Source organism: Melospiza georgiana, chromosome 1 (assembly GCF_028018845.1).
Source record: "Melospiza georgiana isolate bMelGeo1 chromosome 1, bMelGeo1.pri, whole genome shotgun sequence".
Lineage (NCBI taxonomy): Eukaryota > Metazoa > Chordata > Aves > Passeriformes > Passerellidae > Melospiza > Melospiza georgiana.
This window is the reverse complement of record NC_080430.1, coordinates 116,101,795-116,162,742: the sequence shown is the minus strand read 5'-3', so window position 1 is coordinate 116,162,742 and position 60,948 is coordinate 116,101,795. Positions and strand designations below refer to the sequence as shown.

At 41.0% G+C, this 60,948-nt stretch overlaps 1 protein-coding gene across 1 annotated transcript; it reads right to left on the bottom strand.

Annotated features, from left to right (window-relative positions):
* Positions 1-22,978: 22,978 nt before the first annotated feature.
* TGS1 (trimethylguanosine synthase 1) lies at positions 22,979-46,062 on the bottom strand. Its single transcript, XM_058035106.1, has 13 exons — positions 45,939-46,062; positions 45,221-45,285; positions 43,036-43,208; positions 40,351-41,203; positions 39,447-39,564; positions 38,258-38,344; positions 37,272-37,443; positions 35,452-35,806; positions 34,423-34,596; positions 33,323-33,466; positions 32,129-32,345; positions 30,999-31,077; positions 22,979-23,866 (listed from the first exon to the last, which is right to left on the bottom strand). The coding sequence occupies exons 1-13, from the start codon at positions 46,034-46,036 to the stop codon at positions 23,750-23,752; spliced, it is 2,652 nt and encodes an 883-aa protein (XP_057891089.1). The 5' UTR covers positions 46,037-46,062; the 3' UTR covers positions 22,979-23,749.
* Between the last annotated feature and the right edge of the window lie 14,886 nt (positions 46,063-60,948).

The following is a 60,948-nucleotide window of genomic DNA, read 5'->3' as shown; positions in this document are numbered from 1 at the left end:
AACACAAGTAAGACTGCAAGCTTGCAGCTGACATCAAAGGATGGTTGTCCTTGAACAGGGCAGAGACACGGGTGGTAATATAAACACAACTCAAATGTCAAAAGCAACTCAGACTGAGCTCTGGAGTGATTAGGCTATTGTTGTAGATGGCATTTCTGTTAAGAGATGTCAGATTATTTAAATTAATTTTCATCCGTATGAAATAAATTGACCAGCATATTGGCAATGTTTTTTCTGTTGTCCATGCTGTAGCATTAAATTTTATTAAACAACTTCCATTAACAAGTTGAACTGTTCATACTACTAACACTGAGGTCATTAGTGCAACCTGAAATTGGGTTCCAGCATGTGTACACACTGCTGCTGCTGAGGCAGCCCTCTTACCCATAAAGGGTTAAATTTTAGCTTCCTGGTACTCAGAGGTAAGTCAAGCTCACTCACAAAAAGAAACACAGACCTGCACTGTGTAGTCCCCAAACCAACAGAGAAGCATACATAGCATTAGCCATGCAAATTGCTTAATGATAATTGTGGCTAATTTGATATTTGCTTGTCTGTAACGGAATTTCTTCAGGTGCAGCTGTGAGTGATCTCATGGGCTATGCAGGCCCAGAGATAAACTGAATGAACCCAATCTTTAATGTTCTAACTAAAATATGATACACAGTAGATTCTAATTTAATTTAAATTTCTATGTAAATTATCATAGAAAGAGTTTTTCCAGTTTTACATTTGTGCTAAATAAAGCTGGTGAAAGTAAACAGGAAAAACTACATTATTTTGGGCTTGAAAAATAAAAAAGACAATATATGTTTTCCAAGTCTTTCACCTCCCAAGAAGGCTACTAAATAGGGAGCTTCAAGGAGAATGGAGGGTATCAGAACTATCCAGAAGATGTGCAGCTACTAAGGGACTCCCAGCACCTTGGGTATTATTACCAAGATTCTATTGTTACCAAGAGAATCATAGAATCACAGAATGGTTGGGATTGAAAAAGACTTTAAAGATATGTAGTTTCAACTCCCTGGCCTGGGCAGGGATGCTTTTCACTAGAACAGGTTGTTTAGAGCTCCATTCAGCCTGGGGCAGGACTTCCAGGCATGGAGGTCCCACAACTTCTACGTGCAACCTGCTGTTCCAGTGCCTCGCCACCCCCACAGAAAGAACTTCTTCCTAACATCTAAGCTAAACGTGGTCTCTTTCAGTTTGGTCATTCCCCCTTGCCCTTGTCACTTTTTGCTCTTGCAAAAAGATCCTTCATCTCCTCTCTATCTTTCTTGCATGCTCTGTTCACAATTCCGTCACCCCCAAGCCTTTTCTTTTCCAGACTAAATTAACTCAATTCTCTCAGCCTATCTTCATAGGAGAGGTGCTCCATCCCTCTAATCATCTTGGTGGCCCCTCCTCTGGACTTGCTCCCACAGGTCCATGTCCTTCCTGTGCTGGGTCCCCGGAGCTGGATGCAGCACTGCAGTGGGCTCTCACCTGAGTGGAGCAGAGGGGCAGAACCCCCTCCCTGTCCCTGCTGGCCACGCGCTGCTTTGGATGCAGCCCAGGACACGTTTGGCTTTCTGGGCTGTGAGTGCCACTGCTGGGCCATGCCCAACCTCTCATCCACCAACACCCCCAAGTCCTTCTCACAGAGCTGCTCTGGATCTGCTCATCCCCAGCCTGTGCTGACACAGGGAGCTGCCCTGAGCCAGGTGCAGCACCAGCACTTGATCTTGTTAAACCTCATTAAATTAAGATTCCCATATTTCTTGAGATTGTCCAGGTCTTTCTGGATGGCATCCCATCCTTCAGGTGTGGCAACTGCACCTCTCAGCTTGGTGTCATCTGCAGATTTGCTGAGGGTGCACTCAATTCCTTTGTCTATGTCTTAATGAAGATATTAAATAACACTGGTCCCAATACAGAGCTCAGACTGATGGCCATTGACACTCTGAGCCACTCTGACCACTACCCTCTGGATGCAACTGTCCCTTTGATTTCTTATCCAGCTAATCAAATCCATCTCTCTCCAAATTAGAGACAAAGATGTTGTGGGGGATCATGCCAGTGGCTTTACAGCAGTCCAGGTAAATGACATCTGTAATCCTTCCCTTGTCCACTGATGTAGTCACTCCAACTTAGAAGGTCACAAGGTGGTCAGGCAGGATGTGCCCTTGGTGAAATTCCATCCCTTATTGATAACATTATTATTTCAATACAGGTCACAGTTTTGGAAAACTACTGACATCTACTTAGATTAGTCAAGAAGATTTTTTAAAATGGAAAAAATACCCATGGCAGACGTAGGGCAGAGGTAGGTGATTAATAATTTGCAGGTATTGCTGAAAATGTAAAGTATATAATTGACTGAGTAAAACACTAAATACTTTCAAAAAGGCCAATCTGCACACATTTTAAATCATGGGGGCTGTTTTCCCACTGCTTGGTGACATTGTTCAAATGTTGCTCTGCTTTGCCATCATCTCTGCATGAATGTAGTGCATTGTCAAGGATGACATTACCCAGCCTCCAAAGAACCTGCCTGCCTTGATGTGTCAAATCAATGTCTGCCAGCTAAAGTAACAGGGTCATTAGGCAGCAGCCAGTTGATCTGTCAAGCTCATGATCAGAGGAAAGGCTCACAGTAGTCCCAAAGCAGTAGAAGACATTTCAATTAGTGACAGCTACAGCCCATTTTGAGGAAAAATTGTCATGTGACTCTTTTGCAAGCAGCTTCCAGAAGATGAAGATTCTTCAAAACAAATGGGAATTGTGACTGCATAACAAGTTCATGGACATGCCTTCTGTGATCAAGAAAATAAAGGAATCTGGACCTGGGAATCACTATCTGCCACTCCTTCATCTCTTCTAAAGGTTGTTTGTCTTAGGCATGAGTGCTTGTGAGAGAACTAGTGCAAAAACCAGTATCACTCAACTTTCTAGGCAGATATCTTATGTGAATAACCTCCTACTTCACACTCTCCATAATTCATGTACACTACTGCAAAATTAATTAGACATCTAGTAAGCCATTTTTGAGAGAAAACCACATCAACACTAACCTTTATAATGAATCAGTGGAACAACAGCTCTCTCACATGAAAGCTTGTTGAAAAAAAATCTTGAGATGCTCTGGTAATCTAGTAAAACAGCTACTACAGAGCACAGCTGGAACTATGTGGCCACTTTTCTTATGCTATTTTTCACCTTCCTACCTTCTATTTTCTTTTGCATGCGGTATCCTAATTGTTCTAGACTTTGCTTTTTGAAGGTTTCCCTCCTTGCTCTCTTTATTCTCCTATTTTTTCTCCTACCCTACTATCTTTCACCCCTTCCTCATCAGTGATCAATTTGCAGACTGGAGCTGGTTCTGCAGAGGGCCACAAAGATGGTTGGAGAACTGTATCACAATGATGCATGAGGAAAAGCTGACACCTGTGTTCATCATGGAGAAGAAGTGGCTGGATGAAGGTCTGATTTTAGTCTTCAGCTATTTGAAGATGTGTTACAGGGAAGAAAGTGCCAGATTTTTGGATGTGCATAATGAAATTGTAAGATGCAATGGCCAATGTTACATTTGTAAAAATTCCAGATAGATCTAAGGAAAAGGGTTTTCTTCATGAGGGTAGTTAAACCAACAAGTGCCCAGAGAGCCTGTAGGATCTCCATGCATAGAGATGCTCAGAAATCCTAGGCAGGACCCTCAGCAACCTGATCCAACTTTGAAGCTAGCCCTGATTTGAGTGGGAAGTTGAACATTAAATGTCTTTGATCTGCTAATCTCTGTTTCCTTAAGGCATCCTTCTCAAATAAGCCTCTCTTCAATCCACCCCAGTCAAGCCTTTTTCCCTGCCTGGTCAGCCATCAGCAGCTCTGGCCCCAAGGTGAGGCCACACTTTTTATTCATGTGCACACCTTCCAATTTTTCATCACGCTCTCCCATGCCTGGCTGTCTTTGAACAGGAAGAAGTTGCTTTAGCTCTTTGCTGGTCTGCAGGTAGTGGCTAAAAGAAATCTATTGACCAAGGAATCTTCTGGAAGAGTCACAGCCAACTTGCTTCCCTTGAGGTTGAGCCCACCCATCAAAATGGTACCCTGATCCTGTATCCAGTGTCTGCATAGGACAGCACTTCCACTGTGTGCAGCTATTTCCATGCTTGATATTTAAAATCCAGATTTAGAAATATAGTTCTTAGCACCCAATGTAATGTAATGACCAAAATCTTGAAAATCCACAAAAACAACAGAGATATTAAGACACATCTGTCCGAAGTGTGAGGCAAAGTGTATGAAAAAAAGGACAAAATTACAATAATTGCAATAATACAATTAGAATTGTATAATGATAATAAATATTGTAATTGCAAATAAAAATAACCTCCAAGTTTTATATATATACCTGAGAACTGCATGGTCACTGCAGTTTATAATATGTTGTTTCTTGAAAGGAGAGTTGTGAATAGCAGTTTTGGCAAGAGTCTGGTTTTGACTACCAACAGCAGTATTAACTTGCTTTTATGGCACGCAGAGCAAAATTAAGGCTGCTCAGTAATTGTAAAACATAAGGAAACCTTGCACGCTGGTGTTTCCTGAAAGAACAGGCCCAGAACACAAACTGCTTAGGATGAGAAGATTGGACCTGATGATCTCAGAGGTCTTTTCCAGCCTAATTGACTCTGTGATAAAAATATTTAATTTTGGCACTTAGAAATGTCACTGAAATGACAGATCCCTCAGGCACAGCAGATAAATTCTTCAAGGACTAAGCAGCCCATTTACTTTTGATCTCGTGGCTTCCCCCTTATCTGCACAGTGGAGACTACAAATGAAGATAAACAGGAACCAGCGTGGGCTACTTCTTTAAAAAGAGAAACAGTGAAAATCTCTGTGAAGGAGTCCCATGGGATTCCCGCTGCTCAAAGAAACTACCAGGTTGCATGAGACAGAATGAGGAAGGAAGAACTTGGTAGTGTAGAGGGCTTCTCCACTCAACAGCCACACTTCAGTGGCATGTGCCACGAGGGAACTGACAAGGAGATCCCAAAATTTTGGACCTTCAAATGGGGAGTATGTGAATTTGAGGAGGTCTGGGGGGAACAACAGCCCCCTTACCAGTGGGGATGAGCTTCACTCAGCATTCCAGGGCTGCTTTCCTGGGTGCTGTACTTGTGAGGCTCTTGGGAGGAAAGGGTTAAAACAGGAAGATTGATGAGGAGGGACTAGTTTTGCTCAAAGTGATCTTGAAGATGGGAACACTAAAAATGTTGATGTGGGAAAACACTATTTCTTAGGGCTACTGTTGTTCATGCTTTGCCTTTTTTGAGGAGCATTCCTGTCAGGGACATAAAGACATCTTTTGTCATGGTGAGGCAGGCAGGGAGCCCCTGTCCCTGCTGCCAGCTGGGATGAACTTAGCCAAAGGAACTCTGTGTCCCTGTGTCCCTGTGTCTCTGTGGCCAGGCCTTGTTAGTGAGGCCATGAAATAAATCCACTCTTTGCATTTTGGCTGTGGTTTGAGGGCTGCTCATGCTACATGTAGGTGTGAATTCAGAGAAGGGGAGTGTTTGCCACACTGGACTGTGGCAGGATGTGAAGGCAGAGAGAGGCAGAGGCAGATGTTTGCAAGGCACAAAGATGTCTGTAGGAGAGGCTGATGGTTCTTGTTTGGCTGGCTGGATGGTGAAGGCCAGGCTGTGCCTCAGCTCAGCTCCAGGGTGGTCAGGAAGCACCTGCCCAGGACCACCACACTGTGCACCTGCCTCTGACAGCAGCTGAGGCTGAGTGCACCAGCCAGGATCAAACTCCTGTGCAGAGCACTCATGCAGCACTTGCCAGAGCCTCAGGTGGCCCCAGACACAGGCCACAGCTTCTGGGGGGCCATGTCACCTCCTGGGACACCCCTGCTGTGCGGCTGCAGGCTCCAGCACCCACACTCCCAGCCTCAGGAGACTGGGGCAAAGCCAAGCCATGAAAGGGCAGCTTCCTTTGTTCCTCTGTCATTCTCTTGCATTGCCTGCAAACAAGACCATGAACCTTGAGGACTATTTGTGCCACACTAAAGGAAAGGGGCAGTGTGACCTCCACATAAGCCATGCACCAGTTCTCTGACAGAGATGCATTTTGGCCACACAAAGCAGGCTAGATAGAGGCGGTAGGTGGAGAATTACCCACTTCTCATACAAAAACAAGTATGTCACATGCTGCTACACATGCTTTGTGTTATGCTCTTTGACATTATCCAGTAGTGGGTTACATTGAAGCAGGCTTTACAAAAATAAATAAGCAAAATGACAAACATAAATGTAAAAACCTAACCTTCCAAGTTCCACTGTTTATTTCCTGAGAGGATTTAAACCAAAGTTTTGCAACTAACTACTCAGAAAAGACTATTTTTGTGAACGGGTTCAACTGTGTCAGTCATCAAAGATAAAGTCATCAACTTGAAACTGGAGTATTAGGTGTGCTCTGAAGTACAAGGAGCAGTAAAGGATTACAGTGATTACACCAGACCAGGCGATAAGAACGTAATAGAAAAGTGATACTGCAATCACCAACAGCAAACACTGAAAGACTGAAAGCAGGTTAGTGGGTAAACTATATATAGAGTTCCCAACTATTACAGAAACACAAATAACATCTGGGACAAAGGAACACTTTTTCCTCTGGCATTTTTTCATAGCATATTTTACTAAGCCAGCTAAATCAAAGGCTTTAGAAAACAATAGTGTGAGAACAATTAGAAGAGGAAGATATGGTTCAGGTAATATTTGAAGAAAAGCCAGGAAAGCCCAAATTATTCAGGAAGGCTATTGCAAATAAAAGAGAGAAAAAGAAAAGGCTTGATACTGCAAATATTGAGCAGTCTCAAGAGAAGCTGCAGAGCCTGAAGCTGGATTAAAGAAGAGCTCAGGGGTTAGGAGGGCCAGGAAGAAACAGATAGTAACCTTCAGCTTTTGGTTAATGCTAGAAAGTAGAGTTTAGAGTGGTTCCTGGAATTAATAGGCTAAAACCTTTTCACCCACACCAATATTAGTTACTGTAATTGGAGTTTGAGGTTTGAAGCTGAGGCTTTTTGAGGATAAGTAAACATATATAAATGTTAGCCTAGAGACAGTCCCTGCCCTAAAGACTTCCAGTCTAGACTTAAGGCACGAATCTGATGTAGAAAGCAGATAGGGAGTAGAAGGTGTTTTGCTGACAAAACCTGTTGTGAAATAGATGGAACTGGAAGAGGAAAAGAATCAGTAATTGAAAAATGAGGGGAAAAACATTTGCCAATACAAAGAGCAGAATGCCTGCTGCCAGCATACCTGTGACCAGATCAGGAAAACACTCGAAGAATGAGGGAGTGGGAGAAGTCCAGATGAGAGGTGTGTAAAGGAACTATGGGGAACTTCTCACCCTGAAGATAGTGGTGATTAAATAACAAATGAAACCAAGGAACCTGATCTTTATTGTTCTGCCTGCTGAAGCTCTGTGTATATGGGAGAGAGGGGAAGAACAGTGCCACAATTAAACATACATGATAGTAGTTAGACATTGATTTTTGTTCATTTCACTGTCAGATCATGAAGTTATGAAACTTATTTATTGGTAGATTTGTTCCTGATAATTATTAGTGGGGTTAATTGAAACCATGGTCAGAATAGAAAATCACCGTGTTCGGTACTGCATAAGCAAAGTAGAATGTTTCCTGACATGATGTAAAGGGAATATATAATAAAAGACAATTTTAATTGAAATAAACCCCTTTTCAATACATGACAATCCCAGTTTGATCAAGTTCTAAGTGTCATAGTAGTGACAAGTTTGGAAAAGGGATTTTGAGGAGGGAGATAAATCTCAGGAGATTCCAGTTATTTCATGTGAAGTCATGCCTCCAAAATTCTGCCAAGAACTGTTACTGAAAGTTGTGCTTTATTGATTTGCTCTCTCTCCACTAATTCCCTCTCACTTGAACAGTCAGCATAAAGCTGTCTGTTTAATTTTTGGTGATTATATATGTATACTCACACATATGCAAACTGTCTCTCAGGCTTACTCTAAGATTTCTGACTAGATGTTTATCTTCCTTGGATCAGATCTTTTTTTTCCAAGGCCTTTGCATAAGAGCACATTGGCTTTTTATAGATCAAAGGTTCAAGGCTCTGTTTGTGCTTGCATATAGAGTAGAAAGAAGAAGTATTTTATTTTTCCAGTTATTCAGCTTTTCCTTCTCTCTCTTTAAATATGCCAACTCTGTGACCAGAATTATGGTGTTCTGATTTATTGCTTTCTTTTGTTGGGAGCAGCATTTGTTTGACTTCAGTTACATCACTTCTACTGGTATTCTGGTCATCTGTATCCCTTTACTGGCATCCAAAAGAAATGAGTGAAATCTCTTAAAAATTCTTTACTAGGCATGCAAGACCTAAAAATTTAGCTGGGGATGGTTAGTCTTGAATTTGGGTGAGAGAAGGACTGGCAGCACAGAAATGCCCCTTCCAGGTCCTTCCTAGAAGAGCTCCAGTGAAAACACTCCTCCACAAGGCAAAAGGCTCAGGAAAATAACATCAGCTTCTCTAAACTCACTCAGGAGTCTTTCCCTTTGCATTACCTGCTGCTGGCCAGGAGCAGACCACAATCCATCTGTATATCCCAGCACCAGTGCAGGTAATAACCCCCGAGGTGACTGACTTCCCTCTCCTGACGTGGGAGAGAATCCAAGCAAAGAGGAGTGCCTAGACAGGACTCTACTGCCACTTTCTTTCCTACTTTGCTATTTATGTTGTAGGGAAAAAAAGGCAGAAGTTAAAGAAACTGCCCAACAGTCACAGGATGTCCTGTCGCATTTATCTGGTGATGCAGGCGAATGAGTCACCCAAAATATTTGATGATCGGAAACTATTATGTTTTTCTTTCTTTTTCATGTTTCTGCCTGCAAATATCAAGCATTCAAACTCTGAAATATGGTTAAAGCTATGGTTAAGCAGCATCTTAAAGCTGTATGAATTCAAGGCAAGAATAAGGAAACTTTGAAGTTTATTATAGTCCAGAGAAAGTAATGTGACAAGAATCTGCTTGCCCATCTCTGAAAGTTGTGCTACAAGAGAGCAAATAGTGTCATCTCAATCACTGGCAAAGTCCTGCCCAGAACAAACTCTTTGACATGGATTATAGACTGAACCTGATTTTTTTGTAATGGTTATCATGCCAGCCCCAGCTCAGAGCAGCATTAACAGCCTTAACCTGTTCTCAGTTGCGTTTTGTGTAACCCAGTGCAAGGCTGCTCACCTGTGAGTGTCCAGGCTGCAGTCGCTGGGACTCAGCCTGTGGGGACAAGCCGCATCTGCTTCCTCCCTTTGTCACATCTCCTCTGGCCCAGCCTGGCAGTGGGGGAGGCTGAATCCCTGTCCCTGCTCCAAGGGACATAGAAAGTAAACAGAGATGGGTTATAAAGCCTGGCTTTATATAACATACCTGTACCAAGAAACAACCTGTCCAAAACAGATCAGGAAGGGAAATACAATTATCCGCATTTTATACAGGAAGTGTTAGGGCGACTTCCCCAAAATCACATGGGATATCTGTGAGGATGGAAACTACTTCCAAAAAGTACATGTGCAATAGCAGGGGCATACAACATTTTCAGAGAAGAAGAGCACACGAGGCCTTCATTAAAGCTACAGAGAGAACAAATAATGTGGAAATTGTGAGACTACCCAATGCACATCGCTGTAGGCTGATTGTCAGCACACACTTTTGGACCAGCAAAGGAGAAAAAAAAAATTAATCATAAAGGTTGCTGACTGGGGGTGAATGCAAAGACTGTTACAGGATATTTCATGAAGAATCAATTTTCTGTGTGGTCGTATCTAAGAAGCAGCTAAGAAACATTGGGAATGATAACCCATGAAGAGTGAATAAAGGGTCAGAATTACCATCAGGTGATTTTATTTACCTTAAGGATTTAAGACTGGCTTCATATTTACTCAGCAATCACAAAGTGAGTTATTTGCTTGTGATTTTTTTTCATTGTGGTAATGAAGTCAAAGTTATCATGTGGTTCCTCGATTACCATCAGCTGGGGAATTAAGAAAACATCAGATCCCATGACATTCACAAGGCTGTGAGAATTTATAGGACTGGCTCTAAGCACACAGAACTATCTCTTCATACTGTGCTTAGTTTTGGTACTGAGCACTCAGTTATTTCTGGGTAAATGTTCTACCTCTCTCTTTGCTTATAAGAAGGATTTTCTCAGTGCTATGCAATAGAGATACAGATAGGAAATGGCAGTTCCTGTCCTGGGGACAGGCAGAAGAACAATTTAAGCATCTCACTGCTTTGGCCAGGCACTGAGCACTGTTCTGACTTTCATCTCAGAGTTTTGGACCCCAGTACCATTTACATAGAAGTTATTGTTTTATAAAAATCCACTGTGTTATTCAAAGCAAGGCATAACTAAAGGCAGTCTAAGAATATCATAAAGACTCACAAAGTCCCTGTCTTAAAAAGTCCTTTTATGGGCCTTTTCCAAAATAACAGCTCCCTCAGGCTCAAATGTCTCATACCCAAGTAAAGATTTTGTTTAATTCATAATGAAGTTGATTTGTCTGCTAGATTGTTTCCCATGGATCAGTCTGCTCGCAAACACAAAACATATTGGCATCCAGCTGGGTGTTGCTGCTGCCAATTTCAAGACAATAAATGGTTCAGTACTGAGGAAAATTCAAAACTTTTATTCCACAAAGCAATAAAAGCAGTAGACATTGTCTACTGACACACTGCCAGAATAAATATTACCTACTGTACAAGTTTCCATTCAGATCTTTCATCAGTCAAGGCACAATCACAGATATTATCAAACTTTACTCTGCATCAAAAGAGTTTTCATGAATGATTGAAAAACTTTTAAATTGCATTTTCAAACATATTACTCAGTGAATCTTAATGACCTAAAATCTTCCTCAACAGCAGTGTGTAATGGGTTGGTACAATTCTCCTGAAGACAGGGGGTTTATTTTGGGATGCAGCCTTCAAGGAAGACTTACACAGTTTCTTTGGTATTTCTGGCACCCCAAGACATGTTCTCAGCATGTCAAAAACCAAGGGAAAGGGTCGAAATCATCACATCTCCAATGTGGCCCCTAGCAGAAACCAAGCCAGGAGCAGTGTTTTGAGCTAATTTTTATGATTTGTTTGCTTTATTAATCCATCCAACTGCCTCAGAAAGAAGGATATATTGATTGTATGCAGTAAGTGGACCATTGATAGGTTAGGCTGGGGAGCTGTCTCATAGAGTTGATGGAAACACTTGCTACAAATAGACCTGCTAGATATCAAAGAAATATCCTAGAAAAAGGAGAATTTGTATATTATTTCTTTAAAATAAACCCATTATGTTCTGCCCTTAGCATGTGTAAAGGAAGAGCCCTTTTGGCTCTCTCTGCATCTTTAGTAAAGCCACACACCTGTTGACAGTAGTTGGACCCCAGCTGGAGCGAAGTGTCCCGTGTGCCAACACAGGCAGCCACCAACACTCCTGGTTCTGTCCTGGGCTCCCAGAGGGCCATTTCATCTCTCCCCATGCTGCTGGTTCCATGGAGGATGTGTTTGCTACCTGAGCAGTTTAAACTATTGCACAGATAGGAAACTCTCTCTCAGTGATGAGAGAAAGAGAGGCTTTGTACTGGGCCTGGAAGGTGAAGGCACTTGGTTGATGGCAAAGGTGTGAAGTGAGCATCATAAGGGATATCCACCAGCAGCTCCTTTGTGTTCATACTGTAAGAAAATGAGCTGAGATGCTTCATTTGGAAATAGGAGAGCAGCAAATTTCTGGGTGAGAAGGTAATCAGGGAAGTGAATGACCTGCAAGCACAGTCTAGTGAGGAGCAAAAGAGTTTGTTTACCTGATTAATAGAGCTGGTTATGCCACAGCTTCTGGGCTCTGCTTAACTTCCAATCATCAAAAGGGCAGATTTAGATTTTCTCTGAGAAAATTATATTCTGCAGACAGGAGGTGGACTATAAAATGCATACACAGTCTCCTAAACAAGGCTTTAAAAAATTTCAGCCATTTCTATTAGTTAACCTAGTCCCTTTTCCCCACTTTAATACAAGTCCTTGTGGACCATCTTACAAGTTTTCATACAGTCTGGATTTTTTTTTTTCCTTTGTTCTTAGTTTGCAATGCCCCTTTAGAGCTCTGACCTGTGGAATACCATAACACTTTCAGGAAAACATTTTTTCTGGTATAATAACCTACATGAATCTTATTGCATGCAGTAGTGCCACACTATTGAATCCTCCCCCTCTCTTTGCTCTGACTTGCTCTGTTACTTCGCTTCTTTTTAGGCCGACACTCAGATATATTTTTTAAGGCAGTTTTTAAAAGCAAGATTTTTCTCAGCTCTACCCACTGCTCACCAGCATTGTTTTCAGCTAGATGGGCATGCACAGCATTTTTAGGCTGCTCCAGACTGTAGCCTGGCAATGGTCAGCAGTGTCCCCTCCCAGAGCTGGGAAATGCATGCACAACTGGGAGGAAACACAAGAGCCACCCAGGAGAAGATAATATGGGAGCTGTTCACTCAGGAAGCTTCAAGGAAATGTGTTCTACAGTCACATGCCATAGGATGGGTATTGCTTAGGGATTGCACTTTTATTTTGGACAAAAAGATTCACTATTTTTGCGGGATACATCATTTGATAAGAGAGAAACTCTAAAGAAATAAAAGGAATGAGCCATGGAAAAGCCAGAGGTAGGAAAGATGGTCTTTGGGACATCAAGAGTTAAAACTTTAAGGTTGTAATTTATCCATGGAAAAGAGCTAAGAGCTTTCTGTATATGGTAACCAGTCCCAGCTCTTGGAGCCATCAAGGTGGCAGAATCATACTCAGAACTCTAATTAGTGTAACTGAAGAAAGAGTACACTTATTATCTGATATAAAGCAATTTTAGAAACTCCCACAGTTTAGAAATAATAGTAATAACAGTAATTGAAAACATGAACTGACAAGTCACTAACAACCCATTATATCATGGCAGCATGGAAGTGCCTTGCACCTTTACAAAGCACCTTTCTGTGATCTCTTGACACAAACACACCCCATCGTGGTCTCAAGAGCTGCTGCACAGAAGATGTTAAAATATGTCACACCCAAATCATGGTGCTTCTGCAAGGTATTTTGTTTCTGGAATAAGGTGGAACTCAGAAAAACGTATCAGTAGCTGGCTTCAAAAATATTTACTGGTTTGCCTAAGCAGGTTTGTTTCTTGGTGTAAATTAAATCAACTTTTCTGAGCAAAAATCTGGTTTTACTTGGATCAAGACAGATATCTCAGCCTTCCATTATTTGAGCTCATATGAGATAAGAATAAAACTAAAGGACTTGTGAAGCTAAAAGACTGGCCCAATTTATCACACAGCAGTGATTCAGTGTGTACCACAGAGGCTCGTTGCTTAAGCTAGGAGTCTTAAGTAAATATCCTCTCCCCAGGGAGCTGCAGCTCATCCTTGCCCACCTGTGTGCTGGGCCGAGGCAGGCCAGGCAGGGGAGCAGGACACAGGCATGAGTCCCCTGTTGCTCTATTTCCTCAGCCTGCCTTGGGAGGGAAAAAAAAAGACAAAAGGTTTTGTAAAAAAGCAAGAAAATTAGCTAAATACAGACTGGATGCTGTAGAGAAAAAAAAAATCCAAACCAAACCAAAACAAAGAAAAAAAATAGAAGGAAAGAAAAAGCTTTCTTTCCTTCCAGTCATTCTTGTCTTCATTTCATGGAATTCCATTTTTGGGAGTAGTAGCATGATGCAACTGAGAAAACAGCTACATGAAAATTCCCCCTCCCTATTCCACATTGGCATTCAGCTGCTCTAGGATACCTTATCCTGTGGCTGCTGAGGGAGGGTGACTGGCAAAGGAAGCTGGGGGTGGAAAAGGGAACATATTGGCATTCCTTGTGCTTTCTCATTTTGGAATTGTATTCTGTCTATGCATAGACAGGTTTATAGAGAGAGAAATGCTGCAGATTATAATCCAGACTCTAATTAGCTCTGGAACTAATGAGCTGTCAATCAGTATGTCTTCCTTCAGCCCTTCTGTGTGCCCTGCACCAAGATCAGCCCAGCCACATTTCGGCTTGCCATTTCCTCCAGATTTGTGCCACCTTAGAAGATGAGGTCGATCCGGACTGTCGTCCTGATTTTTCAGTTTCTCAGAGGAGTCTGGGGAGTTGGGGTCTGGCTTTGTCAGTGTTCCCCAAGCCCTGCCCAGGGCTGTGGTTTGCACATTTCCATCTGTGGACAGCCCCAGTGTGCCGGCTGCCACGCACGCTGTGGCCACGCTGGGCTGTGTCCCTGTGCCTTTCCGGATGTCTGCCATCTGGCAGACCCCACTCCCTTTTGCACTGCTCTCTGAAGAGGGTGATGGATTTGCTTGCCACCAGGCACACAAACACACACATTGTCCAGGGCTGGCTGTGTGCCCTGCTCCTCCCAGCTAAGTGCAGCCCACCCACTCTGTACATCTCAACCTGGATGCATAAGCAGCTTAGTATACAACAATCATTAATTCCTGTTCCAAAACAGTCTTGCCCTACTTGCTACTGTATCATTAATTTCTAAGGGTTGCATAATTTCTTTTCTGACTTACACCCAGTAGCTCCCCTTCTACTTTGCAGCTCCAGAACTGTGTTGTCCCAAGCATCCATGGGAGTAAGGATGGCTAGCATCCACAGGCATTTGGCACATCACAAAATGGAGACAAATGGGAGAGAGGGGGAGGCAGGGTGTGAGATAACCTACCTAGATAACTGTGCTGTTCACATAGCAGCATCTGGTATTTTAGGAAAACCCATGGTAGATGTATAATTAACAGAATAATATTTATTGGCAAATTAATGTCTGAGCCAACACCTGTAAGGATATCTACAGCTCTCATATGAGATGACACATTCAGTCCACAGAAAATGAAGGGAAGGGAAGGGAAGGGAAGGGAAGGGAAGGGAAGGGAAGGGAAGGGAAGGGAAGGGAAGGGAAGGGAAGGGAAGGGAAGGGAAGGGAAGGGAAGGGAAGGGAAGGGAAGGGAAGGGAAGGGAAGGGAAGGGAAGGGAAGGGAAGGGAAGGGAAGGGAAGGGAAGGGAAGGGAAGGGAAGGGAAGGGAAGGGAAGGGAAGGGAAGGGAAGGGAAGGGAAGGGAAGGGAAGGGAAGGGAAGGGAAGGGAAGGGAAGGGAAGGGAATTATCATTTTGGAGGCAGCCAGGATTTGGGTGTTCCCTGTCCTGGGCTATGCCAGCATTACTCCACTTCCCAGTTGGCTTTTTCTGCTTCAAATCAGCCCTCACAGCTTGGAGCAGGATGCTCTGCAGCCACATGGACCATGCCTGCAGCTGGTGGCCCCTGCTTGCACAGTCCCATCTGGGACTGCTGTTCCCTAGAGAATGAGATACTGGTAGTTTGCCAGCCAGCCTGACATCAGCCACCTCAAACTGAAACAAATTTTAAGTGAAAGAAAAGTGAAATTATATTGATATGCAAAATAGAAGTGTTCAGTTGCTGCCCATAGAGACAGACAGACACAGAAATTTGGAGAAGGACAGATAATTAGCAGTGATTTCCTTCTTTTTGTAATATGCAGTTCTGCCAGCTAGAAAGTGTCAGGACACTGAGCTGGGTAGGGTTCATTCACCCATAAGGCACTGAATTGAGGCACTGGGCAAGGCACCTGTTATCTCTAGTATCTCCAGCCTGGTAGTTTATTTTGGATACCAAACACATTTTTAAAATAATTTTGTGGTTGCCCCCCTTACTTGCAGTGGCTCTCACTGCAGCACAGTCCCTGGAGCGTGCAATCCAATTTCCTGGCAGGGGAAACTTACTCAGATCCCTCCAACCATCAGCACACATGTGATGCACAGGACTGACTTACAGCTGGGCTGTGGTAAAGCCACTGAGGTGTGTGGCTGCATGGGGCTCTGCACTGGCTGTTTTGGCTGTTTTCCCCTGCAGGTTCCCCTCCCAGGGTGCTGTGTGACTTGTTTATATGGACCTGGCTGTACTAACTTCTCCAACATGGCTGGACACTGATTTTGGGATTGGAATCTGTGTTGCTCTCATAGGAAAGCAATATTGCAGAGAGAAGACTTGAGAATCTCTCCTTGGCTACAAGGAAGGGGTTTGGGGCTCATGACATCCATGGTGCCAAGTAAGCATTCAGCTAGAGTAACCAGGTATCAGCAAGAAGTCATGAATTCAAAAATTGTTACATATCTCTTACTTACTACACAATTGTTTACTTGAAGCTCTTTTGTGTTAACCCCTCATGCTCTTGGCAAATCCATTTTACGGTGCAAGAAGCAAACTGCAGCATTATTTATTTTATTAGTTATTTTCTCCTGTGGTCGGAACAGAAAGTTCTCACACCCCAGAAGGTGCCATCACCTAAGGCCCAGACACATTTTGACCTGATTTTAATGAAGATCTAACCAGGAAAAGACAGTGCCTAGCCTGCCTAGATGGGGGCTGGCCACTCATCCCACTGCCTCCTTCCTCTGGCTTTCTTTGGAGACCCATGGGGAGCTTGAAGTGTTTCAGATGCCATAAAGATGGTACCTGGTACACCCTGCTGCCTGTTCTGGTTGCATTGGCCAGTTATTCTTTACACACAGCATAGAACAGCTGTCTCCTAGGCCTACAGTTGAAGCATCTGTGGCATTTTTCTTTAAAATGTAGTTTGCCTGGTGTGCTGCAGGGATTGAGAGTCCTGCTGTGGCCAGCACAGAGCAGCCTGTGTGCTTACTTCCTCAGCAATAAGTTGTGGAAATTGATAGTGCTGGTGGAGATCCTAGCATTGCCACTCAGCATGTTGTCTCAAAAGCATGACCTGATAGCTGTCACCAAGGTCATCTGTTTCCTTCTCTTGAGTAAATGAAAAATAAAGATCCCTTCATAGCCCAAAAGGCAATACAAAACTCTTATTACAGATGAAGAGAGGAAAGGAAGGGGCAGTGTTTGCTTAACAAAACCTGGACTCCAGCAGGAATTTGATCTTTCCTTAATTCTGCTTTATCTGAGTAACTGCAAATCGCCATGGATTTCTGCCATTCCTCTTTGCTGACGATGGTCCTGCAGCAGTGCAGGGCAGCAGCATTTTTAGCACAAGCAAAAACTGTGCAGTGATCCAGGTCTGCTCCCAGGCAATCCCTCAAGCACCTGTGGTAGCCTGGGCACAACAATCTGCTGCTTCTTGCTTTCTTAAAACTCATGAAACTTTTTGCAGGGCCAGATAAACTCTGATCTGCAAATTCTGGCTCTTTTTATTTCTCACCCAAACGGGTGACTGCCAAGATGGGACCCACTGCTCCTTGGAATTTCTTCTCCTGGAAGCTTTCCCAGGTCCCTAATCCCTGTCACTCACCATGTCTGTCTACATGCTCTGAGCTGGCCAGATGCTCACACGGCTCATAGCTGTCAAACAGCTGCTCTTTGCTGGTTCCTTTTCTGGGCTGACTTGAGATCATGAAGCTTCTAGGGGCCTTTGCATCTTCTGTGCTGGCATAGCTCTTTTTGTTCTTTTTCTTTTTTCCTAGCTATCTGATCTGTTGATTTTGCCCATTCAGGCAGATTGGATTCTTCTTGGCAGACCTTGATTCTGCAGCCTCTGCATCCATTTTTAAACTGCTTTTCTACTTTCAAAGCAACAAAATGATTACTCCACTTTGAATTTTTAGAAAAAATGGTAATAATTTTGGATTAGGTAATTCTTCTCATTAACAGAGGAAATAAACATGCAAGAAGTCAGACTGTTTCCAGCTTCAACTTGTTTATACTGAATGCTTTGATCTTTAAACAAAGCTGATAAATTGGAGTAGCAGCAGGAACAAGCAGTGTGGTCAATCCAAAATGCTGAAAAGTCATGTCAGCTGCTATCTCTATGCCTCAGGCCAAAACATGAGGTGAACTGCCTACAAAGCAATTTAAAATTAGTTACATTTTGGACATTCTTATCTGATTTCTGAAATATCGTAATGCATGCAGGTCTTGTTTTCATGTCAGCTGTTTTATTGGGATTTTTTGGTTTGGTTTTTTTTCCTCTTCTTTTTTTTTTTTTTTTTTTTTTTACTGCAAGGACTACACATTTATTTTTAGATGAAGGCTGGGGTTTTTTTTTTTTTTTTTAAACAATGCTCTTTAGAAGTTGCAGGGAAAAAAAAAATCAAAAGACTGCCAGTAAAGCTCAAAAGCAGCGTGTCTTGTAGAAGCCACAACGCAGGCACTATGGCATTCAGCTCTGCAACCTGAACATGGCCCTGTGGGCCCTTTGCTGTGTCCTGCTCCCAGCACTTGGCTCACTCTGAGGAAACCCTGCATGTTGGTGTCCCACTCTGCATTACATGACCACAAGGTTGTTATCAAATCTGACTCTACCAGCACCTCTTCCTGGCAGGGTGAAGGAATACCCTGGTGGGTAATTTCCGTGTAAGGTCCCACAAGGCTCATTATTGTTGTGAGAACTGGCCCTTTCCGTGTCAAAGCCCCACAGCAAACACTTCCTGGAGCGTGGTTTCTCCTGCAGGAGCAGCCCAGAGTTCCCCATGCAGCTGCTTCCTGGGGAACTCCAGCTTCTGTTTCGGGGACCACTTTCCAGAAGTACAGACGAGAGCCTGAGCTACAGATAGCACTGCATCTGCTGGGAACATCCAAATGTTCTGACATTTGAGGGAAACCCTTGGACAAGCTCAGCTGCAGCCTGCACCCATGGAAAGCACTCCCACACCAGCACAGACATTTGGCACAGGCAGTCCCCACAGGTGCCCCTCTGGGCAGTGGGCTCTGCCAGTTTGGAGTTCTCCTGAACAAAGCTGCCTGTGTTCAGCCTTCCCAGGCAGACTTTCAGATGGAGTTCATGCACACTGGGAAAGCAGAGCGTACAATTTTCTCCCCTGTTTGACATAATCATAGGCTGTACCGGTGCCTGGAACAATTTAATGAATACCTCAGGACAGGTTTTGCTGTCAGATCACAATTCTGTTTTTCACCAAAGCTCTTGCCACTGTTACCATAACTGTATCTGACACTGCAACAATGTGAAAGACCCCCCAGAGGTTTAGGTAGTAGTGCCAGAAGTGATAAAAGTGTTCAGCCTGCAGCAACCTGTGATGACTATGCAGAGGCGTATCCTCCCTGATGTCCATTCTTTGGCTGAATTTTAGGATAAAATCCTGGGGAAAGGCATTTCATTAGTTCCAAAACGCTGAAGGTGCTCTGTGAGCCCCTTCATATTACTCATATTTACACAGGGCTCCAGCTCTGCTGCTGCCACTGCACTCCTCTAATAAACCACAGAGGTTTCACAAGAAGGTTGAAGCACATTCTTGAAAAAAAGGAAGAGAATGAACAAAGGCACACAGGAAGAATTGTGCTGTCATCAAACCCAGACTGCCTCCAACAGCATAATTTTTTCCTCAGCAGTCTGAGAACCCAGAAACCCAGAGCAATGTTTCGGGTTTTTAGTAAAGCTGCTGGGGAAGCACCTTGAAACTTGCTCTGGTTTTGGAACTTTGCAAGGCGGCAGGCCAAGACCTCAGACATGTGTGGGAAGCAAGAACTCAGAAAATACATTTGCATGAGACTTGAAGAAGGGTCCACAGGGGCTGGCAGCAAAACCACACTCCCTGACACTCTGTTGTGACACATGGTAAAAAGACACCCATCCTTGGGTCTCTATATGGAGAAATCCAGGGCTGACCCCCTTAGGCTGCAGGGGTGTTGCAGGGAGTGTTCTGCAGAGCTGTGTGCACAGCTCAGCTGGGAATTCCCCTGGGTGAGGAAACCCTTGAGCAGAGCCCAGCGCTGCCAGGGCTCCCCGGGCTGTTGCTCCCAACCTCTGCCCTGGGCAGTAGCCCTGCTCTCAATATCAACAGGCACCACCAAACCTTAGGCAGTGCTAGGAGACGCCACAGGACCATGCTGAGTAGAGGCAGAAACCAAACACTCTGGGGGACAAGTCCTGTTTGCAAACAGTCTTCACTCCTGCCTCCACCCTGTGTGTGTGCAGCTCAGATCTTCAGGGTCTGGGTGAATGTTCAGCCTCACTAGGCTCAGTCACCTCAGCTGGCCTTAGCCAGCCCTATTGCTTCCTTTCAGCTACTGATGGCGTCTCCAGCCCCTGCAGCCTCCCAAGTAATAAGGTTGTTTTGGCATTTTTTATGGTTTTGGACGGGTTTTTTTATTTTTTGGTATGAATTAATTTTCGTGTTTGTGGGATTTCATTTAACTGAATCAACACAGCATTGCTCTTACATGTACTTTGCTGGAGTGTGCATATTCCTCATACTCCATGCAAAGGAAGCAGGCTGAGTCACTCAACAGCTTCATCATCTGACAGCTGAAACAGGACAGGGTCTGAATTGATTTCAAGCCTGGTTTTACAGCATTTACTTCTCTGCCACTGCAACACACTCTTACAAAGATATTTCTACTGTCTTCAAAAAGAAATCTGAAACTTGTTCACCACTGAAATCAACTTTTTATAGGTATTCTGGACCTCACATAGATATTTAAGTGGCAGGAATACTAAGATGCCTGTGTTGGAAAGGCTACACCAGCAACAGTAAATCATGACAGGACTACCCCTCTTTCTTGGTATTTGGAGATGGGAAGGTTTGTGTACAAGGGGAGGACAATTAAAGCAAACAGTGACTATGAGGCATATGAAAGCTGAGAGAGCAAACCAAGTGAAAATAACCCAATTTTCTACTGATTTGTTCAATGAGTTATTGCAAGTAATTTTTTCCTTCTGCTATTTACGGGGTTTCCCTCTGCTAAATGTTACTATGGTCACTGTGGTGTAACATTAATTTGCTTATATAATCTCTCAGTTGCACACATAGACACAGATGTTGTTTCAGAAACAGTACACTTGGGGAAGGTTTTCTAAAACCTGTACATGAAAACTTCATGGAACAGTTGATTTTTTCTCATAACTCTAATGGGGCCTCATTCAGAGAAGGGCACAGTGATGTCCTCTCATGCAGAGACAGTTGCTCAGCCCTTGCTCATGCATGCTCTGGTCCCCTTGAACCTGCAATTCAGCTTCAGCCTTGCAATGCACCTAACTTCATCTTCCATAATTTCTCTTCATGCCATGCACCAGAAAAAGAAATGAATGGGTTTCATTTAATGTTGGATTTAATTAAGATAAACCTAAAGAGATTAGGGGCTCAAGAGTGTACTAGAAAGTAGAACTCAGTATGCATTTAGTCCTTAGAAAAAAAAAAAATCTGCATTTTTCCTGTAGCTTATTTTGTGTCTTAGTATGGGTAAAAGATCAAACTTCTATGAGTATTTACAGTAGCTATGTAACTTCTTTGCTGCCCAATGTATCATTTACAAAATACTAAATTGATAAAGGGTATTAAAACAGAGACCACAAGCTGTCCAGAAATTTAACAGTGTCTCAGCCCATGTTAACTTTTTTCTCCAATATAAAGCAAAATAACATTGTATAGCAAGTCATGACTGAAGCTCTCCTCCATGAAGGGTTTGTTGGTTGATATTATTAACAAAAAAACTAACAGTACTCACAGATGTATTATAAGCTTAAATTTAGATGGGTAGATTCAAAGCCCTGGGGAACTTCGCCAGTTCTGTGCAAGTGGGAAGTGAGGGCAAACATTTATCACAGCCCAGAAGAGTGCATTCTGACTTTAAATTGTAATTAAAAAAAAACCAAAAACCAAAAAAAAAACCAACCAAAAAATCCCCTTTTGTCCTTCTTGGTTAGAGAGAGGAAGAGCTATGAACAAAGATATTCTTCTGCTTTTGATACTCCATGTGCTTGCAAAGCTCTGCAGAGACCTGAGAAACTGTTCCTTTTTACCATTAACTTCATTACAATGGAAGTAAAAATTCAAATGGGTAAATGTTGTACCTTTTATATTTCAGCTTCCATACTTTGTATACTGGGCACTGAACAAACAGAAGACAGAAGTAAATTCACAGGCATTTCATTGTCAGAGCTTCCTTTTACAGGAGTAGCATCAGCAATATCTCAAAATGCTTCTCACGCATCTCCTTAAGGAGAAAAAGAGGACCAAGTAATGAGACAAGGGTATTTCTACAAGCAGCAATGAGCCAAATATAGTAAAATTTTAGTGTACAGAGTACTGTACACATTTATATTGTGCCATACACGATACATATGAATCTATTCTTCACTCAGCCTCATGGACTTGGATTTTTGTTTGTAGCTTGCAGTGGAAGTCTAACAGCATTATTACATTCACATGCCACTGCCACAATAGGTTTAGAGCTCCTGTAGTATTAGCACTCTTGCCAAATTCTCCTACGACATAATAGGAAACTTCTAAGAAATATTATTTCCTTAATAATTCCCTTTAAACACTGATGCAGAGCCAGCACAAGACTTCTTCCTTGCTGTAGCACTGTGGCAAAGTGCAGTGATCCAAATTAGCCAAAGTATCTTCATAAAATACCTTCCATGAAGCATGAATGTAACAGTAGAAGTTAGCACTTGTCTGGATCTGGAAAGACAGCAAAGCTTGAAAACAGCTATTTCCCAAGGGCTGTTTTACTGCACTGCAAGCTCACACTGAGTCCTAACAATCCCTAAACACACAAACACTTTGGTCTCTTCAACTATTTTGAAGAGTTGAATTTCATTCCTTAATGGGGAAAATAGATCCTCTTATTTGGTTATTCTAGAGTTATTCTTGTTTTCTTGGATAGCACTAATGCATGGTTTAGTGCTTAGCTTCTGCTGCCTTCAGCATCCTGCTGCAGCATTAATTTATCTTAGAAATTATTATTCCTATACTCTTACCTCAAAAACAACTCAAAATTGAGCTTGGGGACATAATGTAAGAATATTTCAGTGAGAGCACCATAGCCATGCCCAAGGCATTTCTCACCTGCCTCCTCTTCTACTTGAAGAATTGCACAATGCCCACTCTTCCCCTCCAAACTCTAAATGGGAGCAGAGAGTCCTCACCAGGAAAAGCTGGCTTATTTCTGGCCTGAAGCCTGTGTGAGGATTCCAAAGGCCTGGAAAAGAAGGGGGACAGAAACCCCTCTGCTTACTGATACAAACCTCCAGGCAGAAGGTTTCTTCAAAATATCTTTGCAACGAAGAGGAATGACAGGGAGATAAAAAATAAAATAAAATGACAATACCCAGAGGGTAGAGTCCCATCTCCACACAAACACACCCAGCACTCTCTTTGAGCTGCCACAAGTCAGAGAATAGAATTCATGTGTGAACTTCCATCCTGCAAAGAAAACCTGAAAAGGTTTCTCAGAGAGCACAGAGCGAGAGAGGTGGACTGGGGTTAACCTCTTGTGGTGCACCTGACCCTCTAGTTTCACCTGATTTTCAGATGCTTCTCAAGCACAGACTGCAGCTCCTGTGACTTCCAGGCTATTTTTCTTGACCTTCTGGGGGCTCAAAACCAGAGCAAGCACAGAAGTAGCACATGTGAGAGTTACAAAGAAATCCTGAACCTCACTTCCATGGGTTGGGCTGAAACCTTGAAAGACTGCATGTTATAAAGAGCTTTCTTCATGCATTCACAGCTTTTCTACATTTACAGTTTTGTCAAAATTATTATAAAACATTTATTGACAGTACAACAGAACAAATTTCTGTAAAGCAAAATTAAAGCGGAAAATGGCTTTAAGTCATTTTTGACCAGCCATCTGTACAAAAGCTTAAGCAAGGCAGCAGTTAGGGAGGATGGGTTTGGAAGAATCCACATGGGGTTCAGGAGATGTCATGCCTTATTAGATCACCAAAATAAGCTGTTATTGTCTTCAGTTTGAAATTGAGAAAATTTTGTTCTATTTCAACTTTCCCTCCTGGCCCTGCTAAGGAAGCCACCTGAAAAACAATGAACAAAAAATAAACCAATCAATGTACAGGAAAAGAGGCAAACCCCCCAACCTTCTAATGCACAAACAATCAGAAAAAACTATCTCTGCTCTGTTAATACTGGTGGAAAATGTTCCTTGGCAGCTAATGCTTCTGATCCTCTTTTTATGTCTCCTTTTACTCACAGAAGCAGTTTGTGGCTTGTGACTGAAAAACGCTCCTTACCCAAATCACGAAAACAAGAGGATTTCAGAGCCAAAGAGAAACACTCAGAAGTTGACATGCTTGTGCTGAGGCAAGAGATGCTACTCTGGTTTGCATGGTACTTGGCATTTGAGAAATGCCTGTGTAGCAAAAAGCAACCTATAAGCTGTGCTTGAAAGATGCCACATCCCAAATTTTGTGGGAGGAGTAAAACCAATTTTAGTAATTAGAATTAGTAAGCATAAAGGTTGCACTGAAGAGTGGCAGGGTGGAAGAGAACAACCCAAACAAAACCAAGCCCCAAACACACAGAGAAATTCACAAAAAAAGGTCACAGTTAATTGTTGTTGCTATTGCAGCTAAAGAAAAAGCTTTTGTATGCGCTGGAGTCGCAGGCAGTGCTGAGCGCAAGGCTGGGGCAGCAGTGCCTCTGCAGGCTGGGGGAGCCTGCCAGGCAGCACCGGCCCCAGCATCATGTTTTTGATCACTGGAGTGAGAATTTCACCATTCATGCTCTGTTGGACTGAGCCCATGGCTCACCTTTAATGCTTAATGTTTACAGACACACCCTTTCACAGAGGACTTTGCATTTTGGACTGGAGCAGGCAGTACTCTCCCCTCTCCTGTTCCAATTCAGGATGACCCTGAGGGATAACAGCTTACAGGCCATCAACTCCTCATCAGGAGAGACTGCACAGTCAGAAGGACAAACACCAAAACTGAACATGGTCTGCTTTTTTCCCCTCCACTTTGTACCCTGACGACCTGTCCTGTGGGGGGGTCCATCTTCACAGCCAGTTCTGGTCTGTGCTGCCGTTTTCCCAGGCTGCTGCAGGAAAATTATTTCTGTAGTTCCCCATGCAGGGAAACTTCCCAGGCAAAGTTATCAGGGTCTACAGTAGATTTTAACTGATCTTTAAGCCGAGATGATGTTAGCAGCTGAAACTTTGAATTCAAGCTGTGTTATTAACACTTCTAAAGCCCCTTGAGACTTAACTCTGTAGTGCAGGTTTAAATATAAACATGCTGAACTTCCTCTATTTTATCATGAGTAAAAAACCAGCCTACTATCAAGAGAAAATAACATTAATTTAAACTACTCTTTGAACCTTTATTGACCTGTCCAGAAATCTGCCACACTTATCTAAATCAAGCATTTACTTTTCTGTTTTGATTTTCTCCCTTTTTTTTGTTTTTTTAGACAAAAAGCGTGAGCAGTTTCTTCATCCTTCAACTTCTGGTGATAGGAAAAATCGCTCGGCGTTCTTGTCAGAGAGGAACCTGCCACTTAAGTAAAAAACCAGAGGCTGGCTGACTTATAAATAGCACAAGAATCTAAAACTGGCAAGTGATCAGGAATGTTAATTTTACAACTTATCTGTTCCTACTTGAAATCCACAAAGCATTGTGGGTTGATCCATAGTTTTTCTAGGAAGATGTTAACTTTTAATTTTTTACAAACAGAAGCTGGAATGTCCCTTCCAAAAAGCATCAAGAGGTTTTGCACTTTATAGTTGATGTCTCTATTCTAAAATATTAATTGGATTAGTCAGTATAAGAATACAGAAATTAGTGTCTGGGGGTTATGCACTCCTGCTTTCTGGGCATGGTTTGTGTCACTAGCATATCTAAGTATGACTAACACATTGATATTAAACACTAGTATTTACTAAACATTTATCTTAGAAGGCCAAGTAAAACAAGATGCCCCTACACTGATGGGTGGTGTCTACCAAGGAACAGCTGAAAATTTACATATGTTGTGTCTGGTGTCTAAGTGTTAAACCCAGGATAACTATGATTAATTTCAAACAACGACTAAAGGCATTTGATAAAACCAAAGTTGAAAAAAAATTTAAATAAACACGTGGGAATAAGCTCTGCTGGGACAGATCTGGTACTGTATGCTCTTTACCCCACCCAATATTCAGAGGAGAGAAATGCAAATCCTCTGTGACAATGCTTAGTTGTAAATTGCTGGAGGTTGCAAATTTAATTACGTAGGAGTCGCCAAGTTTTCCTCAGCAGGGCTCAGTCAACCCTGACAAGTGTAGTGAGGGAAGGCTGCCACACACCAAGCTTCAGAAGGGTCTGGCCTGGCAGAGGGACACCCTCTAAAAATAGCAGCAGATTGAGGAATGATGCTTTGAGAAAAACAAAGATGCTCAGCTATTTTTAGAGATATTGACAAACATCTCCTGTTTTTGCAGTGCACTACAATGATGAATACAGAAATACTTTTAAAAAACTTGACTACTCCAAAATGTCTTTATTTTGCACTTTCTTGTGTACAAACAATGATTCCCTGCTGGCAACTCTCCTTACCCTGGTTTATTCTTTAGTCCAAACCCACATTACCTGGGTGGACAGATATTGCTTCCTTTGCTGTCCCTAGGCAGAGGTAAAGGTTGCAGCTCCATTTAACACCTCCCTGCATCCCTCTCACCTTCATCTTTCAGTTCAGTGACTACTGCTAAAAAGAGTCCACAGCTACAGCCACAGCCAAAACACATCAAAAAAGCAGCCAACAGGTTTGAAAAGGAGACATCAGAAAAGATTAAAATATGAAAGGGGAAACAAACACAAAAGATTATTTCAGGAGCACGAGTTGCTTGAGGTGCAAACTTCCCTTACATTCTTCAAGTGTACTTTTGATTTTGAAGGTTTTCCCTCTGGTCTTGGGGTTTTTTACATTTTTTTAATCATACTGAAACTCTTTTAGTAAAGTAACTTCCCATCTGTTCCAGTCACCAACTAATATAACTGTGGACTAAAAATTTATATTTTTTCTCCCCTCCTAGAAATTTTTCTTGGGTATGACAAGTACAAGCTTTTTGACTTGATATGGAGTCATACAAGGACTCTGTGAATCAATTAATTTTATAGAATACTACTAAAATGAAGAATCCCCTCCCCCTGTATCCAACCTAAAAGCTAAGGGGAACAAAACCCAACCCACTTGAAAAAGAAGAAAATAAGTATTCTTTACACTGAACACAATAAAATAAAATGCTTTCAGGCAGCATTTTTGAAAATGTACAGGTATGCATGTGAATAATGACACCATCACAGTGGTGCTGTCACCCTTTAATAGGCCAGACATTTATTTATTTTTTTCTTACGTAGTGTAGGCAAATTACAATTCAGTATGCAAGCATTATGAGCTTCAGGAAGGCTGAAGTTCAGAAGTAGCACCCTGGCTTGGTGTATGCCATGGGTAAATTCTGACTTTTATCAAGGACAGAGAACACACATGGGTTTCAAGTGGGCTGCTTAAAAGCTGTTGTTATTAACACAATAGTCACAGCTGAAGTGTATGCAATTACATTCACTTAGAAATGATCAGCCTCCAAAACACACCAACCCACAGTATTTTACCTGCCAAATCCCCTAATACCTAAGCATCTTAAAAATACTATCAAATCAACTTCTGTTCATTTCCTGGCCTCTCACTCCCTGCTTTGCTCACTGTTCTATTTACTCCTAAACAAAGATGACTCTGCTTGGCAAGACCAATTTGGCTAGGCTCCATTTTAAAATATCACAGCTTAAAGAGAGAATTCAAATAAATAAATGGGTTTTACTCATCTTCACTCTCCCTTCATTGAGCAGTCATTTTTAACAACTGGATCTTCGCAAACAGAAACACAGCAACACCAAACACATTTTTTCATCCAGGCAGTATACTGCAGACAGAACAAGGCCTCAGTGTCTAACTGCAGATTTTCTCAAAGTGATTGATGGAGATGATGTAGGAAAAAAGACAAGAAAAAAAGAAAAGTACCAGCATAATGTGTATGTTTTGTAGGACCATCAAGGTCCAGAACACTTTGCTTAATTCTAGGTTCACAGAACCACTCTACACTAGACAAGAAACAAAAAGCCATTCCTGTATTCTGACAGTATTTGAAATATAAGCCAGGTCTGAGACAACCTTTAGGACAGCAAAAGCTCCAACAACAGCACAATTTGACAAAATTGTGAGACATAGCTACCACAAACAGCAGTATGCCTGTCTTCAAAGCAGGGTGACATTTGAAATGATCACTAAGGCACAATCCAGTATCTGAGCCACTAACCAAGCACAAGCAGGATAAGCAATGAACTCCCAATTCCCCATTACTCCATCTCCCAAATCTGACTAGGCTGCTAAAGATGCTGATGTGGTTATCTGTCTCACAACAGACCAAGGTCACCTACATTTCAGGCTCACCAGTTTATTGGGGGGAGCCATCATGCATCCTGACAACACTGTGACCACCAGTGAGAGACCAATGCTAACTGAGTACAATTTCTACAGTGGCATGAAAAGAACAGATTCCAGCATTAGTAAGAAGGTCCTACAGCAACAAATTGCATGTTGCTCCTTATTTGCTGCAAATATTAACATGCAGAAGCATTATCTGGTACAGAAAAGAGTTTGTGAAAGAGATTAGACTATCTGGGATGACTTCATTTCCCAGAGGTGAGTACACACTTCTCACTCTGCCCAATGAGGCAGAGCACAGCTTCATAAACACTTAATAAATTACATTTATGAACCACATAACAGGCACTAATAAATATACATATTTTTCAATGTATGTGTAAACACATACTTATTATTCCTGATTGTTCCTAGCTAGGAAGAATATTGTTAAAGATTAATTCAACCTAAAAACAAACCTGCATACATTATAAATTTTCTAACATGTTTGTAAACAAAGAGACTTAATGCACTTCAGGGAAATGTTTTTACATTTCTTGTAAATCAGCCAACCATCTTGCATTGGTTCGCTGCTCCCTCTTGAGGTAGAAGTACAAAAGTTCACTTCTCTGAGACCTAAACTCCATTGATTTTTAAAGGGAATTCAAAGAACCCCATTTCTCTCAACAAGACCAACTCCACACCAACGTGGCTGTCTCAGCAGAAGCAGTAAGTGCTGTTTTTGCAATAAAGTCATGTGGACCAAGGCTGGATATCTTGTCCACCAATAAGGCAATGAACACCTCTGAAACATCAAGGTCAAGGTCAGCTTTCACTCCAGCAGCAGGATCCCTATATCCCTATTTTATGTTTGCTATCTAACAGGGATCTGATAGCCATTTTCCATAAAATTACGTATCTTCCACAAAATTTGAACCATCTTAACTAATGGTTAAACAGTAATTTTATTGCAAGGTTGCTTCTAACTTCTGGGCTTTTTTTTTAAATTTTTAAAAAAAAATTTTAAAAATTTTTATTGTGCTGGAAATTCACAGCCCTAGAAGTGTAGTGGCAGTAAATCCAAAAAAATTAATTTTTAAATACAGTTGGAGATTTTGGTAGTCAAACCTACAACAGTCTTCTGTGGACCAGAGTATTCACCAAGGTCACGTTTGGAACATGTTTGACACACTTTTGTCCACACAGGATTAAGACACTTCCTTAAACAGTGGGCTTGATTAACATTCTCTTTCCCCCTCTCAGATCATCAACCTTTTGGGTTTTTTTTTGTTCTTATACTGGCACTATTTCTAAAGAAAGGCATAAGGAGCTGATTACCCTTCCTGAGAGTAGCCCATAGCCTGGAACACTGAACTGAACTGAACCCAGGACCTCAGCCATGAACTTTTAACAACTGAGCCATATTTTTGAGCAACAGTTGTTACTCTGCAGCTACCTGTGTTAAAACAAACCCATGGATGTAATCAACATAATTCAGAGCCAACTGTACCAAGATATAGACATGTCAGGACACCTGGCTCAATCAACCAGAAGAGTCCAGCTCTTCTGAAGGAAAAGGTACAGGCCTGGGGGGAGTATTCCTGCATGCTTTTGTGGAAACAGAAGTGAAATGTAGATGCCTTTGGCCATTTTAGCAAGCCAGTAAAAAGTGCTCATGAGTAGAGCAGAAAACTCTCTAAGGTCACTCTTCATCATGGGAATGAAATATTTGACAAAAGGCAGTGTTAAGATGCGATATAATTAGAGAAACTCTTTCTAAAATTAAGGTCCCTGTTCAAAGATTCATAAGCCCCTTTGACATTTCACCAGCCTGAAATGCAAAAAGGAATTGAATCATCACCTGCCAAAGCAATGGTTCTGTGCACAGCATGGGCTTAGAGTCTGCTAATACTTGGGCCATGTGAATTTCAGCCTTTTTCTTGAGCCAGCTGCTTGCCAGCAACAATTCCACAAGCCACCATATGGCTTGATGCTCTGCCTACTCTGAGTCAGATGCAGTTTTTGGAAAAGCAGGAAAAAGTCCTGGGAAGTCCTGTGGCATGTTGCAGGTGAGAACTGCTTCCTTCTTTCTGAAAAGCTACAAGACATAATTAACATAGAAAATACACAGAGAAACCTAAACCAAACACTCAGGGGAATTGTTAGTCTTGTAACTGCTAAAAAAACCCCAAACTTCTACCAAAAATCTCTAATACAAAAAAACCCACACCAGTGCCACAAATTCTGTGTTTATCACACACCACTTCAATGCAAGCAGCATATATGGAACCACACACTTGTGTGGACACCAACAGTACCATCCCTGAGAGCAGTGACTGCAGGCTGTGATTTCCTGCAACTCCTTCATAAACTGACAGCCATGAAGTCTGAGACTCACCAACTAACCAACTTATCAGACAGCAACAGCTGGTTAAAATATATTTTTTGGTATTTTTATAATGATATATGTGCCTAGCAATTGGCTTTGAAACTTCTACAAGAAACCCCATTCTATTGCTTTAAGAAGAACCAGTGTCAAAACACTGGAAATAATCTTATACTCCCATTTCTAAATATACCAAAAGTACTGCAAACACAGAAATCACTTAACACAAGGGTCAAATTTAAAAACACCATATAACCCACATTCAGCTGAACAGACTTAAAAGTCTTATGTTTGCATTTATAATACTTATGTTTAAGTCAGCTGAGCATTTTATTCATTCACCAAGACCTCATCCAGTAACACACCTGGTTAATATCAGCATTCCGAGGCAGAAAATACACAATATTGTTGGTGATCTTCTTGGAGAGCCTGAAAATTTCAAATGTAGAAGCCAGTAAAGGAAAAAAATAAGAATGGGGAAGGAAAAGTTGCTTTATGTTGATTAAGTTTGAAAGTATGTCTCAATTTCAGCTATTATGCAATTAAATTGTACTTAATCTTTTGAGTGTGTGGGTAGGATCCTCATCTGAAATGCAGAAACTCTATTTCACCATTAGTGCCCTAAAAGTAGAAAAAAACCCCTAACACTCACTTTTCATGAAAATTTGTCTGAACTACAAAGAAATATTTGACAAATTTGAATGTAGTTTGTAGCTAGCATATTTGGCTTACAATTGTTTTTTAAGCCACTTTGTGAAATCTCTCACACATGCATATGAAGATTTTCTTACAAATATGGTTACATTTTAGCATAAAAGGGAACAAATTAAGATTATTCTGTGACAAAAGAAACCCCACACTTCATATATGATGAAACTATTATGTTAATACCTTCCCAGATGAATGAGTGCTCAGGATCACTGTTAACAAGCTAGTAGGAAATTCCATATATTAATTCAAAGAGTTAATATTTTGCTTGCACTCTTCTGTGATTTCCCAAGTCACAGGCAGGTGCTATGACTGAGAGCAGTTTTAGTAAGATATTTTAAATAAGATATCCCCTTCATGAATCAATTAAAAAGTGGAATTAATGACAAGGTCACAGTTCACAAAATTAGTTATTATCTCTCTCTTTCTCTCTCTCTATATATATGTATATATACACACACTACATGGCTATTTGATTGCTATGGGGTATTTTAATAAAATAATATAAAGGAGTTAAAACTGCAGAATTAATGTTTAAGGTTAAGAGCTACTCAATTCACTGATGGATTTTTTGCCTTCAGGAAAACCTCATTACTGTTTTATTTGCTAATAAGAAATAAAAATATTTAAATTTAGGTGGCGAAGAGGATAAAACAAATGGTCTGCATCTGGAACTCCAGCTGCCGACTGTGTCATCCACAGTCAGCCAACCGGGCATGCAAACCCCACGGGAGGAGAGGGAGGAGAGGAAAGGGAGAAGGGCACCACAAGAGCCTGGAAAGGATATCCATCCGGGCAGATCATGGTTTGGATGTCGAAGATGTCGGCAGTGGCGTAGTCGGGCCCCCCCCAGGGCGGGCTGAGGAACACCACGTCGGCGCGCAGGCCGGCCGCCAGCGCCATGAAGTCGCCGCACAGGAAGTCGATGTGCTCGGCCACGCCGTACACCTCCGCGTTGTGCCGCGCCAGCCGCAGCTTCTCGGGATCGATGTCGATGGCGATCACTGCCCGCGAGAGACGGCAAACGCTGGGATTAACGGGAAGCGGGAATGGCGCCCGAGCAGGGGCGGGGCGCTGCGGTCAGACACCGCTGCTGTGACAGCCCCGCGCAAGGATCAAGGACATGGCACTGTCTGCCTAAGAGAGCAAGTCCTCCTTGCCCCAGGTTTGGCATGGACAACTTCAATGGTGTCCATTAGAAACTCACTCTTCTTTGTTAATGAAAAACATTTATCTGTGGCTGGCCCCATACTTCTGAAAATCGAGTTTAAAAAGCCCCAACCAACACAGCCCAAGAGAGATGGATGATACAAGGCCAGTACATAATAAAAGAAATTAAAATTGAGCCAGGAAATACAAAAAGCCAAGTGAGATGTATAGATGGGATCATAGCCTGCCAAATTTAATGCAGTAGAAACTACCATTTGTCTCGCTCAAACATTGATGATAGATGAACTGGTACGAGTATCTAGCAGGAAATATTTGTACAGGAAATACTCTCAACATTTCACTACAATATCATTAGCTGGCATTAGACTAACATGAAGTTATTATCACTTTTGTGCACTTGGTTCTGCAGAACCTGCACATGATTCCATTCAGTGCTTTAAGTACTGTTCACATAAAGCCTGTTTTTTTTGAGTACACAGACTTCAAGTAAGAATTGGGAAAAGCAGCAGCTTTGACAGAAGTTCACTTTTACTAGTCATCTCCACGGTATCTGACAGACCAGATATTATACCACACAAAAATAGTACTAGTACAACACAAATCTGACTCTGACTTAAAATAGAAAAGCAGATTTATTGGTCCTTTTTGAAAACAGAGAGGTCACATTGTGAGTCTGATGAAGTGAAACAGCTGCTGTTGCTACAGAAGCACCGAAAAGAAAATAAATCAACAAACAGAGCACATACCTGAATAGTGTCAGAAAAAAGATTGAAGAAACAAAACTAATGCACTGTTTACAACACCTACTTACCTCTTTTTGAGGTCAGTGCAAACTGGATAGCATTTCCTCCAACCCCACAGAACGCATCCACTATGATGTCGCAGTTGAATGACTCACTGACACGGACAGCAATATGCTCAGCTATTTTCTCAGGAGTAACAGAAAACCAGCCCTCTGCAGAGGAAGGGGAAGAAATGTATTTTCACCTCTTATTTCAAGGTCACCTCATTTAAAAACAAACAACCAAGCCCCACATAAAACTGAAAGTTTAGTGTTAATCCCAAGAATTTTGGCTTAGTGCATTCCACCAGGAAATACCGGCTTTGAAGATGATAAACTCTGCTCAGCCCAGAGATTTGCTAAGCAAACAAAGTGTCACTGAAGGAAACCGATATGCCTCAATCTCAATACATGCTTTGTTAACCTTGGTGCTGAGGATTCTGGTTTATCAAGGAGAAGTCCACGAGCACAGCTATGAAAAGCTTTATATATTGTGATGATGCTCTGTAGGAAATTAAACCAGAAATATATTCTCTTATCCACCATTTTATTTTCTTTGTCACCATGTCTGGTCTGCCAATTAATCTGCAACTTTATGAGGGAAAGCATTAGAAATTGAAGGCTTACATACCCAACCAACAAAAAATACCTGGTAATCCTAATTCCTCCTTTACCTATTAATTTATGATTTGAAGTGTTTTGCAAGCAAACATGGAAAAAAGTTGCTTTGCAAGTGACTGCTGCAAGTCATAACAAAACAGAATGAAACTAGATCCATCAGCATACTTGGAAGTTTCACAAAATTATTTTATAAAATATAGAAATAGAAAGATATCACTGAGTTTCTGAACAAGTCCTGACGAAGTATAATTTAGGTCCAGCAAGATCTTCAGCAAATATAAGCACTAATGCAGACAGGGATGTGCCACACAAAAAGCATTTCTGAAATCTAAGACTGCCTGGTACCTGCCTGCTGGGGGGTGGGGGGAAGGAATTTATCCATGGGTGCAAAGACACACTCAGTAGTGCTCCTCCTTTAAGAAAATTAGTAATAAACTGCAAGAAGGATCACAGATTTGGATAGATCCTCGGATATATCACCAAGTCAGCACACTCAGTACTGAACCCACCTCTGTCTAGTTTAATTCCCTCATCAAACCGGGAGAAGAGCCGGTAGCGTTGTGCCCAGTACTTGACGAGCTCTGGATCAGCAGCAATCTCAGGAGGTATAGTTCTCTGAGCATTTTTCTTCCTCCTCCTCCTTTTTGTCTCCTTCTTCTTTGCAGTAATGTTTTCATCCACAGCTGGAAGACACTGCAAAAGTTAACAGTCACTGTTCTTGTAGGCTAGGGAATGTAATTGGTAGGTGAGTGGTTTTAAACCTTAACACTGCTAAATGTTCTTTATTACTGTTTGCCAGATTATGAAGATTAGAGGCTTTAAATTAAAAAATAGCATCCTGTATTTCAAGGGATTAGCACAGTCCTAAAAATCCTCACTGTTCACCCATTATTTAAGAGCCTGAATCTTCCACTGGAGACAATAAACTCTATGTAATCAGCAAACAAGCGGATCAGAGACCAGTTTAATGCCCTTTTATCAGTAATGAATTAAAACCAATCTAGACAAGAGTTTTGCAGTAGGAATCTAACATAACTGAACTACTGTAGGAAGGATTAAATTATATGTAAAAACCTGAATAATCCTGCTTTCCTTTGTTTCATGTTAAAGAGAAAAGTGCGTAATATTGATTTTTTAAAAATCCTATAAAATAATTTTAACAACACACGTTCCCTAGAGCTCAGCAATGTGCATTTGAACCCAAAACTGTGCAGCTACCTGAGGTTTAATAACCCTCATCCTTGCAGAGGGTAAAAAAGGTACGAATTGCAAACTTGTTAGACCATGTCAAGGATAAACAATGACTGTTCATCTATAAAGAAATACTGTCACCATTAAAGATAAGACCTGGGATTCTGGCATTCCAGAAATAAGCTAATTCTACTAGCACAGCTCTCAATTGCTTTCGTTACCCCTTAGAAATAATGAGTCCCATTGAATTAATAAAATAAGTAAGTACTGCATGACACAGTAGCTTGAGAAGGCAGTATTAAGCCTCCTGCCAATTCATTTCATCAGTTTGCAGGAAACTGATTTACCTTGGCTGATGTCCTCTGTCTCTGGCTGGAGATAATCAGGAATATCCAGAGGGACAAGCTGCCGCCCGCCGCCAGGCTCAGGCCTCCCTGTCCCCAGCTCATCGGAGCCACTCGCCGCAGCGTCCTGCGCCTCCCCCTCAAGCTCACTCCCTCCAGGCTCTGTGCAGGCTGCACTGGGAGAGGGTGGCTCCTGGACTTCAGCATCCAGCGTTGCACTGCGTGTGGCAGCAACGCCCTCCTGACCCTCTGAGTCGCTGCTGCTCACAGACGATGCCCCTGCTTTACCCTGAGGGGAGCCTGTCTGGGACGTGTCTTCCTCCTCAGCTTTACTGACCTGCTTCAGGAACATTTCCACCTGCAATTGTCAAATATCACAGATGATCAGATAATGATCTGTTATCCAGAGCACAGCTTAAAAGCTTTACAGTTCAAAAGCACCTGCCACTGCAGGCACTCTCTACCATGTGTGTTTTGAAAACAGTAAACTATCCAGACTCAAAACATTCAAGTAGTCCTTAACCATGCTCCCTTTTAAAAATATTTGGAAGCAAGTTGCCTTTGGGAAATAGATGTCAGCTACCCCCAAAAGAGAAACAAAAAACCAACCAACAAAAAGATCAACTGATAAATACACTAAATAATTCTCATGTAATAGCTAAATAGTCACACTCTCCACAGCCCAGGTGACCAAGACTCCTACTTCCCAACTATCTTTCTCTTATCTGCATTCAGAGATAACTCTGCCTCTCAGGGAAGAGTTTTTTAGCATAAACAGGTAAAATTACCTTCACACATTGTTGTCTCACCTTCAAGATGTACCAAATGGTGCAGGTGGTAAAGAGTTCTGCTGCACAGCAGAGAGTTCGACATAAGCTCCTAACCAAGGCACAGACACCACTCCAAACTCCTCAAAGGCACATGCAGATGCTCCTTTTTACATTATTGTTGCTCTGAGTGGCTCTAGACCTGGAGCAGTTCCTTACCTGGAAGTCTGAGGAAATTCATAACTTTTTTTTCCTTCACATAATTGAAGTTGCCCTCAAACTATATTGGCCCCAGGTACAAAATCAAAAATGAATCAGAAATTATAGCAATGTGACTGGAGCTCAATAAAACACGTATGGCATCACCACCACCAGAAAACAGTGCTTTGCACTTGGGTTTTGGGGAATGCCAAGCATCCTAGAGGAAGGTGAAATAACATTAAAATCTGTGCCCTCAGATTTTCTGAAAGACTTAACTAAGTAAAATCTCCAGTGAACAAATGTTTCTACTTCTTAGCAATTTCTGAGTTTTAAAATAAAAGCATAAAGTTATACATGAAAATAAATGCAGGTAGAGGTACAAGCAAAACCCTTTCAAAATTACTAAAAATATGGCGTTCCATGAAATACACTAATCGACACAGAGATTTTCTGTTACTGCTGAAATGCCAGCATTAACAACTGGCTTCACATGCAATTTACAATCAAAGATGCTTTTAGTAACACCAGAAACCTATACACACCTCTAAAGCTATGTGCACCCAGATATTAGGAATAACTTTCACATAGCTTGGCCATTTAAGCTCAGATTCCTCTTGACAGTTCTACCAATGCCTTTTCATAGCCATTCTAATCTAAATACTCTTCACTATTGGTGGGAGGCAGAAAGGAGGGGGAGAAAACAGGAAAAAAAAGAAAAAAGGAGCAGTGGACTGACATTTAAAAATGCCATCTACTCTGGGCAATTAGTATTCTTTTTTGCATTTTCATAATACAACAGCAGCTAAGGTAGCAGATAAATCTACGAATTAGAACAGTATTAACAATTAAACATACCTTCTTCAAAGTTTTGCTTTTTTTGCATGTCATTTCAGATTCCTCTGTGAAGAAGATGTGTGTGTTTTTGCTCTTCCTTGGTTTACGCAGATCCAAGAATTTGGACTTGAGTTTTGCTTTTTTCTCCAAGTACTGCACACTTCGGTGGGTGAAATCTGGAATTCCACCATACCTGAAAATAGACAGATAGATACATACATAAGGACTTAGTTGGTTAATTTCCAGTTTAAAAGCTTTAACATGAATGTTGATGTTTACAAAAAATGACTTAGACTTAAGTATTTTTTTATTGCTCCATTTAAAATAGGTCACTGGGTGTAGCTGCAAAACATTGTACCTTCATGAAAATGTTAAAAATTTTTATTTGAAAATGTTTAACCTAATTAGTTTTAGATTTTTTTCTAGTTATATAGTAGTTATATTCTAGTTATCTAGTAGTTATATAACTTCAGATGAAAACAATTTCCTGGGCCAGCCTGAAGAATAGGAAATGAAAAAAAATCTTGAGTAGAAAAATAACATATATTTTTGGTGGCTGTCAAGAACCTCCAAACCAGCTGCTTTTATTTCCTGGCAAATGCAATTTAAAAAACTAAAAAAAAAATTCACTGGCCAACACCTGGCAATACTTTATTAGTATGACAATATTTCACTAAGATAAAGGAACTTCATTCCAATATGAAACAGCTAAAAATCATGATTTCAGCCCACAGGACTCCAAACTGAGAGGACCATTTATTGTCAAAGCCTTTGTGCTCTGATTTAAGTAGCCACTTAACATTTATACAACTGAAAGTACCTTAACTGCTACACATAAAAGTAACATGGAAGGTACTTTCAGTTGTATAAATGACTCCCAGAGACTAACCCTGGAACTCAGTTTCAGAAGTTTAACAAAAAGGAAATGGAGATGAATGGTCTATTTCCATAATAACAAGAGGGCTGACATGCTAAGAAAAGCCCCACAGTTCCTTGTAAGTAATTACTTTTGTCCTGTGCCACACTTGAAACCCAACACCGAGCAGGTTTCCTCGGGATCTTCCACTGGGTTCTCATCCATGTCCAGCTCATGGCTAGGAAAAAACACAGATGACAAAGTTACTTACTGTGAAGAAACCAATCATTTTACAGCTATACTGCTAAAAATCTTGCAAATTGAAAACATTTAAATGGGTTTCAAGTAAGTTCCTCCACACAATGCTGAAACCAAACCAAGAAAATAACAACACTCTATTCTTGTGCATGAATTTTTGGGTTGGTTTGTTTTTATTTACCCAATTCTATGGACATATGCCCTTCTACTGGGGTTATAATATTCCAAGTATTCTGAATGACCTCTTAAAATACTTAATGGCAAACCCTACAAGATGAAGACAGTGTTTGCTCACCCTATTTCCAGATTACCTTCATCATCTATCATGTTACCTATATTATTATCTATATTATTAATATCTATATTTGCTGTGTGAACAGCAAATATAGATATTAATCTATATTTGCTGTTCCCACAGCAAATTTTTAATCTATTTCTATATCTAATCAAATATAGCTATCTATCTATTATCTAATATATATATTAATATCTATATTTGCTGTGGGAACTGCAAAACACTAGAATGAAACCACAGCTATGTGATAAGCAGGTAAAAATTCCACCCACTCCTTCACATTTGAGTCTGCAAATTTATTAGAGAAAAAGAGCCATCTCACCATCTTTGAAACTATACATTTTTAGAGAAGAAAGAAAAAAAAAACTATGACAAGGCAGATACTGCCCATTTTATGACTCCATAGCTCTGAGCATTTTACTGGCAGCATTCAATGCAGTTAAACAATACAGATGAATTACTGTTGTTCTGGTATTGCCTATATTAATTAGATCTAAATAAGCAAGCTGCCCTATGCAATTTAACGATTTTGTATACTCCAGTGGCACAAGAACAGCACCATCACCTTGTACAGTCATCAAGGCCATACACTGTTTTCATAAAGCACTGGAAGAGAGGAAACAGCCACAGCTTGTAAGGCAAAGCAATAAGCAGTGATGGAAGACTATGTGGCTTTGTACTGACATTTTAACTCATATCCTCAATCAAAGGCATAGTTAGTATAAATCAGAAGGCTCCTGGAGCTGGACTGCATGAGCAAAAAGCTCATGTAAATTTCATGACTTGCCTTCTCTTGACTTTGACACATCTGTATTCAGGAGGCTCTTCATCCTCATCTTCATCTTGGTCATGAAGCAGCAAGTGCTTTTTTTCACTTGAATTTGAGCTACATGACTCCTGCACACCTAAAAAAAGATATATCACATTCTCCTTCTGCATAAATCAATTCCTTACCTTCCTGTCCCCAAAGTACCCCTGCAGCTACAGCTATTAGTGTGTGCCAAACGCACATCTTTACTTGTCTTTGTCTGAGGAATAACATACTAATAAAGTTTTCAGTATTACACTGTAGTGTTAACAGTCTTATGAAGGACCAACTTCAAATTATCTCATCTCTCCATGAAAAATGTCTGTAAGATACAAAATTTGAAATGGTTTCACCTGGTGTGTAAAATTTGTTTTCCATCTCATTAGCTATGCAAAGATATTCACAGAGATTTAGAAAGGGAAGATTTAAACAGTCTTCTCATTTCTTTTTCAAAAGGAGATCTTTTCATCTCTCCCATTCCTCCTCTACTCTAGCACCAAGCTGGGACCACACCTGCTTCTTCCTCTCCTAGAAAGTCAGTAGCAGCAGACTTAAGTCTCAGCTGCAGTATCAAGACTAAGATAATTAAATATGCACTAACAAGGATCTCTCACCAATATCTGTAGTACATTTGAAGATTTATGAAGTATATGTTCTGTTAAAACCATTTCTGGCTTAAGATATATATAAGATGTATATATAATATACAGGTTAGAGAGGAGAAATCATCCAAAGAAGCAGAGGGAAGAAAAAGGAATCGAGTATGTAATCATTCCACAAAATACCTAATTGACTTTTTAAAAATAATACAGACATGCCCTTGTTTCTTACATACAACTACCTAGAGAATTCTGATAACCAACTTTATGTGATTTTGTATTACCTGACTGGCTAACACTCTTATTTTCACAAGATGATCTCCTTTTTCTGCTTCCTCCATCACAGGGCTCCTTCTGGCTTCCACTGTCAGATGGACTCTGCTCTTCAGGATCTTTGTGGGCTACTGTTAGAGCAGCACTGCTCTGCTCCACTTCCTCCAAATTCAGATTTAAACCACAAATCCCAGAAATTATTTCACTGTGGGGATCAGCACTTGAAGGGAGTCTTTCCTCACTTCTGGTGTTGGAGGGAGACAGCTCCAAGCTCAGCACTTCACTGTGCTCAGGTCCTGGGCTAACCAAGCCCATTTCTCCTGAAAAACCAGTCTCCTGTGTAATTCCATTAATTTCCACCTTGTCACCATGTGAGCTCTCAGTAGTCCATCCTTGACTTGTCCAGTACTGAAACTGTTCCCAGTAATACCAGTACAGTTCACTATAATGCTGCTCCCATTCTTCCTTAGTATCTGGACTACTCCAAGGCTCAGAGGCTGTGATGCCCTCAGATGATGACAACTCTTGGTGCTTTTCCAACCAACTCTGCCAAAGAAGGCCCTCTCCGTACTCGTTCCAGTACTTCTCCCATTTTTCCTGAAGTTCACTGGGTAAAGCCTCACTTACAAGGCTTTCTGAGCTTTCACAGTTCTCTTCAATTACAGCCTGAGGTTTGCTGCTCGTCTCACACTGCTCTGTAGCTAGAGCCAGCTCATCAGAAATGGACTGGGTACAACCACCACAAGCTTTGTCCTGGCACCCCTGCCCCATTTTGTCCTCGTGTTTTTGCTGTAACTCTTTTTTCTTCTTCTTTTTCTTTTTCATAATCTTCACATCATTTTTCTTTCTATAATTTTCTGTTACCTAAAAGATGATGGAAAAGTTAGAAGTCCACAACATATATACAATCTTGTTCTCTCTCTAGTCACATTTCTATTTCCATTGGAACCCTCCCTCTCAGTGCAACCCTGCTGTTAGCTTTCTCCCCAAAAAGGCTGTAGAGTTTCTGGGTCTGGTAGGGCCCTGCTACATACCTCAACTGGCACTTCTGAGGAAGGTGGGAGGAAGAGCTGTAGGAACACACATACACAAAAAGCAGAATGATAGACAGAAGTACAGGGGCTGCTGAGTGGGAAATCAGGAGCAGCTCAAAGATTCAGAAGGAAATTCCTCAACAAGAAACACTATAAAATCCTAAAGTGAGGTTGGTCAGGAATCAAAGGATGACAAGGTTGAGCTCAACAGCAAAATACTGTCCTGGTAACATCAAGGTTTTGTTTTATGCAGCTGTGGTGGCTGACCCTTACTTTAACCTGGTATCTGCCCAATCAGCAAACACTGTTTAGTGTTTTATTAGGATAGCAAACATAATGCTCAACCTCACAGAATGTTAAATACTTGCTATTTTGGATGCTGTACACACACAAAAAAATCATTCTGTACTCAAAAGCTCTATAAATCCTGCAGCTGAATCTCTGTCTTGAAGAGAGTGACCCAAAAGAGGGGAGCAATACCTTTTCCGTCCCATAATAATCTCCAATCTTCCTATTTGGCTAACAGAAATAGGAAACAAGGAAACAAGAACCTCCTGCCCAAACAGGTGGCCCTTTCATTTGTGCAGTACAATCATTTCACTTGTTACAACAAACGCAGATACAGAAACCTGTTCCTGAAAGGAACGCTAAGGTAACTTGTTGGATTCATCAATTACAACTCCACTTGTTTCAGAAGGGCTTCCTGTGATGATAAAACTCACATGGACAAAGGACTGTGAACGTATGTCCCAAGAGCTGCAATCCTTAGTTCTGTTACACTGACAAAAATGTAAGGTGCACTAGACAGAAGTTAAAACTGAAGAACTGGCACTGATCTTTCATCCACATCCCTCGTGTTATCATACACAGTCCAAAGCACAATACTTAGTAGTAATCTAATAAAAAATGCATTATTTTCCCATTCAACTTATTTGCATATTACTACCCAGCAACACAAATTGTATACACGCTTTGGGCTTGAAGTTGGATGCCTGTATGGTGTTTTACAAGTTATCAATTAAAACTGCATACAAGTTTCTCCTATTTATTTACAAATTAATTAGGTCAGAACCATGCAGTGCTCTGTCTCACTGTCAGGGAGGTCTGTATTCCACAGTCTGGACACTGTGAATATTGCCCTGTCTTTTCATCATCTGTGAAAACTTCAGGCCCCTTCTAAAGCCCAAATGTTCCCTCTTGGGAAAAAAGCATCAATGCCTCATTACTGCCTTTTGGAGCAGCCTTTTATCAGCTGCAAGAGGAATTTGAAAAATCAGCTGTTTACATTACTATCAAAAACTAAATTGTTAAAGCAGACAGTGTGAAAATAAATGCTCAGACTGGTGTGTACTAGCTGTCCTGATGTGTAGCATCAGCTCTATCACAGCTGTTTTAAATCAGGTTTCCCTAGTCATGAGACCACTATAGATATTGACACATAAAGCACAGCCTTGACCCTGTTTAGTCCAACTGGCAGAGGGGCTTTACAAGCTGGACAGATCAAGGTGCTGGGTGCTCCTACCAGGCTGCAATGCAGGCAGCTTAAAGGCAGCTCAGATACATTTCCATGAACTGCCATCTCAGAAATAACTGAGAGGAGGCATGTCCCCAGCTCTGGAAACACTACACAAACAGAAACAAATAAAGCAAGCAAAGATTTACCACAAAGTCCCTGTGGGCTGACTGCCCACCAAACTGAAGAGGCAATCCCATGCTCTTCATAAGCTCAGCTTCTGAGTCTAATTCAACTTCTTCCAGGTCCAGGGCATGATTAGTATCCACCTTTAATCTCACATTGGGACAATGGTTCTCCTCCTCAGATGCTTGTTCTTCCCCTGTTAACAAGATATATTCAGGAATATAATCTGGTTCTGACCCCTGAATGCCACAGCACAGCACACAAAAGACAGCAGAACTGCCTCTTATGCTTTCTTTCCCATTTAAAAATCTTCCTCATAAACAGCTCAATTTCTGCATAACTATCAGTAGGAATCAAAATGTAACTTCAGCAGCCAAGGCACTGGACTGGGTCTGTCTGGAAAGGAGTTAAGTTCTCCACAGCAATCTCTATGGCACTGTGTTTGGGATTTGTGGCTGAAGCAGTGTGGACAGCATGCTGATGTTTTGGCTACTGCTGAGCAGTACCCACACAGCCCCCACAACCTTCTCTTTGCCTGACTGTGCCCTCCCCAGCAAGCTTGCACTTCTATCAAATTGTTAAGCAGAAACACAGGTATAAAAAATTACAAATATTATTGAGAAAGTAGGAGTTCTATATGGATGGAAATTATGATATCAAAAGCTCTTGACTAAGCTGATAATACTGAAACATTCAAGGTTTTTTGTTTGGTTGTTTAGGATATATTTACTGCCAAATTATCACATAACATGAGACTTTTCCATTTTTAACTGATTATTCTCACTACAAATCACTCATACATGTACAAAAACATAGTTTACAATCTTATTCTTTCATTACTCTCACATTGCCTCAATCTAATCTGTGCTATTATTTATCAGCTTCTATTTCTGCACAGATTTCCTTTCCAATCAAGATATCCTGCTGGATCTACCAACACAGCAATGATTAAAAAAGATACCACAACAATTATGGTAAGATATGCAAATTTGAGGAATTCAGGAGATGGAGTAGGGGAATGGTGTTGAATTTGTTAGACTATACACCATGATAATTCCTAGATTACAAGCACGCCAAGTGAGAGACTTACTTTTCTGGTCCTCCTCATATGATTCATTGTATATATGTGAATCATAATTTCCCCCATCAGTGCTATTGCACTTCTCTACTTCTTGCTCAGCAGATTAACTAGCAACAGCTAATGTCCTAGTCTGGGGTAGAGACAGAGGACACAAACATCTAGGATCCACAGACCCTCCATTATGCAATCAATATTGAATTAAGTTGAACTTATGATTTAAGACCAGGTCAGGGATGTGTGATATAATCTGTTCTATGCACCAGGTGAATATTATGTGAGCACATAAAATTTATCTGGATAGGAATTGTTGGGGAAGATGAAACAGAAAAGCCTTATAAATATGATTGCCTGGCAAAAGATTTTGACAATATGGAAACTATAAGTGAGATAGAAATGAAAGCAAGCTTTGAGATCCCTTAGTTACTGAACAATGGGAAAACAATGGTAAGGCTAGCTGAAGGTAATCCCCTTTTGATTAGGCAATACTCTCTGCTTGCAGACAGGTCCAAGGGTCAGAGCAGACCCTACTAGCTTGACCCTACTAGCTTGACCCCTAGAAGGGGTCTAAAGAGTAGTTTTTAGGGTTTAAAATGTAATGATTCTTATAGGCTATACGTAAATGCTATGGGATTTGTATCTTGTACTAGATTGGCTAGTGAAAATTAAATATTTAGCACAGAACATTTATGGTATTGTAATGGGAACTTTGTCCTCTTTTACTCTTTCTTCCTCTCTCTTTACTTCTTGCTCTCTCTTTCTTTCAGGGCTCCTCTCTGGGGCTTGCTCCAGGCTGTGGCTGGCAGCTCCAAGCAGGGTCCCTGCACCCAGGCCCTTTGCAATAAACCCCAAGTTCCACGACCTGGCTTTGGAGATCACTTGTCTCCGTCTGTCCTGACCGTCCTGCCCCCCATTGCTCCTACCAGGAATAAGCACTGCACTTGGTTTGACACAAACTTCTTCATCAATATTATGGTAACCTGAAAGCTATGTAAGTTTTAAGTTATTATTCACTTCTGTCCCCAAAGCAAAAGTACTGAAAAACACAGAGGTAGGAACAACTAAAATAACCACACATAACTCATTCTGAGACTACACTTCACATTGCATAGTACATTGTATTAGCTTACCTGTACTGTCATTGTCATCTTTGACATAAAATCCTTTTAATCCCAGTTTATATAATTTTCGATCTCTGTAAAAATAAAGACAGACACAGACGGTCACCATAGAAACAATTTTTTTTTTTCAGTAAAAGCAGTCATTCAGTGGAAAAAACCTCCCCAGGGACGCAATAAAATCCCCACCACTGGACGTTTCAAGATGATACTTGATGGAGTACTTAACCTCTTCCAGGCTCCGCTCCCATGAAAGGCCGGACCAAGGGACCTTTCCCAAGGCCCCTTCCCACATGGGCTGCCCTGCGACTCCAGACACGCGGGACAAATAAAAAGTAACAACAGCTGGAAAAGGCAACACTTTAATTAAAGCCTGACGGGAAAGGCCATAGGAGGGACTCTCAGAAAACGCTGCACTACGCAGTACACTCCGAACCAGAACATTTAATGTTCTGGTCCTCCTCCCCTTGAGGAGCAGGCCCCTCCCCTGCGGACGGGGAGCGCGAAGGAGGCGGCAGGGCGCGCTGAGCCCCGGCCCAGGGATCGGCGTCTGGGGGCTCCTCTCACCCTTTTCCGCTCCCCCCAGCAGTGATAAACACACTGTGCACAGCCCCGCAAACCCCTCTCCGCCCGCATTCCCTGGCCGCAGCAGGGCGGCCCTTCCCGCCCGTCCCCAGCGGGACCTCCCCGGCCGCGGGCACCGGGACAGGGCGCGCCCGGCGCTACTCACTCGACGAAGGCGCGGGAGCAGAGGCACAGGATGGCGCCGGCCGTCCCCGCCCGCAGCAGCAGCTCGGCCACCAGCCCCGGGCTCGGCTCCTGCACCATCGCTGCGGGAAGCTCCCCACGCCGGGCCCGGCCTGGCCCCGTCGCCTTCCGCCGGAACCGCCGCCCGCGCCCGCCCCGCAGCGGCCGGGAGGGCGCCCCAGGCGGGGCCTGCGCTGCCGGTGCCGCCCCACGAGGGGTACGGCCGTGTTGCGGGGGTCAGAGGGGGCAAAGAGGAGCGAGGCAAAGGAAAGTCCGCGATAAAAGATGCAGCAGCCAAAATCTGGCAAAACCGGGAGTGGGAGACAGAAGTGAGCAAGGCGTTTTGGGAGTAGTGACGGGAGCAGAATCACAGAATGGTTTGGGTTGGAGCGGGCCTTAAAATCGCTTTGTACCAACCCTTCTGGCATGGGCAGGGACACTTTCCACTAAACCACGTTGTGCAAAACCCCATCCAGCCTGGCCTGGAACGCTTCCAGGGATAGGGCATCCACAACTTGTCTGGGAAACCCCAGTGCCTCACCACTCTCACAGTAAAGAATGAATAGGAGAGCTTAAAACGGTGAGAGAGTGAGGACGGGATGGGCAGAGAGAGTCAGAATGAGAACAAAGCCTGCTGAGGAAAGGGGCTTGGGGTGAAGCAGGAAGGTTGGAATGAGACTGGAGGTTGGGTAGGGAGAGAGAAAACCATTGGGAAGCAGCCGTGTGTGATAGGGCACAGTGATACAGATAACTATGTTTTACTCACAGGTTTCTTTACTGTGGGGTCTCGCTTCAGGCAATACCTCAAGATATGACCTGGGAAAATGCCACTGAGGGACCTGAGGACTTGAGAGAGTTGGAGCATGTTTAGAATAGGAGGTTGGTTGGAGACAAGGGAAAGTGCAGTGATGATCAGATCACAGCATCCCGCCCTGTAGAATCAGATTGTATCCTTTTCTCTCCTGTAGAGAATTTATATGATGGTACGCTAGGTTTGAGAGATTTCCTGTGTGAAACACTGGGTGACGGACTGTTCAGTTCTACTTAGATTATTCAGAGTGTGTCTGTATGATGCATGAAATTCATGTCTCTAAAGACCATTACAAAACCTGCCTTGAGATCACTGGGACAGGCTTTCTCAGACAAAAATTATGGATTTGGGATCTCTTCTTACCTGCTAACCTGCTTAATAGACAGTGAAAGAGCATGAGAAAGAAATGTAGCCTTCATATCTGCTCTGCTTTTAGGCCCTGTCCTGGTTTCAACCAGGACAGTGTTAATTTTTTGCAGTTGTGCTAAAATGGAGAATACCATTCCTAAAGCACAACAGGCCCTCTGGAATGTGCTTGTTTTTGACAAGCTAGGGTACTGGGTGTTATGTTACCTGCATTCAATGCATGATAAGGGTGCAGTTTGTCTGCTGTGCTGTCTCTTTCCCTTTGCATCAGTGTATTTTAGGTAACAAGGCTGTACAGCCTCATGAGGGTGCAAGATGTCCTCAGGATTTATAAGACATTTCTTACAAAAAATATGCAGAGAGGAGTTTGGATGCAGAAGGATGTTTAGGTGACAGTAGCACAACTACAACAACAAATTCCATCCATTTACAGAAAAAAAAGTCTTAGTTGTGTACTGAATCACCCACCATCTTCCATCTTACATCTGATATAAACAAAAATATTAAATGCCAGTGTTAGTCAGGGCTTGAATATGTCTATCACTGCAGTAATTAAATACTTTAGAAATGCAGGGAAAGATTGCACCAGTTCTGGCATTCATGTGGATCTAACTACAACTGCAATTAGGATGATATATCACCTTCATATTTCAAAAGTGAAGATGCAGTAAAATGAAAACCTTTCAACACAAATTGTTTAGCAACAGCCAAATGCTGTGCATAAAATTGAATTGTGAAGTGCAAAATATTTTGAGAATTATGATACTACTCTTCGTAAGGAAACAATGCTACATTGTTAATGAAATGCAGTGAATTGCACTATTTTATAAGAACAAGATGCCTCTTCTTTTATAACATTGCAGCCCAATAGCCTGCAGCCTGCAGGAGCAGCCACCATCAGGTAAGGCTGAAGCTATGTGGGAATGCCTCCTAATACTCTCCCATTCCCCAGCCACCTGCAGCTGATGGCATGCTTTCTGTCTGTTTAGCAAGACAGTGGATTTCTTCTCATGATACTTGTCAAGTTTACCCCACAGTTGTTGCATGAGAAGGAACCTTTTCCATTTTGGACATGGCTTCTCCCAGCTTCAAATGATGCTTCCCTTATAAGAAGAATAAGTGAGCATTTGAGCCATACTCAGCTACTGTACTGGTGGATTTTATAGATATCAGTCCTTATAATCTCTTCCAAGATGACAAACCCTGGCATATCCAATGTTCCTCCTATGGGAGCTGGTCTGTACCTCTGGTTTTCCCCATTACTCTCTTTTCTTGTTGTACTTTACCCTACTAGAGATACCCCCTTTAGACCAAGGCTGCACTGATAGGTCTGACCTAGGCAGGGCAATGCACTTGGGCTGTGATTTCTAGCACACGTGACTTTAAAATGTGGCACTTAATACCAGCAGAAAGATGCTTGTGACAACACTTGTTTCAATTTAGGTTGCACTGGCCAGTAGCATGTTTTAATTAAAGTAAAATAAGCCATTCATTAAAGATTTCCACTGATGAGTTTCTACTGATAAAAAAGTCATATGTAATGAAATTAGTAAAAGTTTGCTATTGACAAGGAGCCTGTTTTACAGGAAGATAATGGACTGCTTCACACTGAGTTGGTGCAGGGCTGGTATGTCTTTCCCCTAGAACCAGACATGATTTGCCTGATCCACGTGGATGCCACCAAAGCAACCTGCATTGCTGCAGCCTGTCCCCAGGCCAGCTGCCCTTCCCTGCCCACCCTTGCTTTCCTCTGGTACATCCTGTTCTGAAATGCTTCTTCTCTATTCCCCCACATATTTCTGTTTCTTGCTCCTTGCTCTCACAAAGAGTTAGGGGTTCAGCTTCAAAGCCCTTCTTGCACCTATCTGTTGTTGTTATTTTTATATATCTTAGGTGATAGTGAGGATGTCCCCTTTGCAGTGATCCTGGCTTTGCTGCTTTTTTCTGTGCTCCTCAGAAGGTGACCTTGCCTCCCAACTGGCTTTAAAGCATTTCATTATTTCCTTTTTAAATCCCTTTTTAAAGCTAACTTCCATGACAAATACTGACCAAATAATGATAATATGAAGGATTCTGGGAAAAACACCTGCAGCTATTAAAAATAAAACAAAAGCAAACACATGCAATGTTTATGAAATGGAACATATTCTCACTATAACTCTTACCTGCTCAGTAATTCTGAGCTCCACCCTTACATTCACATCTCCTTTACCATGTAAGAATAGTGCTGGACAAATTATTTCTGAGACAAGATGAAGCTTTTTATATGTTTATGTATGAGCTCTCAGAAAACAGCATTCACGATTTCCTTGAAGGAAATTATTGGATTAGATATGTATCTGAGTATAATAAAAAAGTCAAATAAGTTATCAACATCTCTCTTTATAAGCAGATGACAAGACTAAAAAAAATTAAGAGCAGTATTTAAACAGAGTAAAATTTTCTAATTTACATGTTTTTATAGTCAAGTGATTCTAGCACCTTTATGTGGTGGATAAGGTGAGAGAAATATCTGGGAGTGTTTAAGTCAATGCATTACATTCTCTCTTAGCAGGAAGGGATGGGTAAACATGAATTCCCTGCATGAGAATCTCTAATCTCTGTAATTCATATATTGAAAGATTTGATTCAGCTGAAGTATCTGGACAACTTTCTGCAACCTGTGCCCTCGTTCTGGCTGATCAAAATGCCAGTAATAATGGTCTTTGTACTTGAATTTTTTCTCCCTGCTGCTCTGTATCTTTTCAGTCTTTAGCTTCACACATATAAGAAAAAGGATTGCTTGAAGAGGCATTATTCCAATGAACTGTGGACCAGTAGGTGGCAAATGGTGACATCTGGGGAACTTATATGGAAAATAATGGCAAGCTAAGTGAGGGTTTTTTCTTTTAGCTTAAAAATAGTCTCTAATAAAGAGGAGAAGACAGAGGACATGTTGCTTCACCAGTTGCAGATGTACACAGAAGGACATACAATTGGATTAAGCTTCAGAGACACTCCAATCCTCTCAAAAGTTGCTGGCCAATATACAAATAACCAAATACTCAAATACTATTCATCACTTGCAGAATTAGAGGTCTCACAGTAATAACTGCTTTACACTTTTTTTGTAAAGATGATAGTCCACTAAGTGAATGCAAATCACAAGATCAGGGTTGTTTGACATAAGATTTTGTGACCGTCTGTGATAGAGTGGGATTTTTTTCTGTGTCAAAGTCCCCTTTGACTGTTAGATATGACTGATGTGGCACATGAGAAAGTAATTTTCTGTGGCAATATTATCCCAGTGGGAATTAAGCTATGATCTTCCTGAAAATTTTGTGCTTCTAATTTTTGTTCAGCTTTTGCTTTCATTTCAAAATACATAGACTCATTTAGGTTGAAAAATGTCCCTGAGCTCAGCTATTAACCTAACACTGCCAAGGCCAGCACTAAACCGTGTCCTATGGTGCCACATCTGCAAGTCTCTGAAATACCTCCAGGGATGGTGACTCAACCACTTCTCTGGGAAACCTGTTCCAATGTTTGGCAACTCTTTCCATGAAGAAATTTTTCCTAATAATGCAACCTAGATCTCTTCTGGTGCAACTTGAGGCCATTTCCTCATGAAGGAAATCCCAGCTTGAATATGAAGCCATCCCAGATAGATTTTTTTTTTTTACGGTAGATGAGCCGAACAAATGTTTAGAAAGACACAGAGCAAACATGGTATCCAGACAGGTTGTTTAAGTCTGTTTCTTACTCTACAGTGCATTTTTGATCTCCTAATTGCCTTCTTAAAGACTCCTTAAGTCTCGGCCTTCTAGTAATGGGCAGTATCCTCTAATTATGTTGTAGCTGTACTCAGATTGTGTCATTAGCCAAATCTGTGGGAGCTGCAGGTTCTTGTAATCATTGTGGTTGCCTTTAGCTGTGATGGGTTGTTCAGTATTTGCAACTACAGTGAAACAATAATACTGTTAAACAGTAATTACTTCACTTTCACAGACCAAACCAGAAGTGTTTAAGAGAAAATCGATTGGAAAACAATAATAAAGGGTACTTCAGCCGCAGCTCCACATTCTGCAATTCTAGGGCAGAATATGAATTTTAATTGCTCTTACATCTATATAGTGAAGGGCTCTGGGTTTCTTTGTTGTTATCTTGTTTGCTTTTGTTTTGTTACGTTTTTTTAAATGTGAATGCATTTTTTGTGGGTTTGTTTTTTTGTTTTGTTTTTTTTTTTCTTAGTGAGCAAATTCAGCTGCTTGCTGCTGTCAAAGCACCTTTGAATCACGTGGGAATTGTAATTAATTGGAACAGTACCTATTTGGTCTTGCCAGTTATCAGACACTCTTAACCTAATGTTTCTTTTTCTGCCCAGTGTAGTCTTGGGTTTAACTTTTTTTATTCCCTTTTTTTTGTGTATGGTAGTAAAAAATACTGTGGAATCATATCCAGTTCCATAGCTTTAGCTAGATAATGGGCCAGATAATTTATTTTACAAATGGTCACTATTTGTTTGCACATTTGGAAGGGCTGCTGATGTAGTTTAAGCCAAAGAAGGCCACCTAATAAGATTGTGAATCCATCAGGGACATCTTAAAAATTAGTTTGAAGATGTGTAGCTTTTATTCTTCTTCATAATAAAGCATATTGATCATGTAATTGGGATTTTATATATATTTCTATAAGTAAGTTTTATAGTGCTTTATTGGAGCTCTGTTTTCCAATATAGCTCTGAAAATTATAACTTCATGTTTCTCTTGTTGGTTATTAATTTTTACTTGTGGATTTGTGGATTTTTTGGCATTGTATGAGAGCCTAAATCATAAACCCATTATACTTAATAACATCTACATCTCACTTAAAAGATTGTTTCTAATCTAAAGAGAGAGTAGCAACTTTGTGTGAAGAATGCAAGACTTTTTATGCTTTCAGGCTGAAGAGTGGTGTCAAAGAAAGACAGTTCAAAGCATATGGCCATAGGCAAGTGTTTTCATAAACCATCCATTTTCACCTCAGCAGCCACCACTAACCACAAAACAAGATCCTGCTGGTTTAAGTAACTGTGGGGTAACAAAACAAATGTGATGGATCTAATCTCCCAAGAAACAGGGTGGCAAATTAGGGTTGTGCCCTGTCTGCACTAAAGCAGTTTAATGTTAATCCCTCCATCATAGAAAGGAGGTCTTCCATTCAGGGATCTTCCTCTGAAACTGAGCTTGTTCCTGCTGAGGTGCTGACCTGCAGATGCCAGGATGTCCTTGGTGGCCTGGCTCCTTGCTAGAGCTTCTTTTAAGGTTGAAAACTTTAGGTGACCAGTACCTTTATTATTTTCTTTCTGTTAAATTCGTAATGATTATATGTGCATTTCTTTCATGGGACATTTGAATCATACATTTAAAATTATTTGCTGTGTTTTATGATTAATATCTTTAATAAAATTCTAAGGGATGTGTTGTTTCTCTGGAACTAATCGTTGAAGTCTCTTGGTTTTCAGCTCATACTTGAGGATCCAAAAGCTTTAGCTACATTTTACTTTTCAATGCTTTTGTGGAACAGGAAACTTTTATTTAATTCTGCTCTTTCTGCACTCTCTCAGCTCATCACTTATTTTTAATTTCTTTAGTTATAGCATGACAACTATGAGAAATTAGAGACTGTTCATCTGGAAGGTATTTTCCCAGGTTCAACATCTGGGCTGCAAATTACATCAATGCATGTGAAAAGAGACTACCTACTAAAACATAATTGGGAAATAAGAAATTTCCTTTCTGTACTATAAGCTCATATTAAGGTGACAACATAAAGAGAGGAATGGCACAGGAATGCACAGGACTATAGCCAGCACCTGTCTCTGAGATAATTAGAGCATCAAGAAGAAGCATGTTAACTTCTAACTAGGAAATGAAATAGTCAATCATCTGAGTTAAAGACCTATTGTAACTTGAGTGCAATTCAGTGGTACTTAAGCTAATTGCTCATTGTGTTTTTAATAGTATATGACTTTTTTAACACCAGGGACTGTGGCAGGCAAGACTTGTTTCATATAAGTGGTTTAACTCAGATCAGGATCTAAGTGGTTTACTGATTTATTAATGACACATAATTAGCTGACACTCTGTGAACTTCACCTTCTGGATCAATATCAACAGGCTGACAGATAAACCAGAGTGCAAAACACTTGCAGGATGTTAAAACACACCTATAAATTGCTAAACTCCCTAATCTCCACCATTTCTAGTCCCACAGGAGCATGCTTGTGCACATTTCTCTCTTACAGGACAGGGGGTGACAAGTGCACCCCTCTCTTGTGGCCATGCATATTCTCCTGCTGGAGAGGGGATTCCTGTGTCTTTATGTATACCAGTGGAGGTCTCTGCTGCCTGCTAGTCTGTGTGCTGGTGAGAAGGAATTCCATGGGTTCCAAGCTGTGGGTTTTTCTGCTCTTGCACCCCATTTTGGGAGGATACAGGACACGATGGCAGTGGGGTGACTCCTGGCAGCATGTGAGCAGGGATCAAACTGCTATGCTGAGTGCCTTCCACTCCCACACATCACCCCACAGTCCCAAGTTTCCTTCCAGTTTTACACTTCCCATGCTCTTTTCTCAAAAGCCGGTTGGCAATCCCCTGGTTGCTGCTTAATCCAACACATCACTATAGTAAGCAAACATTGCCATTATGAATTTCCTGGTTTGGGGTAAAAGATCTGTTCTCTCAGATCAGGCAGTTTTGGGTGTCCTGCTGTTTTCATTCTCATTTCATACAATGAGTTACTCTTCAAGACAAGTTCATCAGGAGGTTTTGTTACCCTGAAACTCAATTGGTATAAAAATTACTATTATAAGATTTTATGGTTTTGACAGGTAAGGAGCTTTGTGGGGGTGGAAGAAACACCAGGTGTTCTATCACTCACCATGGAGACATCCTTGGTGACTCCTACTTTATTGCTGATTTGTCCAGCATGAGGCACAGGCTCTGTCATTCCATAGCTGGTCATCTCACAGTTAAAATGCCAGGGAAATATTCTCATTGTATGAGATTATGCTAAATAAGAAGTATTTTAGATTAAAATATCTTTATGAAACTCACAGATAAAAATGTATACCTACAGTGATTCTGGTAAGGAAAAAAGTGACATAAAGGGACAAACCAAAGGGGGGTTACTTCTGTCTCTTTAGCCATGACCAACAGTAGCTGACCAAGACTGAGGAAAGAAAAAAAGAATAGGCCATGTATGCTATTGTAGGTCTCCTGATAAATTTGAATTACATAAATTTTGAAACCAGGCCACCACCAGGCAGAGCGGCTGGGCAGGGAGGTCTCATCAGGGTCCCCAGTGCTGCTCCCCTGAGCTTTGTGGCAGATGGTGGGAAAGGCCAGAGTGGAGCATGGAAGGATCTGAGCAGGAACACCCTCAACACAGGGTGTTAGCTGCCTTGAAGGGGGAACATCTCCTTCCTGGCCTCTCCCTCCCTTCTGAGGCTCAGCTTCAGGGTACAAGAGGGCTCTGCTAAAATGATGGGCATGGGAGGATTTCTGGGAAAAACGAGGGGCCATGGCAATTGGGCGCACAGCAGACAGCGTCAAATGCATAAATAAGGGACTTTAAAGCAGAGGAAAGGTCTGAGACAAAAAGCAGGATCTTTCACACTGTGTGCAAGTACTGTGGGATGCTCTGGGCAAGGTATCAGGTGAATCTATGGTATCAGATAAAGCCAGTGACATCTTTATGAATCAGGGAAGTGCAATAGCTGATATAAAAGCCTGCAGGTGACATCCTGCTAGTCTCTAGGGATTCCTATGTAAGTGATCAGAGATTAGACCACCAGACTGATTTTTAGAACCCAAATAAATCAGACATGAGCAGACTATTCTGGAAACACCACTCCTGCAGCATTTCAATAGCTTTTGCAACAAGCCTTGTGGTGGTAAGACCAGAATTAGAAGAGATATAAAGCTGCCATCAGATAAATAGCATAGTAGTTCATGAATTTGTTTCCTTCCAAAGCCATTCTGTGCATAAAGGTTCTTCACTTTCAGCACTTAAAGAAAAATCCTAGAAAGTGATTTTTTCTGTGCAATTCACTCAGCTCCCTTGCTGTTGTCAATGGGATTAGGGTTGTCTAGAGTACTAGAGTACTGGTAGCTTGTGAGTCTTTGCAAGCAGGAGGGGTTTTGCCAATGTCTTTCAAAGGCATTTTCTGATAGTGGAATAATAGTGGGTGTTACCACAGTGACTGCAGGGATGTGATCACAGTTTCTGCTGCTTATCTGTTCCCAGTAGGAGTCATTTACCTCAGCTCCTTTTACCTGTTAAAGCCTTAGCCGTGTCCTTTTATTGCCTCTCACTTATTTTTTTTTCACCTAACACTTCTTCATACCTGTGCCTTAGCACGATAAATCCTACTGTTTATTAATGAAATTCTTAGTTGTAATCACTCTTAGCAGTCCTGGCCTCCTTTCCAGATCACTTTTGGCTTCATTCATTTTGAGAAAACACTTGCAGGAGAACTGTGCATCTTTGAACTTGATGTTCAGAAGTTAAAAACAAAGAAAGAGCCTGCAGCACACTGGGCTGTAACCTGCTACATGACAAACTTCCTCAGAATATCCCTTTGTTTTTGTTAACAGAGTGTCTTTAAAATAATTTTGACTTGTAATTTCCAAATTAATATTAGTGCAGGTTTATAGTGGCATATGTATTTTCATACTTATTTTAAATGACAGCAGGTCAGAAAATAGGCTTTCATTTTTGAAAGAACAGCTGTGGAAATGCTCTTTCAATCACTGCAATTTAAACTGTTAAGCAATACATAATGAGTGATTACAACTTATTTTAAAATAGCTTTGCTATTTAAGAATAAAAACATTTCCTGATCTTTATGGTTATTTTTTTATTAGGAATTAAATATGAAGAGATGTTATCTGGTAACAGATTCTTTTATACAAAAGGAAAGAGGTGGTCTGGTATAATCTATTTATTACATCTCCTTCCAAGGGTGTTGTACATTAGGTATTTTTCTGGGAAAAGTATTTTTTTGAGCTGGCCAAAGCCTCTGCGCCTGTGATATGTTTGCTTGTTACCAAATACAAAACAATTTAACAATCCTAGGCAGTCTGTGACTGTTCAAGCTTCTTTGTAAGCTTCAGAAGATGCTGCAGAAGTCTCTGGGAATTCTTGAATTTTTGAGCTGAAAATGGAAATGCAATCTTGCCTGAGGCTTTCAGTCACAGTGCTACCTAGAAAACAAACAAAAGGACTATCCATAGGTAAATTGCCTTTTTTGCAATTTTTCTTAATAAAGAATTTTCAAATTGTGTATGTGTTTTGCTTTTAGAATTGCTCCTTTATTTAGAGTGTTCCTTTACCATTTCTGAATTAAATGTAAATTTTTTTGCCACCTTCCTCTGTGGATGTAAATGTGCAATGCATCTTTCTCTTTAATAATGATGACCAGAGGAAAAAACCCTTGAATTTTAGTACATCTAATATGAAGTAGCTTCCTGCACTTGATTATATTGTATGGAGAAATACAATGTTGTGCATAGAACAACAAAGAAATAAAGTCTCAGGTGCAGATTTCTTAATCAGCTTCTTTGCAAAGTGTAATGAAAAGTTTGATCACAAAAATGGGCAACTCTATCACTAGGCCAATCTCCTGTGCTCAGCCTGTGATGATTTCATATTCATCTCAGTTTTCTGACTTCAGAATTATTCTTACTTGCTTCATGTACTTGTTTATTTTGGTGTTATTTTTAAGTGTGAATTTAAATTCCAGATGATAGCATGGTACATGTATTCATGTATTCATAAGTTACACAAACTGGTGCTAAAAAAGCTGTTATTGAATTGGCTTGTAATAACTACATAAGTGTCACAGGAGCACTATAATCAACAAATTTTAGGCCTCTGTAATAAAATGAACACTACACAGGCAAAGCATGCCATATGCTATGCTCTTGGTTTTTCTTCACAGAATGTTGACCACATTGGCATTCTAAAATATTTGAGTGCCAAGACTCAATGATAATTGCAAAAATATTTCATTCTTGACTGCCCACTGAATCTGGACCAATGTGTATTTCCAGTTACTGTGTCCTCAGCATGTTTTGAGGAGTTACACTTTAGGATGCCTTGCCCGAAGCTGTGATTTGGAGTTTTGCATTCTGAGCACCTGACCATTTATGAGCAGCATGATGCAGAAACCACACTGGAAGGACCTTTGCTTATTACCATGATGTGTTCTTACAGATTATGGTTGATTTCTGCATTAACACAGCCTGCCCCTGCCACTCAGCAACTGATCACTTTATCAGCAGGATACCAGGTAAATCCTTCTGTGGTAAATGAAATGTGTAGAGCCTTGATTTGTAATCTAAATTCAGACACCAGCCTTCATACCACAATACGTAGGACAGATTTCCTGTTTTTCTGTTTGGTATTTCATTTATGCTCAATTCAGACACAGACTTGTCAGCTGGGACAATTAATTACTTAATTATTTTTACAAGCATTTGATGTCAGATTTGCAAGCAAAGGTGTGCACCATTTAAAATAACCTTTTACATCAGCATGACAAATGGATTTCATACACAGTAATTAAATCATGCTACACTGCTGTGTACAAGCCAAAAAGGCAAATACAGGTTTTAAGAACTGTGCAAAGGAACAGGGGACAGCATAGCCTTGGCAGAAGAAAGAGGAGTTCAGAGACAACTTTCTCAAAGAATGACCCGGAGAGGAGATGTAACTGAGCCCAAGGATTCAGGTTCATCTCTCTGTGACCTCAAGTCCAGTTTGGTGCCTTACATTGGTGATGTAGAGCGTTGAGAAGATTATTTTTGAGCTGCAAGATGTGAGCTATAGCCATGGAAGTTGAGAAAAGTAATAAGACAGGCAAAGTATAATTATTAAGTGGTAATTGCTAGTAACTGAACAAAAGAAAATAGCAAGGAAAAACTAGAGAACTGAAAGAAAATGGTAAGCAACAGTGTTGTATGGTAGTCCCAGCTACTCATGGGTTTTGTTACCCAATAAATAATTGCTGGGTAATTTTTGAGCTGTATATGTATTGTTCCTAAAATCTCTCTGTAAATGATGAATTATGACCAAACCTAAAGAATGAGAGTCCATAATCTGCTGTATGTACATGAGACAGACTCTCATCCATCCCAGTGGATTGTTTGGAAAACTGCAAATTCAGCCTTCTGTCTTGTGATTCCTCACAAGAGCAAAACAGACTTCTCTTTTACAGCATGACCATATGTCTGCATGACATATATGTGTTTGCCCTTTGCAAACAGATGTCATCTTAGAACCATGCCATGCCCCTACATAGCCCTACAGGTTACATGAAATAACCTGTTCGTTTAAGATCCTGTGAGCCCACTTTTCTGTAGAATTACAGGGGACTTTCTGGATTTTTGCAATTAAACCAGGTTCATACTGCACATTTTTGGCACTGTGCCACTAATCTGCATCAATTTTGTATGTTTTATTCTTTATCAGCCTGCTTATCAAATATGTGGTTGGACTGCTATTTCAGGATGAAACACAGATAGATTAATTTTATGTGTATTTCTGTTTTAGATTGTTATAACTGACATGTCCATCATTTCTACAGTTCTGCCCTAGGACCAAACCTGAGTTTTGTTTGGGCTTTTATCCTTTCTTTATCAATTCTTCTATGAATATATCTCAAGTAACTTAGTATTTAAGACTTATAGTATACAGCCATCAAGTATAGATAATTTACATATATTATATTATATTATATTATATTATATTATATTATATTATATTATATTATATTATATTATATTACATTTTCACTCAGTTTCAGTCAGTATCTCTAAAAAGTCGACCAGTCAATTTATGTTATCTATACACAAAGACTTTCTTTAATATCAGGAAGGGAAATTGTACTTATTAACATCTAGGAAGTGCATCCCGCACAAAAAAAATGTTTTTTTCTAAAGAATATTAGACATTCTGTACTACAATAGACCAGAAATTCCAGTTAGCCCAATATGCTCTGAGAGGCGATAGCAGATGCAATTTAAGAAGACCATGTGAGTCTGGACATGTTCTCTTTTACCTGTGTATTTCTGCAGCATATAAAAATATTAGGAGCGTTCAGGGTAGATTTCTGCCTGTCTTATTAAAGGACCAGTTATTCATGACTTTGTCTGAACCCTTTTTGAATCCATTGATCACCTCTGCCTTTATGAATATCTTCGGTAGGGAATTCCAGAAGTCCAGTGTCTGCTGTGTAATCAAGTATTTCCTTTTATCTTTGTTTAAACCAATCTCCTACCAGTTTCATTGAACTTGCGTTAGTTCCTGTGCTGTGGAGTTGATGAAGAGTTCTCTGTTCACCTTTCCTGGTGCTTTTATGACACAATAAACCCCAACCATGTTTCTTTCTGCCTTCTCTTCTTTATGCCAGTAAAAATTCAGCAAATGCTTTCAAACAACCATCAATGATAATGCCAGGATATCTTTTTTGAATTATGAGTCAAACGTAACTTCCTTCAAAAGCACTTTGCAACTGATCACAAACAATTTTTGGTTGTTCTAATTTATCAGTAAAATGAGCTTTGTCGTTACATAATCTCTGTGAATTATTCAAGGAATTGGCTCTAGAACAAATTTAGAATTTCTTCATTCCAAAATTTTGAGAAATTAATATAGAGAATAAAATAAAACAGGACAAATGTTGCCGGAAGGAAACGTACCTCCCTAATGACATTTCAAAACTTCATTGGCAGATAGGAATCTTGATACTAGAAATGTATGCATTCTAAGTTGTTAAGAAACATATGCAGGAGGCTGGTCTCTTAGGGATAAACATTGCCTAAACTTCAAGATAATATGGTGCAGAATGACAGTCATTGCACCTCCAGGTGGGAGTATCAGCATAAACACAGGGTCAGAGAGCTCAAAGACAAGCCTTTCCCTTATAATCTTACTATTAAAATGAAACTCCATTACAACTGGAGGAGATAGATATGCATAGCTGGTCACATCTGGTCTTGGCAATCAGATCTAATTTTAACTTAATCTTGTTGTGCTGTGGTTACCTAAACAAGCCTAACATTGCACCCTGTAGCCACTTCTGCCAGAGGTAACAAGTCCAGCATTTCTACACCTTTTGCTTACAGCCATTTTCTTTGTTTTCTCTACTTTAAACTTGTGATTTAAGTTAGGTAGAAACAATACATAGTGCAATTTGCCCTACTAAATGTCTATTTCTGTTATTACTTGCCCTGCTGCTTTCTCTGAGAATGCCTTCCACTTGCTGTCTGGATCAGGTGCTGACCTTTTTTTGTGATTATCTGGTATTTATCATAACTGGGTTAACAGTTCTGTGCTTTTTTTTGGTACTTATTAGGTCTTACACCCAGGGTAAAACAGACCCTGAAGAAGAGAGGGAACAGGGAGAGAGCACAGAACCCACCACTGGCGAGAAGCTGGGAAAGAATCAGATGAGATTTCATCTTGCTTTCAAGAAAAATGTCCTAACAAAATATAGACCAAGTTGCCCCAAAATCTGCCCTGAGATATACAGGCAGATTGATAACAAAACTCAACTGCTACATACAGGTCAAAGTGAATGTTGCAGCCAGATTGGTTATCACCAGAGTTGCTGAGATTAAACAGAAAGAAGGGTGAGGAATTGAATTTCATCTGCTTAAAGTATATGACCCTTGACCTAGATAAAATAAAATTTAAAAAACCCCATCACATAGAAAGCAGGAAGGGGATTTGTTTCAATTAAAGGGCAGTGTTGTCACAAGACAAAATGCATATCTTGGTAATAAATACA

Bases quoted from the DNA above. Each gene is read 5' to 3' on its own strand.
- TGS1 (XM_058035106.1), bottom strand. From the start codon at position 46,036: ATGGTGCAGGAGCCGAGCCCGGGGCTGGTGGCCGAGCTGCTGCTGCGG. The intron at 39,565-40,350 runs GTAATACAAAAT...ATCTTTTTTTAG, and splicing joins TAAGAGTGTTAGCCAGTCAG to GTGTGCAGGAGTCATGTAGC. The intron at 34,597-35,451 runs GTAAATCAGTTT...AGTGTCTTCCAG, and splicing joins GACAGAGGACATCAGCCAAG to CTGTGGATGAAAACATTACT.